Source organism: Dysidea avara, chromosome 6 (genome assembly GCF_963678975.1).
Source record: "Dysidea avara chromosome 6, odDysAvar1.4, whole genome shotgun sequence".
Lineage (NCBI taxonomy): Eukaryota > Metazoa > Porifera > Demospongiae > Dictyoceratida > Dysideidae > Dysidea > Dysidea avara.
In genome coordinates this window covers 39,200,519-39,272,607 of record NC_089277.1, presented here as the reverse complement: position 1 = coordinate 39,272,607, position 72,089 = coordinate 39,200,519, and the positions used below count along the sequence as shown (strand labels likewise).

The following is a 72,089-nucleotide window of genomic DNA, read 5'->3' as shown; positions in this document are numbered from 1 at the left end:
TTACTGGTACCCTTTGCAAGAAATGGTAAGCATTGGATGGTAGGGATAATGCCACAATGAATATAATATTATGTCATGGGCCTTTTGGATGTTGTCACTTGTTATACTAGACACTTGTTCCTGTTACTGTATACCTGGAAATTGTCGTGGTATGTGTATTTCACGGTTAAGCACTTTGTCAGAATTTTCGCATTTTAAGTTTCACAGATGTCTCTCTTAGCCCAAGATTTTTGTGTGTTAAATTTCATGTAAAAATCAGGGTTGCTTGATTTGTTCTCGACCACACAGTCACAAAGGGTCTGGGTTGATTATTAATCATACTGATTGTTAATAATAGTCCATGGTCTTACAGTTGGCCAGCTTCTTTTGTGAGCCACACCCACTTTAATCAAAAATGTGTTGTAAGCATAACGCTGAGTAGTTGCATGTGTTGACATACATAAAATTTGTTGACATGCATAAAATTTCATGTTCGTAGCTATACTAACCATGACAATTACTTATTTTCTGGTATACAGTATCACTAATAATTATAATGTACTCTGTCCCCTTTGATCTGTTAATGATGATAAACGTCTTATTGATTATTAAGACAATATATAGTATACAAACAGGGGCCTAGACTCAGGGTTACCATACACTGATAGTCAGAGTGATCAGTGCAGGAGCCCAGGGGTGAAAATAACGGTCGGTCATTGGCCTTGCTACTGTGGCTGGTCAGTTTGCTTGCTGGCCGGTCAGTTTGCTTGCTGGCCGGTCAGTTTGCTTGCTGGCCGGTCAGTTTGCTTGCTGGCCGGTCAATTATCTGACCGAACGAAAAAAAGGCGTGCCCATGTGCTTGCATCATTAATTAAAATATCACCACGTTAGCAGTACCGACACATACTATTAATGGCGAGCAGCAGAAAGACTCCGTGTGCTTTTAGTAGCAGCTCGAAGGCGAAGTGGATTAAGAGACGAGCGTCGAAAGAAACGTTTCTTAAGTGGCAACATACTTACGAGCGCAAACACCAGGCTCTGACATGGCTACGCGCTGATACAGATGAAGAGGACAGGGCAATGGTCTCAACACTTTGGTGTGAGGTTTGTCGAAGGTATGAGGGAAGGATATGTGGGAAAAAGAACTTTTCTAAGGCGTGGATTGATGGCTCCACCAATCACAGAACAAGCAACATTACTGACAATGCTTGTAGCGAGCGGCATAAATCAGCCATGGTGCTGTTATGCAGGGATCAGGCTAGAAGTAAGCACGAGCCGATTACAACTTATAGTCTTATTGCTCGGAGTCTTTTGTCTATGGTGCTAAGTCCAGCTGTCAGGGATCAAATGAAGAAGAAATTCGAAATTTCTTTTTTACTTGCTAAAGAGCACATTCCGTTTACAAAGTACCCATTATTCATGACCTAGAAGAGCAGCATGGAGTAGACTTGGGCTCTACTTACAAGAACAGGGATTCAGCTCCCAACTTCATTCATTTTATCGCTGAAAGCCAGAGGCAGTGTCTTTATGCTACACTGGGTTCGACTAACTTCTACAGTGTCCTGATGGATAGCTCCACTGATAAGGGACGAATTGAAGATGAACTGTTCGTGATCCTTTTTTGTGAAAGAAATGAAAAATTGATGGAGATGAGGACCACAGCAAGGTATTATTGTGTTATGGAGCCACAGAAAACAGATGCTGATGGATTGGTGGACTGTCTTTCTATAGCTTTAAAAGGTATGGGCATAGATGACTTGTTTGACAGTGAGACCATACTTGGTGTTGAAGGCTTTCCAGTTCTGGTTGGTTGTGGCACAGATGGTGCATCGGTCAATGTGGCTGAACAAAATGGCATGAAGGGGAAACTGCTGCTTTACCTTGGTTGCACTGGGCATGATGTTATACCCACCAGCTTGAACTTGCTAGCCGGGATGCTTTTTCTAGTCGGCTTTTCCGTGACATTGATGAAATGTTGCTGAGATTGTATTATTATATGAGAAATCCCTGAAAAAGTGTCGTGACCTGTCTGATCTTATTAGTGATCTTGAAGATGTATATGAATTTTCCGATGGAGGTAATTTACCTGTGCGAGTTAGTGGTAGCCGTTGGATTGCACACAAGCGGAAAGCTCTTCAGCGAGTAGTGGATAGATATGGGGCTTACCCGAATCACTTAACTACACTGACGGAGGACAAGACAATCAAGAGCACAGATAGACAACGTTTGAAGGGTTACTTACTTAGGTGGAGGCAAGCTCGAATGATCATTGGCTGTGCTCTATATACCGATGTGCTTAAACCTGCTTCCCTGCCTTTGCAAGACGACAACATCGATGTAGCACAAGGAATCAAGAACATTTTAAAATCTCATACCACTAACAATACAGGATGTGATGGAGTGGCCTGTAACAAAGTTAGTTTTAAGTAAGCTGAGTGATGAAGATGTAGGCAATGTCAAAGTTTATCAAGGATTTGAGCTGAATAATTTCAGTGATTCTATAATCAGGGTTTGCAGCGATTAAGCCCTGGCTGACTTGAAGTCACTGGATGATCACATGCGTTCTCCCTTAGAGTGGTAATTACTGATCTTTTTTAGACACTCAAAGCTGGCAGCTACAAGAAACTGAATCTGATGAAAACTCAGATGACCGCTTGAGTGAAATTAAGGGAGCTCTTGTAAACATTACTGACATTTTTCAGGCTCCTCTTGAAGCTAGGGGCATCAACATCACTGCCAGTCTTGATGAAGTTGAAGATATTGTTGAATATGCAAGAGCTTATTTCAGAATTGGATGTGATAGCTGTAAAACAATATGGTACCAGCTGAAGTCATCACCCGATTCTTCCAAGTGGCCTAATGTATTCTTGATCACAGATCTGCTGTTCAGCTTGCCATTGTCGACTGCTAAAGTTGAGTGTTATTTTTCCATTTTGAAAGTCATCAAAAATGAGAGACGAACAAGCCTGAGTTGCATTACACTTAATGATTTGTTGGAAATCAACACAGAAAGTCCCACTCCCAGCAATTTTTCTCCAGGCTCAGCAATTGACCTTTGGTGGAGTGATTGTCAGTCAAGAAGAAGGGTAAACCAAAAGCCGAGAAAGGAATATCGACAAAGACAGAAGACTACAGAAGGTAGTGACAGTGATGGTTCTGAAGTTGAGCTACTAGATATTGAGAATTGGGACAGCTGGTTTGACGATGATAATGAGCAAGAGGTTTAAGACTTTTTTTAATGTCATCATTGATTATTCTCAGTGACACTATATATGTGACCCAGTCTGACAAAACCGGGCTTATCGCCTATTTAAAAGTACCGAGAAATGCCGGTTTTAAGTATTTAGTGTGTTGTAGCTCGCCAATGGTTGAAGCTATGTGTACCAAATTTTCACACGTATTACACCAATTGCTTACCTTCCAGAGCATCCACTGTGCAAGTAGCCAACAACTAAGTTTCCTGCCATTTTAGATAGTTTTTAAACCAAGAGTATTAGGCGAGCTGCAAATTGGGTGGGAGGTGGGGGCCCTGGAAGGCGGCGGGTAAGATGGTGTTCAAAAATTGAAAAGGAAGGCCAAGGGATGAATTAGGCCAAGTTTAGAGCCATTGAGGTCTCAAAATTGGCTAAAATGAAAGGAAATTCACAGCAAAGATACTTGTTCAACACCACAGAGCTGTACAGCCACATACAGTCATTCCCAGGCTGACCAGAGCTCCATTAAGGCCCCACACCACACGTACGGATCGCCACTGGGCTCGGGAAAAGCAGCCAGCAAAACCAGACCACTCAGGTCTAGCTGATTTTAAATGTGGAATTAGATAGTTTATTCATGTAGCTGTGTGTCCTGGGTGAAAAATCAAATCTGCTGACATGGGCGATAAGACCGGTTTTCTCAGACTGGGTCACATATACGTTTCATGATTAATATGCTTTCAGGTGTAAATGAAGCTCATTGTTATAAATTTTAGTTTTGCTAAGTGCTGTTTTTGAACAATAATTTTTTTTGTACATCAACAAGTGTGAATATTATAAATATTACAACACAATAAAATACAATCAACTTTAATGAAGTATTTTCTGCAAGATGATTACATACATGTTGTTAAACAAAAAAAATACAAAGCATTCCAGACACAAGCACAGCTGCACACTAACTTTGAGATACACTGATAATACAAATGTTAAGAAGTAAAATATTGTGTTTAACTTACTGCTAAAATAAACCTCAGAGGGTCTAATATTCAAAAAATTCCTGGGGGGAGGGGGGCATGCCCCCAGACCCAGAATAGCACGGTGTGCCTTCCCTGTAGTGTTAGCCCCAGGCCTTACCACAAGGCTTGGCTACATCCAGCCTGGTGTCAGATTAAGTCACAGCATGTGTCAGATCAACTTCAGCAGTGACCAACCAAGTAGCTTTCTGGTCTGACAATTACCAGCCTGACATAAATTTGTTATTTTCACCCCTGGGAGCCCTGGCAATACTTATATTATTTAACTTGCAGTACAAAATTATAACTACACAGTAACAAGGTTCAGGTCAAGAGGTCCAATAGATCCCACTCCAGGGAAGGTCTAGAATTGAAATTTCTGTAAGAGCAGGAGATGGCAATACGAGCAGCCTGTTCAAACAGTGACCGGACAGTTTTTTTCGATGCACAACAAGCAATAGCCACTTGAGCAAGTGTTTCTGGCATTAAAGTTGTTTTGATGTGTATGTAGTGTTGTGCTTTCTTTCTTGAAAGTTATGATTTGTGATTGGCAGTAAATTTTCTTTCTGCTACATTGTAAGTAAGTGCCATAGCTCACATACCCTCTACTGTATGATCATGAAACACAGATGTTCTTCCCTCCTTGAGGAGTGATGGTATATAGCTTTTATTGATTAGAACTTTAGGCAATTAAAACTTTTGTAAAATTTTTAGGTGTCACACAAAGCTCCACTGCTCTAATAGAACAGTCACTGCTAAAGTATGACTTATGTGGTTTACCCCTGCTGTTAATGATGTTTATATCTTGCTAGATTGATGAAGACTTCCCATCCTACGTTGGTGACCTCAAGGTGATGTTACAATTTGCACCTTCACAAGACAAGAAGGCACAGAAGAAGGGTAAAGGATGTCTCAATGTATGGATACAACAAGCTAGGGAGTTACCCGAGGATCATAGTAGTGCTACATTTGTTCAGTGGTGAGTGTTAAAGGACCCTTTGGACACTATACATTTCACCCTCTGTAATAAGACCACTTCATTGTAATAACCGTGTTAGGTCCCAAACTGTTCACAATCTTGTGATTTATAGTACCATAATAGCTTTTGTGTTTTGTTGATTCCCCTATAGTATCTGTACTTATCTGGGCCCTTGTGCAATAGACCATGTTCTATTAATATATGTGACCGGATCTGCGAAAACAGGACATAATCGCCTATTTTTCGAATTCCTGTTTATTAAATATTTATACCACCATACCTGTTTCACTGCCCATACAAAAGTCTCAATAGTAGCAGTGAAATTTATCCTGTATTTCACTGGTAGCAGTGAAAAAGTTGTAATTGCAATTTCATTGGCTATAATTTATGTTAACAATGTAGCGCCAATTAGTGTTGACGCGTGTTTAGTAGCAACGCTAATGCACAGCATGCGCATATGCAGCGAGTATGGTATTAACTGGGAATAGCATGGGTATTGCAGTGAAATTTGGGATAAATACCACGAGTGTTGTATTGGAAATGGTAAATTTCCAATACAACAAGAGTGGTATTTATCCCAAATTTCACTGCTACCCATGCTATTACTAGTACTAATCTACTTAGCCAAGTGTACCCACTGGCATAGTTTAAATTTCATATGCCACTAACTTTGGGAGTTACAGCCCTACAAAGTAGCAACAACAGAAAAATCGATTTGTACAGCAAATAAATTACAGGCGCTTACAATAACAGTTGTAACTTACCAACGAATTGAGGTACGGAGCTAACATTTTCACCATTGTGTTCGCCATGAACAGGGGAATCAATTACTGGGTAAGTTTTTCCTTTACTCACTCTTCTTCACTGCATACAAAGGCGAAATTCGTGAAGAAAAATCGATCACGTACGATTGTTTTAATGTGACGTAAACAAATGTTCATAACTTACATATTCTTGGGTCTACTGCAACGAAACAAAGATTTTCCAACTCCTCTTGAGCAGGCGAATAAGATGATATCCAGGTTTTTATTGTTAGTCCCTCCCGTCACTAAGAAAGAGGCGTTCAAAAAATTTATGAAATTTTTTCAATAATACACAAGCATTTCACCAATTGTATTCAATGCTTTATACTGTAAATTTAGGCTTGTGCGATTATGTCCTGTTTTCTTAGATCCGGTCACATATCTTCTGATGTGATCCTCTACTGCCAATGTTATACATTATGAATGGCTCATGTATTCTATTTATAGCACTATATTGAATTTCATTCTATTTATAGCACATTAATTTTACTCTAGTGTTCTATTGCCCCGCAATAAGAGTGAACGTCACAAGTCAAATGTGATCCGTGATACAACCAATCCAAATTATAATGCCAAGTTCCAATTTGACAAAGTGACAGATGTGGAGTTATCATATGATAGAGTACTGGAGATCACAATATGGGAACCACATCGTAACACTAATGAATTTGTAGGTGGTATTAGACTTGGACCCAAGCCACAATCTGGTAGCAAAAATGAATGGATGGATAGTTACGGCACTGAGGTCAGCCAATGGGAGATGATGATGGCTCGTCCGGAGGAATGGGCTGATGAATGGCATCCTCTGAGATCATCAATGAAAGCTCGAGAAGTGTTATACTGAATGACCACACCAATTTTAGTACTATACAACTCACCCCTGTTCTGTCACCATAACTACATTACCCATCATCATACACTATGTTTTGTACATACTAATGACATCGTGTCTACATTGTGTGCTCATCAGTATATTATATTGTAACTAGTGGAGACCCGTGATCATTATCCCATATAATGTGGACCGATGATCTTGTAACAGTGGAGGTTCTGTCTGTTACGTAGATGAAGTTTTCTTCGTCTCAAAGTACAGATCACATTTCTCAGTCCATTTAAAAGTTGAGTGTGCCAATACTGAGGTATAATTCTATGGCTTGTGTCAGTACTGTGTAGCTACCTTGTACAAGTATCTAAGCATCACATTGAGTTGAGTCTGTTATTATACCAGCTTCACCTCATATCGTAAGTCAATTCATGAACACCACCCTGTGTCCAGGAAATAATCACCCAGGGTTGAATAGATGCCAGGCTTGTTTAAAAATGGATCCAAGCTCATTTAAAGCACAGGCTTTCGACTAGTATAGTACTGGTGGCACCATCATAGCCATCATCAATATATTACACACACATAGACACTTGATATATACACAATAGAGATATATTATGGTTATATAGCCAGTCCATATACACTAACTATACAATACATTGTCTTGTTCTCCCATCGGACTGTACAGCTACCTGTGTGTAACAAGGGGAGGTACAGACATGATGACATGTGTACACTAGCATGCCACATACAATACAATTATAGCAGAGGTACTTCTACAAGTGCTAGTTCCAATAGAAAAGTTGCATTTTACATCACGTATAATGTGATGCATTATGGGACACAACCATTTATGGTATCACAAAGTAAAACTTCTTACAAATAAGTTGAAAAAATTACTACGGATGTGTGTTTAAAACTGCATAATATTATTTCAAACAAGTTTTGCATGGATATAAGCATGTAGCCAAATCATCAGGCTTTGTTGTGAAAATGCCTGTGAATTGCTGTAATAAAATGGGACTTGAGACAGTTGATAGACAACAATTGGCACCACACCTGATGTCACTACAGTTGTTATCCATTGTATAGTGTCAAGAGATGACAAAACACAAGATGAGTTTCAGAATCCCGGGTAGCAGTGTGTTGAAGTGTCTGATCGATTTGCTCTTTATTAACTTGTGTGAAAAACTTCTTTGGTTAGAATTGGATGACACCTTATTATGAAGAACAAAACCCAACTTGATATGTAGCTTCACTAACAGGTATCTTTAATGGTCCCTATTAACAGTGCTTCCCTTACTATCAATGACCATAAGTTAGTTGTATGGTTTAGTTGTAGTCTAGTTGTAGGTTAGTGACTTGGCTATACAAAATTATATGTAATTATATTAATAAACAAGAATGCAGTTGTAATGCTTGTGAAGACGTGTCTGTAATAATTTGAACACATTTCTATTAGGGCTGGAACATACTGTGATTAAACCCAGCAAGTGTAGTGGCAGAGTACCAGCATGGCTCGAGTGCTGCTCTCTTGGCTAGTAATGTTCATCGACTGATGCTGCCTTGCAGGTGTTTCATAATTACTAGCCTGCCTTAGGCTTCCATGATCTAGATTATGTCTGCCACAAAAGCATTGATGTCTTGTCAGGTCTCCAGAATGCCTAAAAGTACGTCACATGTACAAGTAAAAGTATGAGTTAGAGAGGGTCTGTTAACAGCACAGGTTACCCCCAACATCATCAGAAAAAATGGATCTGGTCGCAAATTGTTGAACATTGCAGTCTATCTTGAGCAATCTTCCTCAATCCCAAGTGTCCTTACATCCATCACTGCCAGATCTCTCCGGGCCATGTCTTGGGTGTGCCAATAATATCAGCCATGTTCTCAGTCATTCTAAACCGACTAGCCAGTCCCTTTGATGTTATTCTTTCCTAGTTCTAGATACCCGGATACAAAGCCTTCTATACATCTAATACTAGGACTCTTCACCACCCATGTCACTGATCTAGACAATAAAGTAGACATCACTATAGCACGATACACACCTCTCTTAATCTGCACACCGAGAGCCCTGTTATCAAAGATGGAGGACCTCAAACATCCAATGCTCTTGCAGCCTTGCCCAATCATACACTAACTTCATTGACAATTTCACTTACATGGGGTGCACGTATAGCATATCAGAGATGCCATGAGCTGCAGTACGAGCAGTTTGGCTCAGTGCAAGGCTTGCTAGATGCCATGAGAGAATATCAAAGTATGGCCCCACAGAAGTAAACAATGGAATCTATTCTCTGGAACAAAGTGCTGGTAGAGTTTCAACAAGAGCTAAAGGAGATTCCAGATGATGGATCTGTCCTGGTTTGATTGCAGAAGCTGCTGTAGCTGAGAGGAAGCAGAGAAGCAGCATGGGACGGAAAACTCAGAGTGACATAACTCCACGGAGAGGGGTGAAAGATAGGACCACCTGAAATGGTCATGAAGAATCTGACATGTTACAAGCATCAGAACAAAGGACACATTGCAAGGTATTGCTGTCAGGTACCTCAGAGATGACACAGTTGTATTAAGTGAGAGCCACAAATCAGGGAATCTGAATGACAGCCAAGAGCTGAGACAGCAGAACTTTTATGGTATAGAGTTGTTATGGAAGATAACTTTACACCTTGTCTATCTGGTCCGGCTAATATTATAGGTGATAAGGTGAGAACCCGAGCCCTTGGCTCTCAAGTGACAATTGTTCAAAGACAGCTATTATCATTGGAGAAATGCAAGTGATCGATGGACACTTGTCTCAAGCCCTTGAAATATCTCCCAACAGGAGCATCTGGGCAAAACCTTAATTAAAGGTAAGGGAATTGTATTTGATGAATATCCTAGTTGAATATCCTAGTTGAATATCCTAGTTGAATCAACAGGAAAACATGTGACATTCCATGATATGTAAAAGGAACCTTTGTGGTCAGGAGAGCTTCAGGATTGCGTTGTTGATGGGAACCAATACCTTAGTGGCACATGGATTGACACTGGCTGTATTGAACCCCTTACTCATTGCCACTGATGTTGGTACGAAAGAAGTTAAGAGGGCTACAGACCGATACCCCATTCCACAGATCGATGAACTGATTGATACGGTGGGTAAGAGGAAAGCTAAGATTTCTCATCATTTGATTTGTTGAAGGAATATCATCAGGTATGTATGGAACAAGATTCAAAGATCAAGACTGTATTCATGTGTCACTTGGGACAAAAGCATTCCCTTTGAACTGACTAATATACCTGTGAATTATGGGAAAATATTTGGAGGTAAGGATTGGGATTTTGTATTTGTCTATTTGGATGACATTTTAATGGCATCCCAGTCTATAGCATCTGCTCCATGTGGAGAAGGTTGCCACTAGGATATGAGAAGCCACAATCTTAGGAGAGTTGCCATTGAGCAAGTTGACATACATTGACATCTTTTGGTGTTCAACCTAATGACCTGAATGTTAAGGCTTCCCAACTCCCAGTATTGTGAAGAAGATCAGAAGTTTTGTTGGTAAACTTGGTATGGCAAATTTCTACAGGCGCCACATCCCTAAGATGGCTACTCTCTTTCACCCATTGACAGAGTTGCTAAGACATGACAAAGAGACCGGTACACCAGTACTGTTTTTCTGGACCGAGGACTGCCAGAAAGGTATAAAGGAGTCACTTACCTCAGCACCAGTATTACATGCTCCAGAATGGGACAAGGAATTTTCCTATGGACTGACACCAGGTTAACTGGTTTTGGCGGAGTGTTAGAACAGAGAGAAGATGGGAAGAGAGTACCAATAGTTTATGCAAGTCGGATGACTACATTAGCAGAGAAAAAATATGAATTGGAAGTGACCACACTGGTACACGCACTAGAACATTTTGAAGCATATCTTCTAGGCAATCTCTCTATACCTATCATAAGGCTTTGGTTCAATCGTATTTACCATACCTGTAGAGTCAGCAGAAGGGAATGTTGACGAGATGGTACCTCAGACTAGTCCATTTCCTACCAACACTCAGACTGGAGGATCAGCCAATGTGGTAGCTGATGCAATATCAAGAGCACCAGTGAATAGTGATGCAATTGGGGAATCAGCATGAACAGTGTTAATGGTTCAAGATCAGAGTGATCCAACCTTTAAGGAGGAACAAGGTAAGGATTAAGAGCTAATGTATTTAATTGACTATCCAAGAGCTAAGAAGTTACCTGACGATGCAGTGGTGGCAAAGCAGGGAGTAGAACAAGCATGAAAAGGCTACCTCGTGATTGATGCCTCATGGTGTGTTGTACAAGGGATTAGAACAATTGCCACTTCAGGGGTCATTCCCACACTGATGGTCTAATTGAATGTTTTAATAGAATACTGAAACAAATGCTGTCTACTCTAGCTGGAAAGAGAGGGCACGATTGGGATGATCTGTTTGGATCTGTGCTATTGGTATACCACACCTCACTCTGTAACTGGAGAGGCACCTGGTTTATGGAAGAGATGCCAGACTGCCTTCAGCACTCAGTTTCTGTCAACTAGTAGCGAAGTATCCTGTAGTAGCATTCGAGTTTGCTAAGGAATTTGTGGAGGAGATGGAACAAGTCAGAAACACTGTTAAGAAGAACATACAATAAGGTCAAGCTGAGCAAAAGAGGTACTACAACAGTAGGGTCAGGGATAGTGAGTTAACTGAGTGAGATCATGCTGAAGGTTCGGCCTCAATTTAGATTGGATCGTTCTTAAGGATCAAGTCACTATCTGCAACCAATGCGGTGATTGTGCTAGAAGGGAGTAAATCCACTGAACCTTGGAATGTGTCATGACAGCATTTGTCAAAGTGTACACAATGAACACAAGTCAACCTTGGATAGGGCACACTAATAGGCTCTGTTGTTGAGTAAAGATTAAGAAGAGGACAATACCACAGGAGAATTACCAGCAGGAAGATTCTTCTCAACAGTGTAGTACAGCGATGTCAATCAGTGATGTTCCTTTCTGGGCGAGTGATCAAGAAGCTAGCTCATTACATGAAGATAGGCCTACTGTACCATCTATAAAGAGGAGGGGGGGGTTGTACAGAGTTTCAAATAACAGTACAATTTAGCCAAACTACCAGACAGAATTGACTTTGGGTGGCCACGTTTACTGTACATTACAATACTGGTGCTCAGTAAATCATTTGACAGTTTTAAACACAGCCACTCAAATATTTCCAACTCATATTTTGAACTCTGCCTGGGATCACGAGAGTGGGGCATGTGAGCAAGTGTGAGAGAACTGAAAAATCTACAGTAGTTGTAATAGGCCAGTTATTGTAACATAGTGTACTTGCATGTTGTGGCATGACACATATTATGGTCTCACACTTTGTTGCAGCTGTAGCACTGGCTCTAGTACAACTGCTTAGGCTACAAATATAGTTGAAACAAAGAAGCACATGGCTTTAGACTGATTACATGCCAGTATCCATAGTTATGATGCTTTAGAGGGGGTAAAACTACAGGTATATTCAAAGGTTGCAAAACCTCTGAAGGTACCAAAGCTTCCAAAGCTTTGCCCCAGTCTCAATTTCTATGGAGTTTTATTTTGTGATACCATATATTATGGGATTGTTCTGCAACGCATGACAATCACACAACTTCACTATAAACTATATATTAAGATGCATGAATTTGTTTGGATCAATGAAGCCATTACTCCAATAGAATATACATCTACTGTTGACAAAATACTCTGCTGCCGCCGCCGCATAATTCTGATGTACTAACTGTAATGCGTGTTGTAACCCCATTGGTTTTTGGGGAACTCAATTTACCAAACCCTACCACTGTTATATTGACATACACACAAACTACACTACATACTGACACACTCAGTACATACTACACACACTGACAGACAACTACTACATATCATATACCTACCATCACTAGTGTTGTCCCAGAAACAAGAGCTAGCAGTGTGCAGCCCCGCCCCATTCCTCTGCATGATCACACAAGTCACTACAAGTGATCACATCTTCATTATAAATATTATGACACACACATATTAATTGTAGAGCCGTAGGTCTCAAAACATATTCTTAATAGAACATAGAACAGTCTTTTGCATAATAGACTGAGCGGCTACTGTGTTGTATTATAGCCAATACACAATGTGTGTTCTACAATGTGATCATCCCAAGGTATACACTATATACATGTTGGGGTACTAATGAAGTAATGTGTTACACTAGAGTTCTTCATTATCAAAAGTGAAGATTCCAAACCGGAAGTCAACTATATAAACACTCTGGGTGAAATTGGTGATAAATGTTCGAGCTACCATAAATGCACATTATGTCAACTCGGACACATCAATACCTGACTATGATAGTGGACAAAAGAATGTTAAGAAGTATATCCCACCAGAGACCAACAAGAAGGTATCGAAACACAACCACATTGCCCAAACATCAGGTTACCACAGGATATAGTTGAGATGTACCCATAGTCCCATATGTGTAACAATTTTAGATACTCAGTAATCCTGCTACTTCACTTGTCCCAAACTGTGATGTTTTCTGTAGTAAAGTTCTGGAGGGTTTGTTTGGGATTTTATGCATTCATCAATATCAACATCACAGGTTTTCTTGGTGCCAGTTGCATAACAAGCGACCAATTTGCCAAGACAGAATAGTATTACAGCCCTACTGTCCTGACCTGTGTTGAGTTGTTAACGAGAAAACAGTCAATGGCATACAAGCTCACATTATAAGGTGCGTAAACTTTATGGCCTCGACAGGTGGAAGATTTCGCTGTACTTGTAACCAGCAAATTAGTGTTTGTTGTTTACAGCTGGGTCAGTTGCCACCTACACTAATTGGAGGCTGGACTGGGTAGGGATGCTGGAGAGCAGTAAACAATAGCGTAAGAAAATTCAGGTTCAAAGGTGAAATATGGTGTTTCAAAACGGTTGTGCAAATTTCCTGAAGAAACAGAAAGTGTAGCATTGTTTCTTTGCTGCTGTTTACACCACTTGTAGCAGGTAGAGTGTAGTAGGCTAGCTAGATATTCACTGCTTCGCTGTATATTTCCACTGCTTCGATAAAACTTCAGAAAACAGGCACTACTTTGTGCTATTGTTTAGCTCAAGCTGAGCAGTACTGTAGCTTAAAATTTATTTCAATGTATCACACATTTCTTTGGTTGTGTAAATGCGGTGACGAGAAGTTGGCTAATAGTACTGCTGTTGAATTATTAGCTGGTGCGTATCTGCCATTGTCACCTGTCGCAAACAATATTTCTCCCAGTACCCACAGACACGCTGTGTTCTTGTTCAGTACACAACGCAACACAATAAACAATGTAAAAGGAATGTCCATGCCTTTGAACCGGCCTTCAAACAAGCAAGAGAAAGCCAAACAGCCACTCAACAAATTTCCCAATGTAAAGTACCGTAAAGGAACGCATACATTATCTATGATTCCACCCATTAGCTATTGATCAACATGTCATTGTACAACACCACATACACACACACACACACACACACACGCACTACACTACACACACACACAGTTACTCACCAATATACTTGAAAGGCTTGGCTAGTTTAGTTAACTGGTTGAGACATTGTTCCACTACAGCTGAAGTCCACTGGTTGACTTTATTGTGTTGGTAGTTGTTAGTACCCAATACTCCCTCCACCGACTAGGGTGGAATATCTTGTGTAATATGTATTGTGTGTGTGTGTGTGTGTGTGTGTGTGTGTGCGCGTAGCACGTAGTGTGTATGTATACATGTACACAGGTCTTGTATAAACACTTGGTCCTATTTAGTCACTGAATTACCTAGCGCAGACAAATGTTTACGACAGTTGTATGTAGTGCCACACTAAACTTATAAACAAAAAATATGTTGAAAGCACAGACGTGTGAAGTTGATTCTAAGAGAACACACAAATGTTGGACTTATACAAATGAAAATGCCAGCATTTATATTTTCAAGGTAAGTAGCTGTGGGAAACAAATAATTGCCAGGGTAATATAATGCAGTATGGTACATCAATGAAATATTGACTGTCAAAAACCCAACCAATCTACATAGGGATTATGCCAACACAGATGTTAATGATGTTGTGGAGTGACTTATGGCTCAGCTATGCTGAGGACCTGTATCACACCAACATTCCCTGGGTGTAAAATAAAGTGACTTCACAATAGATTTACATGTGGGTTGAAAAATTACAATCACATCTCCAATCATCAGCAAACTGTTTGTTGGCTTTCTTCTACACTGCTGGTTCAGCACTGACAGTAATTATTTCAATGTCATCAAAATTGTCTTATTAGACTAAAGCCTCTACAATGTCAGCATTATAGTAACGGCCTATACATTAAATGTTTATGCATTTTACACTACATCATCATACCATGGCGTGCATTAATTAGAATATCATACAAAAATGCCTTTTCGTTTCCATTATTATGTTATCATTACAATTACGGGTGAGATTAGTGATCACCATTACACAAGAGAAGACCCTTAGTCGTTTAATATCCCGGCGTATTGAATGCTACACTGTTCTACATTACTAATCTTAACAACACGGGTTAGAATACTCACATCTTTAATAATCCCGCTAACTTCATCAACAGCAAACGAAGTCTCTTCACCAGTTTGGAAATCTTCCATCACTCGCCACGTAGTCAAGACAACTGGTAAACGCGCTAATTAGTCTCACGTGTGGTAGTGTTGTGCACGTGAGTAGCATCATGTTTATTAGTTTTACGGTGTAGAAAGTACACAAGAGTATATCTATAATTGCTAAAGTTATTACAAAACTGATCTAAGGAGGGAGAATTAACAACATAGAGGGGAATGGGTTCCAAAATTAATTACTGAGGGGAAAAGGAAAATCTACATCCCCCCTAACTCATCATCCTCTTATTATGACTCCCTATTTAGTACTCTTGCTGACATCTGTCACAACCCTGTAGCTAAAGTCTTTGAGCAGGCTGTAGGACCAGGTGTCCTACAGACCTTCAGCACTTGTGCTGTAAAGCATTAATAAATAATAATAAAAAAAAAATATCGACAATGTCCACTTCCTCTTTCTCGGAGACTTCAACTTCACCGATATAGAATGGAATACCTTAACAGGTCAATCTCACGTATCTCAACAATTTTGTGATTTAGTTTTTGACATCGGTCTTGATCAATTCATAAATCTTCCAACAAATATCAAAGGCAACACCCTGGATTTGCTTTTAACCAACATGGATGATAGTATCGATTCTATAAAGGTTCATTTCGTCCCTTTACTTTTCCCGTCTGATCATTATAGCATAACTTTCAACTTGTCGTTTAGTAAACCACCTGTCAAACAAGTTACCTATTATTCTTACAATTACTCCAAAGGAGACTACCAAGGACTCGATGAACATTTGTCATATCACAACTTGAGTAGCTGTTTTCTGTCACACAATGTTGAATTCATTTGGGAAACATTAGAGCTGATTATATCCAATGCTATGAGACTATTCATTCCTTTTACCAAAATTCACTGTAATAACCAACCCTCCTGGTTCACTGCCAATATTAGACATCACATCAAGTGCCTGCGCACTCTCCGCCGCAGGTATAAGCAACATCCTACTAGACATCTCGAAGAGAAGATCAAATTATCTCAAGAGTCACTCCAAGAGGAAATTGCTAACAGTAAAACTAACTATGAGACATACCTCATCAGAGAGTATGCATCTCACTGCAACAACAATATTTTCAAGTATATCAGGAACCTCACCCAATCCAAGAACTTTCCTTCTGTTTTGCAGTTTGACAACGAAATCGCCGAATCTGACACTGATTCTGCTAACATGTTCAATCGCTACTTTCATTCAGTTTTCTCAGACTCATCTGATCTATCCAATGTTGATAACCGTTTAGAGCCTACTGATCACATTGATTTTATTTCAATCACAATAGAAGAAGTATATGACGCCCTTGTATCTTTGGACCCTACCAAAGCACCAGGCATTGACCTTATTTCTCCAAAAATTCTTCAGACATGTGCTCCAATTTTGTGCCAGCCGTTGCACCATCTTTTTTCTATGTCTCTCCAATATGCATACATCCCCTCGAGTTGGAAGATCCATAAGATTGTACCTATCTTCAAGGCTGGTGATAAAACTTCGGTAAAGAACTACAGACCCATCTCATTGCTTTCCAGCACATCAAAGGTACTTGAGCGATTAGTGTATAATAAAATAGTAAATCATCTGGTAACTCAAATTAATCCCTGCCAGTTTGGCTTTATAAAAGGAGCTTCCACCTTACAACAGCTTTTAACATTCTTTGACTTCTTGACCAACAGCCCAACACAAATTGATACTATATACCTGGATATACGTAAAGCCTTCGACACTGTTACACATGGAATCCTACTAAATCACCTCTGGTCTTTTGGCATTACTGGTACCCTGTGGTCGTGGTTTAAATGCTACATCACTGACCGAGTACAGCAGGTATCTATCAACAATACCTTATCTGACAGTGTACTCTCAGTTATATCTGGCGTCCCCCAGGGAAGTATTTTAGGTCCCCTGTTATTTCTAGTTTATACGAACAATATCTCTTCCAGTATAGAAGTTAGTCAAGTATTGAAGTTTGCTGATGACATGAAATGTTTTATGACCATCTCGTGTGATGAGGACCGCATCAAGCTCCAGCAAGATGTTGACTCTATTATTCACCAAACATTCCTTTCCAATCTAACTATCAACTTTACCAAGTGTGTACATGTTCCCTTCAAATCAACGTCCAATACCAGATACCTTATTTCCAGCACAGAAATCAATTGTCAGGAGACTCAAAAAGACCTGGGAGTGATTGTCTCCAGTGACCTGAAGTGGTCAAATCACTACAATTCTATAATATCTAAAGCATATAAATCGTTGGCTCTGATATGACGTACTTTTTGTTCCAATCACTACCCATCAGTCAAGCTACATCTGTATATTACTTTAGTTCGTCCTCATCTTACCTATTGCTCTCAGTTATGGCGACCGTACCTAATCAAGGACATCTTATGTTTTGAGCGTATTCAACATCGAGCAACCAAACACATCTTGAATAATTATAATATCAGCTACAAATCCAGGTTATTAGAACTCCATCTTCTACCATTCATGTATATCCTCGAGATTCAGGATGTTTTATTTGCGATCAAGTCACTTAAGTCACCCATAAGAAACTTTGACATTAATAGGTACATTACATTTACTCAGGGTCACACCAGATCCTCTACACATAATAAACTCAAACATCGTCTCCATATTACTAACTTAAATAGAAACTCTTATTTCCATCGTCTTCCTCGTTTGTGGAATGCTCTTCCTGTAATCAATACCAATTTATCAATTGCAACCATCAAGGCTAAACTAAAGAAATTTATGTGGAATCATTTTGTAACTCATTTTGATGATGACAATCACTGTACCTACCATTATCTATGTCCGTGCAGCAAATGTCACGATCTCTCGTCACCATCAAACTTTCAAACACTATAGCTGAGTTATAATTAGTTAAAGTAATTATAATGTATGTATAACTTGTGTTTTTAGGCTGCAAGCACCAGTTGCTTGCAGACCCTTGGCATACTTGCCATAAAGTAATAATAAATAAATTTATATATGAATCACCGTTGATTATATAGGGCCAGGACCTCTGCTACTATCTATGTAGGGTATTTCCACTCAAAATAAGAAGATGCTTCATTTTGTTGTTTCTGGAGACTTTACACAGATTTACTTTTAAGATAAAGCAGACAAGTTCTAATTTGTTATTAGAATGTTTGCGACATTGGGTATCAGCATAATTTTAACATAATGTAAATATCCAAAAAGTGGTCACATGACCAAAAATCTCTTAATATAGCATTTTTTCTGCAAAATAGGATGATGCCTCAGCTCTTTTCATTGTTTCTGTACACTGAATGACAACTAGTCATTGCCAGGCTACTGTAGGTAGTTGGTCATTTAAGGCTGTGTCATGAGTGCATGGTGTTCGGTGGTGGGTTCTATATGGTTCAATTCTATGGTTGATCCTATGGTTCTATGGTTGGTAGAGCTTGGTTGGTGATTCTATGATTGGTGGAGCTTGAGATTGATGCATGATTATACTGTTGCAATGACGACAATGATGTAATATCTAGGACAGATTTTGACACAGCAGTGGCTAAATATAGTACAGCTACTTTTATCAGACTGGCAACTACCCCATATTGCTATACAGCATGGAGTTGGCCAGTATAAAAAAAATAATGTCATTGTCAGATCTGGTCATTGTATAGCAAGCTATCATGACTCTAGCAAATTAAGCCTTGAAATCACCGGCTAATAGCCAAAATAGAAGTTATAATAGAACAACCATACTTTGATTAAGACTACCCCTTATAGTGGAAAATGTTGCTACTTATCCGAATAAACACACAATTGAAACTATTGTAACTATGGAGATGCAACCCACAATCAACCCCCCCTCAATCTGCATTGAGGCAACCATCACCATCATAACAGCTGATCCACTGTCACTTATCATTGCAAACTTGGTGATCTTTTAACTTGGAAAAGTTGCCTCAGTGAGGAGACAGGTTTATATGAGAAGGAAGTAATTGGGCTAACTAAACACTTGTAAGACTAGCTGCTTATAGCTACAGGAAGAAAGCCCACAGTATAGCTATATATAGTCAACTATCAGCCTGGTTCTTTGTTACTCCTGCATGAACCACACTTTCAAACATCTACATAGATGCAGAAAGGTTAAAAGTTAACTATGATGACTCAATTAACAGCACATGCAGATTTCCTCCACACCACTTGACACATAATGATTTATTTACAATTATCTGTTGCGAAAGTTGAAACCATGACAGCAATGAGCTACTAAATGTCAACAGATTCTTTTCACATAGCCAGTTGAAATATTTGTGTTGATTTCACGACAATTTACTGATTCAGATTATTATATAGTCAAGGCCTAAGCAAGTCAGGAGGAAAACCATCAGAACTTCTGACTGCACAATTGTACAAATCAGTACACATAACTACAATTAGTCTCAGTATATATACTAAGCTAAACATTACACAGTCATTACACGGCGCATAATTTATAATACTATACGTAGCACGAGTCTTTAGAGGGTACTAACAGTTACTGAATGTACAACTCTAGTTGGTATATTATGACCACCCTGCGCCGAATTCCATCAATTGAACATAGCCTAGCTTCTATATCACTTGTAGTAGAACTGTTCAGCTCTCTATAGAATCATGGTAGGTTAGTGTTGTTGCAACAAGTGCCAGGAAGGCAGCCAGATTCATCCCACAATGTGTTATTCAGAAAATAAGCAGCTAGGAAGGCTTTCTGTTTTAATAACTCGTGACTCACAGCAGTAGTTAGGACCCACAAAAGAGGAAGGGGCCTGTCTTCCATCAACAGCACATGAGCAAGTATGACTTATGTTTGTGTAACCTTCATAGAATCTGCTATAGTATAGGTCCAGATGTGTTGACGTGGGCAACCATATTGGATTCCTAAGGAATCAGCATAAGCACCATCAATTGTTTCATCACATTCATTATATCCCCAGAAAGAAGCTGTATGTCCTTTCTGATATCCTCTTGCTCTACCACACAGCCTCTGGTAACTTGTTCCATTAGTTGAGAAGAAGGTAGAGGAACAAACAATACCAAAAAAATTATAGTCATCACCTGATAACACCAGAGTGAGTGCCTCTATACCATCCACTGGGACAGTTGTCCTGTACCAGCATCACCAGCAACACAAGTAGTAATTGTTTTCATGTTACAATATGTCCACTGGTTGTTATTAATACGATAGTATCCTGATTTGTCACCAGTTTCAGGATTATTGTTGTAAATATTCAAACAAGATGATTCAGTATAAGACATCCCACAATACACCCTGGTGGGACCTTCAGTGATAAAGTAATATCCTGACATGTCGTGACTCTCTGGGTTGTTATTATAGATCTCCTCACAAGACTCACTAGGGTAGAAAGGAGCCGTGATTTAAACTTATACACACTACACTGATCAGTAGCCATCACCAGTTCCCTAGTGAGGATTACTGTTATAATGTAATACACTGCAAACATCATGAATGATTCAATGAACAATACAACTTGCTGCTCACAACATATAGACGGGATGAATGGTGTTATGATTAAAGTTAGACTACTAAGAGTCCCTATATTAATAGTAACAACAATTATAATGATATTCATACTCACACCTGTTAGACATTGTTCTGGCTGGTGACAACCCCCCACACATCGATATCTCCATAAACTAAACAACCAATCAGAGTTGGACCAGATTATGGATACATTGCCAAGCTATCTGAGTATAGTAACTGCTACACAATTATGTAATAGAATTTATTTTAACAAAAAAGCAAACGATTGTCCATTCTTGGCTAGAAAGCATCTTCTTAGACGACATGCAAGATCAAATTCCACTATATAAGCTTAAGTTTCTAACTTCGAAATTGACTGATTGATGAATTTCACAGTGCTGTCAATGAAGATGGTAAGTAGTGACCCAGAATACTAAGTTTAATAGTGTCATAATGAGAAGGGACTTCAAAGTGATCTAATTCAGATTATCCCTGATCTCTGGCAGATTGGAACGATTGTCTAATTAAGGAATGCAACCAAATTACACATTTCCATTGGAGATAATGATGTTATGGGATGGTGAGGTGTTATCATTAAAAAGGAGGGAATAGCTAGTGCCTCATTAGCGGCTCTCATATTGATCTGCATATAGACATGGTAAAAGTTAGAGATTTCTGAAGCTAGACAGTGTAAAACTCAATCATGTTGATACATAAAATGATCTTGAGATAAGGCAACAAGGTCACAGTATTCACACATGCTTCATAACAGAAATCGTCCGTAGTTTCATAGTGGCTACTTTGATTGCAGAGGTGCTTTTCAAATAGTTCATGTTTTATAATGCTGTGTAACAGGAGCTGACAATGAAGTGTACTGGATACTTCACTTTTCAGACAATCCTTGATAGCTGGGTCGCACAGTGCCATTTCTTTATATTAATGAGGTACATGTAGGTTCACCAATCACAATTCATTTTACCTAAAATAAAATGTTAACAAACAAGTACACAAAAAATTTGGAGTTTTCAACTACCACCATAGCATATCGATAAAAAACACTGAAGCAAGCTGGAGAGGTACATGATATTAAATCACAGTAAAACAATAGGAAGCATTATATCCCTACTCTGCATTTCCATCATGATAACTTGAGCACAGCAGGGAAGTGTTAGAGATATAACACTTATTATTGTTTTACTGTGATTTGATATTGTGCACTACATACTCCAGCTTATTTCTGTGCCTTTTATCAGCATGCTATGGTCTCTACTCTACTTGAAAATTCCAATTTTTGTGTGCTGGTTATATTATTATACAATCAAGACTCATGGTAGTGAGTTGCGCGGCCAAGGAAAGTAGAGCGCACAACTACCATGAGTTATTTACATGAATGACTAACTCTAATAGAATGCACACCTAAAACCTACCTTTAAAACTATTCTTTTGTAAAAAAACCTCACGGTACAACAAAACCTTTGGTATATTGTTATATAAGCGTATTACTAAGTAAGTAATCCCTGTTACATTTTAGTACTACTGAACACCGCATGAAATTTTGCTGAAAACGCCATATTCTTCTCCTTTTCCTCCTTTGCATACTTGTTAGCACGAGCCGCTCATTTTATTTTTTTACTTTTATATCTTACACTGTGATAGTTCCACAGCCTTGGATTTGCTATCATAAGTTCTTTGGCTAGTTAAGTTTCTTCAGTACAAATTTTGGAACTCCACCCCTCTTGCGAGAGTCACCATAAGCGATTTTCTCAAAGTTTGATTCATTTACTCTTGTACTTCTTTGGACAATAGAGTTCCTATGGATATATATATATATATAATAGAGGAACTCACCTGATATCGGACGGGCTCCAATATCGGACGCTATTTCTCCTAAACTACAGTAAATATTCAAACATTCTGCACATCTCCAGGTAGGCCAATGCTTCATAAACTCGTGTACCAAGTTTCAGATCTCTCGGTTTCTTTGTCGCGGTACAGCAACCTTTTGAAGACCAGTCCGAATAATACGTAAAATCGGAAAAAACGCTCAATTCAAGGACAGCCATTGTTTGCAGATCACGCTTGCATTAAATCAAAAGTCGCATACATTCAGATTGTAGGGCTACTCATGTACTTTCTAAATATGTATGGCTTATTTCATTTAAAGTATTGTACTGATGAGTTATAGACCAAAGAAAAGAGGCTGTCACTGGAGCAATAATCGCCATAGCTATTTTTGCTCAAAATCAGAAAAAAATAGTTTGAAAATGCATACAAGGTGGATGATTGTTTTCGATTATGTACTGAAAGTTGTTAAACACTAGTTCCTGCAAATCCAACACTATAAAGACATAAAATACTGCAGACTTGACTGCAGAAATAGCAAAATATGTAATATAGCTGTCAAACACTCTAACATAAAAAGTCAATCATTTCAGCTGAAATCCTAAAATTCTAAAACAAAATATGCATAGAACTACATTTTAAGTATATCAGCATTATGTAGAATTGATTTACACCACCTGTTTGCAAAAAATTGGTGACTGTTATATTAGGGTATTTGACTGCTCTATTAGAGGGTTTTGGTATTCCTGTAATACTTTAAGTCTGGGGGACAGTGAATTTATTAGAAAAGTTGTTTGACAATATGTAAATGATTAATTGTATGCAATTATCCACTTTAAAATATTTTCAAAGCATTGATTACAATTTTGAGTTAGGGCGATCATTGCTCCAGTGACAGCCTCTTTTCTTTGGTCTATAACTCAACAGTACAATACTTTAAATGAAATAAACCATACATATTTAGAAAGCAAATGAGTAGCCCTACAATCTGAAGGTATGCAATTTTTGATTTAATGCAAGTGTGATCTGCAAACAATGGCTGTCCTTGAATTAAGCGTTTTTTCCGATTTTCCGTATAATTCGGACTTGTCTTCAAAAGACTGCTGTACCGAGACCAAGAACCCGAGAGATCTGAAACTTGGTACACAAGTTGATGAAGCATTGGCCTACTTGGAGATGTGCAGAATGTTTGAATGTTCATTGTAGTTTAGGAGAAATGGCGTCCGATATTGGAGCCCGTCCGATATTAGGTGAGCTACTCTATACTTGAAACTGACAAGGAGAAAACATCCTGACCACTTGGCAGACTCCTGTAAGCGTTCAAGCGTTAATCGGATCGCTGCAGGTTCGAGGCTGCCCAGGTCCAGTCATGGATTTTTTCTCCTTTCTCCACCTTTTCAAGCACACTTTATGTAACAACTTTAAACAGGCAGGTGTCCTACAGACCTTCAGCACTTGTGTGCTGTAAAGCCTTAATAAATAAATTTAAAAAGAACAATCTTTGATATCATATGGAATAGTCTCACTCGATTATGACCTGCCATTTTTCTGGGAAGTGGTGAGTTAATTTCCATAAGTGCACTGATACGATAATAACGTTGCCTACGCTAATTATTTATTTTGCGGTCTTTTAGAACCCTATCTTAAATTTAAGACACCTCTAACTACAGTAGCGCCATTTACAGTCTGGTGAACTTGGTACAAATTCGGCCGCGAGTTCGGCCGTCAACGTCAACGTTATTTGAACATGATCAGTGTAGTGAACTCAATGAACTTGCTATCGCTCATGCTATTCATGTAAGTGTTTGTTATTCAGTTGTTATTTAATAATGGGTCTGAAGTAGCTAACGCAGCCCACAATACTTTGTTTGTGCATTTCAAGGGACAATGGGCACATTCTCACCTGCCGGAAAATGGCCTTTACTCAATCTGTTCACTGATGGTTTAATGGTACCTAGAACAATGGCGGATCCAGGATGGGGCATTTGGGGCAAATGCCCCCCCCCCCCCCTCCTCGTGGAAGAGCCAGCCATACTTGTGATTAAAATACTAAACTTTGTCAGGCCAAGGTAAGTTTAGCTATATAACTCACTCATGAAAGTATGCACATTTTACTAGCACTTACTACGATTTCATCTCAAACTGAAGTAAAGCAATACCAAACTAGCTGTTAAATTGTTACCCTGCACCTTCTTGCGTACTATGCACCTCTAAAATTAATTATCGTGTTGATGTGTTTTAAGACGTTTGGAGCCTTTTAACAGCTTTTAGGACTCCACAACCATCTTCAAAGGCCAAAGTGACAAAAAATCATCAGTGAGACACTACTAAGAGGTGATTATTTGCTGCTTCAAAAATGCAGCAACTAGCAAGAGAATCTGGATCTCCCCAACCACCTACAACTTAGCCTGTTTGTGCCCCTCCCCTTGCCAGCTCCTGGATCCGCCCCTGTAGAAGCCATACCCTATTGAGGTTGCAACACCGACAAGTACCTGCCTACTTGTACCACTTCATGTCCCAAGCTATGATGCAATACACACAATAACTGTTGAAACTGTTGTGATATCCAAAGGTGGCTGGTATGAAACTATATAGCTATTAGCTTTATGCATTAATTGTTTTTGTCTTGCTCAGTGACAAATATGTGTGATATCCTAAAACAAAAACATCCTTGGGGCTGTGAAAAAGGGCGCTGCCAAGCAAAGTAGAAACAAGCTTATTCAACATGACTGGTAAGAACAAGGACTGATATCAAGTTGCGGCCAAGTAGATTAGAATATTACCATGATCAATCTGTTAAACAACTGGTAAGAACAAGGACTGATATCAAGTTGCGGCCAAGTGAATGCAGTATTACCCATTCTCAGGGCCGGCTCACTTTTTAACATTAGGTGGGCCAAACTGTTATATACTTGACAGGTATAAAAGTCACTGCACACTGCTTTGCAAAATGCAAAGCATTTTGCCCTCCTCCCCCCCCCCCCCCCCCCCCCCCCCCAGGAAATTTTTTGAAATTTAGATGTTTGAGAATGAAAATTATGATAATTTCGACAGAGAATTTGTTAAACGTAATCAGTATTCTTATAGCTAGCTACGTAGTATCCAGCTTAAAATTTTTGCCAGTCCATCTTTCCATTTTGTTGAAAGCTGCAGGCAATGCAATGTTGGTAAATCAACCAGTTAATATTAAACTTAGCTACAAAAACCTTGTTGTATAACTTATAAGCTATGCATTTTCCTCTCCCTGTGGCAAGTGTGGCAAACAGTTCTTTATCATCATAATGAAGAAAGTTAAACTCAGTAACTATGAATCTTGTCCAGTTCAATGACGACACGTTGAGGCCTTAATTAAATGCCTGACTGAATAAATGCCATAAACACCTGTCCTAAATAAAGGCCAGGGACGTTACTTTACCAGGTCCATGGTGTGAGATAACAATTGTGAATGGCCTCCTACAACAACTACAGCTATGACAAACAATGTCAACAGCAGCTGTTACAAGGAGAAACATGGCCAGCCACTTCAGTGACGATTGGAAACCAGGCGCCAGCATAATTAAACTGGTTTGCTCAGTTAAAATATTGAGGCAGGAATTATTGGGTGGGCCATGGCCCACTTGGCCAACCCTGCTGAGCCGGCTTTGCCCATTCTCTTTGTATCTAGCTATAGCTATATAATAAAACTAGAGCAATACACATGCAACTGTTATTAAGTTGTTAATTGGCCACTTTTTTGTAGTGTGTGATTTTAAAAAGCGGCCAAATGACAGTTGTATGTGTATTTGCTCTAGTTTTATTACATAGCTATAGCTAGATACAAAGAGAATGGGTAATACTGCATTCACTTGGCCACAACTTGATATCAGTCCTTGTTCTTACCAGCCATGTTGAATAAGCTCGTTTGATTGATCCTATTTTGCTTGGCAGCACCCTTTTTTTAGAGCCCCAAGGCTGTTTTTGTTTTAGGTTTCAAAATGTTGCATGATTTTGCAGTACTTACAGCCCCTTCTAACAAGGCAGTGGTGCTCCATGAGAGGGGAGGACTTGCACAACAAACAATTTGGTGTCCCAGCCTATCACCCACCAGGGTCAAGTGCTTCCAATGGAATCTAGGAAAACGGGAACGGAAACAGGAACTGGTGATAATGACCAATGGAAAATGTCTGGTAACAGTAATCATGCCAGTATACAGTGTAGAATATTACAGCTGATACAGCACAAAGCTTTTTTTGTAATATTGTTGGATTCTTCTGCTAAAATGATCGAGACTGTCTAATGGAACAGTCACCTGCATTGAAATATTTTAAGAGTAGTTAAGAATATTTTGTTAGCAGGGACCTGCATTGATGGCCTGTGACTATAGCTGGCATATATTAGGTATATATGAACTTTATAAGTCATCAATACTGAAAACTAGCTACTCCCTTAAAACCATAAACATATTGCAGTGCTCAATAGAAAGTGTTTTACTTGATCTGTCAAATGACAGACCAACATGCAACATGGTCGGCAACTGGTACATAATAATAGCAGTTTAAAGCTGTAACTAATAGTAATATATTGCTTATTACATTTATTTGTTGCTAGCTATAAAGTATGTCCAGCTTTCTAAAATGCAAGCTGCTAGCATACAACTACAAGTGACACGGGTTTCTCTTGTGTATCTACCACAAAAACATACTTTAATTTGCTGTAGTGTCTTGGCTTCAAAGGCACTCCCCATACACTATCACTCTTTGTCCATGCCTGCAACTCTATCTCCAGTGCTGTCTAGGTTCAAAACACAACCAACCACAAGGCTGGCTACAATACTCCTTAAAAAGAGGTAATGTATCACATTTATTGCAATTTTTCTGGATAATTATAATATTATTCGCTGCTTCTTCATGTAAGGTGTTATATTACTTGTTACTGCAAAAGTACAATATTATTACATAGTGTGTTACATTAATGCATTATCCCAACTCTACACATTGAGTAGAGATCTATTGACCCACGTACAACCAGTTGCTGCTCTCCGATTAGAATACAATCACTATTAGGCTTGTGCCAATTTTTCGAGCATAATAGGCTAGCAAAAGCATCAAGCATTGTGCCAGCATAATAGGACGATTATCAAGAATTTTAATTAAAACGTGCAATGCACGCGCCAAAAATACTGCACAACATGAACACACTGCACATTATTACTGCATTTTACATCAAAAAAAACCTTGTAGTTTTATTATTTTTACTATTTCTTGACTGATTATTCACACTTAAGATTGAGATACTCTAATAGAGCAGTCACTTACTCTAATACGCAGTCAGGGAAAGCAGATATATTCTAATAAAACAGTCATAGTCTTGATATTGAGGGCATAATTTTGAGCATAATAGGTTGGATTTTTGAGCACTGCTCAAAAGGTGATTTTCAAAGTATGATTGGCTCAAGCCTAATCACTATTCCCATCCTGTTTATTCATGAAATGTGTTGCTCTAGTCCTATATATCACTACAACAATTAGTTGTCTTTTGGAAACAATTGACTAACAGAGCAAAGTTTTAAACCATGAGCTTCCACTTGCATATAAGAATTGATTGTGGGTGGGAATGCATTACGTGATTCACTAAAGTCTTAAGTTGTGTATCTACATCAGCTGTCCAGTACACTAGTACTCTTCTTTTCTATGTGTATTGGTGCCACTTATTAGTCTAATAGACTATTAAAACTTATGTTGCTGCAAATGCTGCAACATTTAAAGCCATTATTGGAGGGTAAAGAGGCCTACCCTTTGATTAGGAGGCATATGCCCCTTGTTCTGCCACCTTGTAACAACATTATAAAATTTGCAAGAAAGTGATTTTCAATTTTAAAATGACAATGATGTACTGAAAATTCCTCTGATTTCCTTCTGCTATAGCCGATGATCATTTTTCCATTCACTGTTCTAGTTTGGAATCTGCATGGCCCCAAAACACTGAAATCAAAATGTATGGTGGAAATAGCTACACTGGTCTTTTTTGACTTACCAAAATTTCTGTGAATTGGGCTATAGCATGTTTAGTGCTTGCAGAATTTCAAAGTTCCTCTACACATATCACAACATAATGGATGTAAGGTAGACGGTACACAATATTATTAATTTCATTTTAAAATAAAGTTTAAGGGGCACGCTACTAATTCCTATGGCTTCACATGCAAAATCTTGGTTTTCATTGATTAGTGCTTGCGTTCCATCCTTTTTGTATCAGATGTGTTTGTGGTACTTAAAATCACCATCTCCAGTTAGTTAGAAGTACGTACTGTGCTTTAAGACTCAGTTTAGTATTTTAGACCTAAAGAATGGAAATTCTACAATTTTTGGGTCTAGTCTCACAGTTTTAATTTTACGTTTCTTAAACTTTGTCATCTGTTACCTAAGTATATTTGTAACAAAAGTGTGAAAGTAATTTTTGATCAAATGAGCTATTGAACTCTAAAAATTTTATGAAAAGCTTTCATCCGGAGTGGAGCATGACATCGATAGGTGTAACCTAGACATAATGCTGAATACAGAAAAATCCTATGTATACCGACTATACCCATGTGGTGACTTTATCAGACTCCCAGCAGCATCTATGCCATGTATCAAGCATGTATGTACAAAGGAGCCACAACAACTGAGATATAGGGACCCGCCTATTATGCTCATTATTTAACCTATTGTGCTATGCTGCACTGCCCAAAAATTTACCTATTATGCTTAAATTAATGCAGCTCAATATTTACCTATTATGCTCAAATTATGCTCAATATTTTTACCTCAGTTCCCATTTTTTTCTAATAACTTTGCACTTTATGGGAAAGCAGTAAGTGGTTGAAGCACAGACTGTAAATCCTTGCTTGTCAAAATGCATGCCACAGAAAAGATCGATATACTCTAATAGAACAGTCATCTACCTGATAATTTTATTGGAGTTACTGACTGTTCTATTAGAGTATATCGATCTTTTTGTGGGATATGTATTTTGATAAGCAAAAATTTATAGTATTGCACAACTTTTCTGCCTATTATACTAGCATTATGCTCAATGCTTTCAGGCACCTATTATGCTCATTATTATGCCAGCGTAATCGGCGGGTCCCTACTGAGATATAGAACTTACTCTACATTCAGCCAAACTTTAAACATATAACATAGTAAAATCCATGTACCTTTTATAGCTACCTACACTGGCATAGCTAAATGACAATTGCTTAAATCACAGATTACTTTATTTACATATATTAAACAAACCTTTTTATTCCCATTTTCTAATCTTCTCTTAGTAATGCACACCTTAGCGAAACAGCTTATCACTGGTTTTCCATCTATTACCAAGGTCACCTTTATAGTTATAAACCAATCCTGCACAGGAATTTAGCAGACAGAGAACCAAATGAATGGCTAGTGCACTCTTCGCACAATCACCGTCCATTGATTACCTTTGATTTATTTTAGTTTTATTAGTTTAACCAAAAGGTAAGGTGAACACAAAAGGCAAATATGCCTATATGAGTACCACCTACAAAAACAATACAATACAAAACCAAACAACTAAGGATACATTACAAAGACAATTACAGTACATTGAAATAAAAGCCTACATTAAAAACATACATGACTTAATCAGAAACAAAAAGAAAATTGTATAACATTCGCCTAAAAGTAGTGCGGTGTGTAGTTGACAGAATGTCAAATGGGATGGAGTTCCACCAAAAAACACTGTTCACAAAAAAGGAGTAACGGTAAGAGTTTATGGAGGACTGCTTGCATAGAATAGACAATGAGTGTGATCTGGTAGAGGCAGCAGAAGAAAAAGTGAAGTAATCGCTAAACTTTAGAGCTATATGATGGTGAAGAATATCATAGATAATTGTCAATGACAGATATTTACGTGGGTGGAAAGAGATGGATGATGGATTACATAACGCATGATGCAATTTTAGGTATGAATAAATTTTAAAGCCATATGAATCGAATTCCTGGTTAACCAATGTCAAATTCATTCTTTTACCGTATTAACAGTAAGTCCGATACGTAGTTGTATTGCTCAATGATGATGTTGGTAGTGTACTACATTATATCTACAGTAATCCTCAATATGGAAATGGTGGTGGCTACTGACCAGTGTAGTGTGTATGAGTTTAAATCTCCTTTCCACCCTGGTGAGTCTTGTGAGGATGTCTATAATATGAATCCAGAGAGTCGTGACTTGTCTGGATATTACTGGATACTAGATGGTCCCAGCAAGGTTTTTTGTGGTATGAATTACACCGGATCATCTTGTTTGAATATTTACAGCAACAATCCTGAAACTGGTGACAAGTCAGGATACTATCGTATTGATAGTACCCAATGGACATATTGTAACATGACAAGAATTGCTACTGACTTTATCTCCACATGTGCTGGTGTGGGAGGAGGATGGAGAAGAATTGCCAATATTAATGTCACTGCAGGAGATCATTGTCCAAGTGGATGGCACAGAGCTACTCACTCTGGTGTTAGTTTCTGTTATAAGGGTGATACCGGTGTTTGCTCTTCTACCTTCTTCTCCACTAATGGAACAAGTTACCAGAGGGTGTGTGGTAGAGCAAGAGGATATCAGAAGGGAAATACAATTGGTTTCCGGGGATCCCAGAATTTTTTTCAAACAATTAATGACGCTTATGCTGATTCCCTAGGAATTCATTATGGTAGTCCACGTCAACACATCTGGTCATATGTTAGTGGATTATATGATAATACTATAGAGAACCTATACAATTGTCCATGCGCTGTTGGTAGTGGACCAGTCCCTCCCTCTTTTGTGGGAACTAACTTTTACTGTGAGTCAGCTGGTGCTAACCCTAGAAACAGCGATAATTATTACTTCAACGACATATTATGGGACGGATCTGGTTGTCCTACTGGCACTTGTTGTAATGACACTACCCAACCATGGTTCTATAGAGAGTTGAATGGGACAACTACAAGTGATATAGAAGCTAGACTGTGTTCACATGAAGTATTTAGTAACAGAGCAGTCATAATAGACCAACTAGAGTTGTACATTCAGTAAATACTGTTAGTACATCACAACACATCTAGTTAAGAAGTTGTTTTGTCACTGTATTGTAATGGACTAATGGTAGTGTCTTATTGTAGTATGTATGTATGAGTATTGTAGTATGTGCAGTAGTCTGGTTTTCCTCCTGACTTACTTAGACCATGATTGTAGTGAAGTGCAATTAAAAGCTGCAATACAAGACCTTCAGTGCTGGCCACTGTAAAGCCTCTAATAATAAACAAAGTACAACATGTACACCTGCAGCTTTGAAGTACGCAACCAAGTACATGACATTGTGTACAATATGGACAATAAAAGTACACTTTTCACTTTGATCTTTCCACCCATGCAAAGTACAATAAAGGTGGAATAATGTAAACCCATCTGTGAGTTTATGTGTGACAGGAAGATGATCACTATACTTGATGAATGGATTGACTATACTGTGGTACTGCTAATAATTTCCACCTATCATATTCATACATATTCTGCACACTTGTGCTCAGTTATTTTTATTGATGGTTATTACACATCCTGTACAGTACAAACATTAGCAATTTTAAGGAAGAGGCCTTGAATTTGTATTATCATAGTAACACCACTTCATGTCAGCGCTAGGTGCCTGGACTTCTATTGTATGACTGTATGGTCTTTGAAATGTATAGCTATAGATTGTCAATACAGTATTTCAGCAGTATACATACATGCAGATCTGTTACCATGATGTCTGTTTTATTGTTGAACAGTAATACTATATTACACATGAACAGTAATGCTATATTACACATGTTAGGAAGTGAATAGTGCAGGTTTCTATAATACAGTCAGTTATCAAGATGAAGAACTACACAAATAGTAAAGTAATACTGTCCTCCTGCAAACTGAGAAATGACAGGATATATCAAATGTCACTGGTAGATCCATACCAGTTGTGTTAACAGAAAATGTTAGTTCTGTATGTAGTAGTTACACAATACTTGTTACAGTCTGCTGTCATCACCCTTGTTCTGATTTTACAAGCACCTATATAGTGACATGTGTGATGATCTTGAGGCATAAGGTGGGCACAAGTCTACATGTATCTATATATTATATAAGAAATGTTTAAAGAAAAGTTACCAGTTGCAATTGTTGTGAGAGGGATAGTTACAAGTTTCATGTTCACAGTTTTTGTGGGTCCCTAATGGTGACCGGATTTGCAAAAAGGTACCTTTTTCACACACAAAATTTGACTCATTTTTTGCACTGTAAAGCTTCATAGCTTTTTGATCACGGCATATAATTGCTTGAAATTATCAGTGAATATAGCTACAGTATCTGGCTACATTTTGATACTAAGAGAAAGTTAATCAGTATAAGGAGTCAAGTGTTACACCACTTTGTTTGCTGGTATGTCAAATGTGTGAAAAGGTACCTTTTTGCAAATCCGGTAACATTATTTGTAACTATTATATAAATGTATGCATGTATAGTTTTTGTAGTTAAGTAGTTAGTGCTCTAGGCTACCAGTGCAGGACACTGGTAGTCCTTCAGAATTGTATGTCTCTGTAATCACTATAGCCTTTACTGTATGTAATTCCAATTCTGTAAAGCAATTATTAAATTTTTTTTCCCGGGCTGGATGGACTACCCTTGCCTACCACCCCCAGCACAAAGAAAGCACGTGCTGGACAAACTGAATAAAAAGGACCAGATTGCTAAAAGTTTAAAAGTCCCTGTGCTCATCAATGCGGCCCATCTCAGGAGAGGCATCAGAGGAGCGATGCGAGATGGACCTACTTCCACGTATGCACATTGTAGCTGACCGAAGTAGAGAAAAAGACAATGTGCATCAGATAAAAGCCAGAGTCTGACTGTAACTAGTAGAGCCGTGGCGAGATAGATGGTCAGCCAAACGACGGTAGAAAACTATTGCCTCCCTTCCCATACCTCCAGTGGTCGCAAACACAAGGGGAGTGAAGGAGGCCTGCTCAACCTCTCTGACACGGTCACCATACTTACGTTTCTTCTGTGCCTCGTGACGTCGATACAAAGAGGGGACACTGGTGTTGCAGTAGCTCGGTGCATTAGGATGAAACACCCTTAAGTCAAAAAAGGCACTTTGCCGCTGCCCCCAGAATCCCCTAGCATGTATGTCTGCCCTAGCCTCATCCTGACGGTTGGCAGTCTTAGGTGCAATGATCTCCCCAGTAAGTGGCTGTAAAGGTGGCTCAAGGGCCACACCATGACATGTCTTGGAAAGCCACTCTGCAGTGATGTTTCGCAAAGCATTGTGGCGAACAAATGTGAGGCCTCCATGTTTGCAAATCATAGCATGATCCGCAAAAAATGGGACCCCACAAACACAGTGACTGGGTATGTTCAGGAGCTTCCAGCCGTATCTAAGATGCAAGGCATCCCAAAATTCTTGCTTCATCAGATGGAATCCCTGCTCTGCTAAAGGCAATGCTGTCAGCCAGGCAGAAGCACCCGGTTCACTGTTCAGGTCTAAAACTCTTTGGGATTGTGATGAAAGATTAGATTTGATCGTAGAAGCCCTCCCCCTCAAAGTAGAGCGACGATCCTGATGAATCTGAGCCTTGATAGAACTAACGTCGGGTAGAGGGGCTAGTAGATTCTGAGCAACAATCAAAGATCTCAGAGAGTGTGTGATTTTGATAGATGCAGTAAACTGAGAATCAGCAATGTCTACAGGATTGACAATACCCAAGCCACCTAGGCGGCAGGGTAGAGAGAGCACATCACGCTCTAAGGCAGAACAAGCACCATGGCCAGTGAGGGCAGGGATCAGCTTCAAACGGATGGCATCCTCTAGAGACTGAAACAGGGGCCCGACATTGGGGATGGTCCTCATGATGTATACCCAGCGGCCTATCATCCCATGAGTGAAAGCACAAAAAGCCGCATGAGGACGATTTGTAGCAATCTCAGCCAAAGCAAGCACTTCACTAGACCAAGAACAAACCTTCTTGGCCACAAACCTCTCTGCAAATTCTCAAGAGCCCAATGCAGCCCCAAGATGGCGCTGGCCCTGATCAGTAACCTGCATACCAGTGTCAGCAAAGTTAGATTTTGCAATAGTTAACAAATGAGGCTTTAAAATCAACACTGTCTTAGATGCATTAGAAAAATACCCAAAATTAGGTCCCAAAGAGGATAGTATCTGCCACCATTTATGCAAAAGTTTCAGTTTCCCCACCGCAGTGGCATCATCTGCAAACCATACCTGCCCAACACTGGGGACTGCCACACGGAGTCTTTTAATTAAGGGAACCACAGCCAGGGCATACATTGCCATTCCAAGAGGATCTCCTTGAGTTGTTCCTTCACAAGATGGGATTTCACCCTCTCCAACTACAAACAATCGGACTGGCTGAGCATAAGTGTTGTTCAGGATAGTAGAAAATGCAGGACAAAGGATGGATATATTATGTAGGGCAGCTTGGCGATTCACACAATTGAATGCATTAGTAGCATCCACTAAGAGTGCAGCTTCACAATCACTGTCATCAAACATATTCTTCATAGCATGTACAGCAGCCTCAGAGCCAGCTGATTGTCCCGCACAGGTCTGTAATGGGCCAGCAGCCAGTGCAATATCATCACCTATAACATAAAGGATCGCCTTAACAACAATTCTACTGGGCACGTCACCAATACCTATTGGTCTCACACCTGGGCCATATTGTTTAATTAAATTAAATTAAACATTATGGAACAATGGCCAATTTAATAAACAATATATACCTGTGGTATAAGCTTTAGCTATTCAAAAATCTATCTATATATTTATAAGAAATGTTTAAAGAAAAGTTACCAGTTGTTGTGAGAGGGATAGTTACAAGTTTAATTTCATGATCACAGTTTTTGTGGGTCCTTAATGGAACAATAGCGAATTTATTAAACAATACACAGAGTTGGGGTCGTTACATTAAAAATGTAACTAGTTACATTAAAAATGTAACTAGTTACATATCAGTTACTTGTTACTTTTACGTGATGTAGCGCGCTACAGTTACATATTACTTACTGAAAAAAGTAACAAGTGACATATTACTTGCTACTCTTTTATGGCTGTAACTAGTAATAATATTACATATTACATTTGTTCATTACAAACTATAAAGTAAGTCCAACCTTCTAAATAGAAGCTACCAGCCTATAGAGTGACACGAGCGAGACACGTGTTTCTGGTGTAGTTCAGCCACAGATACATACTTTGTTGTTGTATCTTGGCCTCAAGGGCACTCCCCATACACTATCATTCTTTGTCCATGCCTATAACGCTATCTCCAGTCTTGTCTTGACCCAAAATGCAATCAATCATGTGCCTGGATACAATGCGCCTTAAAAGGAAGTAATGCATTATGATCGTTACAATTTCCGGATGTAATATCCGTTACATATTACTCGCTACTTTGTCATGTAACACGTTATATTACTCGTTACTGTAAAAATAATATTATTACGTAACGCATTACATTTGTAACACGTTACCCCCAACTCTGACAATACATACCTCATCTATTGCAGATGAGCTTTCTGAATGTGAAAACAAGAAAAACAACATTATAGTTTATAATCTCCCAGAAGCACCCGAACAATCTTCAGAAGAACAGAATTTTGCTGACCTGTGCAAATATATTGTTATTTATTGCCCCCAACATGACAAAGTTTGAAAGAGCCAAGCACAAGAAACTAGTAGATAAATTAAAACAGCATAGACAACAAGGTGAAACAAACCTGATCATAAAGAATGGCTCAATTGTACGAAGACAACTAATTATAAGAAGATCCAACGCAACTAATGTGAACACAAGTGCACCAAATCTTTCCCAAACTTCCCCACTTGCTCAAACTTCCTCATCAGCTATGTCAATCGATGTGGGTAATCAGAATTCCTGATACCCTTGAGTTTAACCAAAGTACCAATGAACCTAACTCACGTTTAGTAAAACCAGACCCAATTCCAGTGTACTTGTGGAATTCTAGAAGTCTTGTCAACAAGTTGAAGAACTTAAATAGTTTCATACTTACTTCAAATTACAAAATCTAAGGAACAACGGAAACCTGGCTTTCTGACCATATCTATAATAATGAAATTTTTCCCCCAATCACACTATCTATCGTAAAGATTGCTCGTCTCGTGGTGGTGGTGTTATGTTAGCAATTGACATGAGTATTCCTAGCAAACTGTTAACTAGTCCTGATGATATTGAAGTGGTTACCGTTGAAATCCTGACCAGCAAGCCCTGTAAAATCTGTCTATTGTATAATCCTCCAAATAGTGGAACTGACTACCAAGACCATTTTACTTTCATATGTATCTCTCGTAATGAAGGAGGATGATCCTATTGTGTTTATGGGTGATTTCAACACCCCAGATGTTGTTTGGTCAACACTAAGTGCAAACTCCCAGTTTTCTCCTAAAATCTGTGATCTAATATTTCAGTATAACTATACCCAGGTTGTTGAATATTCTACTCATGTCCAAGGAAATATATTGGATCTCATAATTACTAACTGTGACGAAAATATTTCCAGTCCCCAAATTCACACAGAAGATAACCCATTGCTTAAATCAGACCACTAGCCTGTTACCTTTAATCTTAACCTGCTTCATAATTGCAATGCCACAACAGTAAGTGATTCTATTAATTTATATGATTACTCTAAGGCAGACTTTGATTCAATAAATGAATACCTTTCACATGTTGACTTTTCTCCCTGCTTTAATTCGTCTGACGTAGAATTTGTATGGACTTTAATTAAAGAAATTCTACTTGATGCAATTCACCAGTTTGTTCCACAAATCGAGATAAAACTCAATGATTTTCCTAAATGGTTTACCCCAAGCTTAAAGTATCAAATCAAATGTCTTCATTCACTTAGAAAGCGGTATTCAAAATCTCCCACACCTCATATCAAAGATCGATTGCAGGCTGCTGAGTTTAAAGCTGCAGAGGAAGCTTCAGCTGCTCGATCTGCATAATATGAATTTAAGCTTATTAATGACTTCGCTACTACCAATCAACCCAAGATATTTAGCTACATCAGAAGTTTGACTAAATCTGATCCTATTCCACACACTGTGTATTATAATGATAACAGCACAACCAATGATAAACAAAAGGCATCATTGTTTAATAATTACTTTTACTCTGTGTTCACTACTACTAATATTAACCAACCCCTCCTAGTGAGCCTCTAGACTCTAGCACCCAACAACATTTAGTTTCAATTGATATTTCTGAAGAAGATACTTTTAACGCTCTTAACTCATTGGACCCACATAAGGTAGTTGGTATTGATGGAATTGGGACAAAATTTCTGAAAAATTGTGTTTCATTTCTCTATAGACCACTACGCTATTTGTTCAACCTTTCACTGTAATTCCCATATTTAAGTCTGGTGACAGAGGATCAGTTACAAATTACCGTCCTATATCATTGTTATGTAACACCTCAAAAGTACTTAAAAAATTGATATATGATAAAATTTTTGACCATCTGAACAAATTTATTTCACCTGCACAATTTGGATTCCTCAAAAACAGATCTGTAATTCAACAATTGCTTATCCTTTTCAACCAAGTAATAAATACTAACCATCAAACTGACGTTATCTATTTGGACTTTCGTAAAGCATTTGACAGTGTGCCTCATAATCAACTATTGCTAAAACTAAATAGATTTGGTATATCTGGCAACCTATGGCTATGGTTTAAATTCTATCTCCTACACCGTCAAAAGTGCGTAAAGATAAATAATCAATTTTCTGATTTCCTACCAGTCTTATCAGGATTCCCCAGGCAGCATCTTGGGCCCTCTACTGTTTCTTGTCTACATTAACAAGCTACCAGACCATGTATTGACTTCAATATTATTACTATTTGCAGATGACACAAAGTGCTTTAAGACTATAACTGATACAAATGACAATCTAGATCTGCAAAAGGATGTAGATAATCTAGATGGATGGAGTATCAACTCTGATCTACTGTTCAGTCTATCCAAAATTTTATTCATGTCCTTTAAACCTCACCTGCAAACATCCTACTCTATAGGCAACAATGTTATATCCAAAGGGACTACTCATAGAGATCTAAGTATCATTATCTAATCAGATTTAGACTGGGAACCCCATCACCAACACATAATATCAAAGGCTTATCGGATGTTAGGCTTATTATGACGTTCCTTTTCAACAAACATACAGTAACTGCTATATCCAAGAAACATCTATAAATATCGCTAGTCAGATCTCAATTAATGTTTTGTTCAACACTATGGAAACCATATTTATTAAATGATATCAGACAACCAGAACAGCTTCAGTGTCGCGCAACAAAGTACATATTGAATGACTACACCAGCAACTATAAATCTCGATTACTTGAGCTCAAAATTTTACCCTTAATGTATGTTTTGGACATCTGTGACATAATGTTTTTTATCAAGCCCCTAAAAATGCATTTAATGTCACTGACTATATTAAATTCACTTCAGGAAACACACGATCAGGATCTAGCTAGCTATAAACTGCAACACATAAGAAATACCAATGTTTCCAGCAGCAACTTCTATTTCAACAGACTCCCTCGTATATGGAATGTTTTACCAATAATAGATTACAATCTTAGCCTACCTACTATCAAGTACAAACTTACAAACTTTCTATGGAGTCATTTTGAACTAAATTTTGATCCGGACAATGCATGCACTTTTTCTTTTGGTTGTCCCTGTTGTAATTGTAATAAGTCCCCCAAACCTCCTAACTTTGATCACCTGTAACCCTTGCTTTAAATGAGTTTTATGTAATATAAGTAACTATAACTAATCTTAATAACTACTTACTCCTGGCCACTTACACTATAGATTTTAAGGACTACTAATGTTTATACTGTACGTATCTTGTTGTATGTATGCTGTAAAGCAAATAATAAATAAATAAATACCTGTGGTATAAGCTTTAGCTATTCAAAAATTTAACTATAGTTTCTACAATGTAAACTTTCTATAGCTAGCTACTGCACAGTAGGAACAGTACATAAAAGATTGCAGTGTATGTAATGTATACCAGAGTAAATACATATAAGCTGGACTACACAATGGGTAGCTATACTGTAGCATTTAAAACCTGGAATATATTACTGTCAGTTAGCTATCACATGTTAGTATTGTCATGATCATTGTTTGCTCTTCCCACTATATCAAGACACACGGTAGTGTGTCGTGCGGTCCAAGAAGCCGGCGCGCAACACCCGTGAGTATATTGACAGGAAGAACAAAAACGCAATTTTCGCACCTCCGTAGCTCTGTGCTTCCTTGATGAAACAAGACGATGTTTGCTGTGGACACTCCCTCCAACTTCAGTACTCCACATTCAAAATTTGAGCGAAATTGCTTCAAGCGTTCCCGAGATATTCGACTTCAAAATTGGCTTAGTTTCTTCGTTTTTTTCTTCTTATTTTTCTTCCTCTTTTCGCACACTTACAAAAACCGCTATAAAACGCGAACACAATATCCGATTGCCTTGAAATTTGGCACACATAAGGGGGTATAAAGGCGCATCTCGGTACCAACTGTGGCTGGAATCAAGACACACGGTAGTGTGTCGTGCGGCCCAAGAAGCCGGCGTGTAACCCCCGTGAGTATATTGACAGGAACAAAGAAAACGCAATTTTCGCACCTCCGTAGCTCTGTGCTGCCTTGATGAAACAAGACGATTTTTGCTGTGGACACTCCCTCCAACTTCAGTACTCCACATTCCAAATTTGAGCGAAATCGCTTCAGGCGTTCCCGAGATATGCGACTTCAAAAATTGGCTTAGTTTCTTCGTTTTTTTTTCTTCTTATTTTTCTTCCTCTTTTCGCACACTTACAAAAACTGCTATGAAACGCGAACGCCATATCCGATTGCCTTGAAATTTGGCACACAGAAGGGGGGGTATAAAGGCGCATCTAGGCACCAACTTTGGCTGGAATACGATAAACAGGCAAAGAGTTATGAGCGATTATTCACTAAAAATAACACCAATATATTGTCACGCCTACAGAGTAAACCGCGTATGGGAAGAAGCTGAAAATCTGTGGGTGAATAAGTTAACTATTAAACCTCAAACCTTTTGTGGTTTGAAAGGAATCGAGCTAAAAACCAGGAAGATACAACGAAAAAACCAACAGTGTGTAACAATTACGCAATCGAGATTAGCTAATAAAAAAACGACTGTTTGCCACGCCTACCAGATAAACCGCTTGGGCTAATGCTTTGAAAATTGCTGTACAGATGGAGTAATCATCTTAGAAAGGCTCTTCAATGGTGTAGAAGAATCAGACTTAAAGCCACGGAGTTATAACACGAAATCCAACTTGGTGTAGCAAGTGCGAGATCGAGATACTCTAATAGAGCAGTCATCCTAATAGAGCAGTCACCCTGAAGAGAATTCAAGAGATCAGCTAGAAACAAGTAACCTGTATAGAGATCAGCTACAAACAAGTCACCCTGTAGAGAGATCAGCTACAAACAATTCACCCTGTAGAGAGATCAGCTAGAAGTAGGGAGTTCATGCAACTATGGAAAGAGATAGTTATTATTATTATAATAATTGCAGGACTCTGAAAGAGTATACGTGCAATATAGTATGTAGTTAAGTTCAGCTAGAAGAAATCACCTTGTAGAGTTCAGCTACAAAGAAACCACCAGGTAGAGAGTTCAGCTACAAACAAATCGCCCTGTAGAGAGATCAATAGAAGAAGTTACCTTGCAGAGAGTTCAGCTACAAAGAAACCATCATGTAGAGAGATCAGCTACAAACAAATCTCCCTGTAGAGAGATCAGCTAGAAGAAGTTACTTTGTAGAGAGTTCAGCTAAAAAGAAACCATCATGTAGAGAGTTCAGTTGCAAACAAATCACCAATAGAGAGATCAGCTAGAAGAAGTCACCTTGTAGAGAGTTCAGCTACAAACAAATCACCCTGTAGAAAGATCAGCTAGAAGAAGTTCCCTTGTAGAGAGTTCAGTTACAAAGAGACCACCATGTAGAGAATTCAGCTACAAACAAATCGCCCTGTAGAGATATCAATAGAAGAAGTTAACTTGCAGAGAGTTCAGCTACAAAGAAACCATCATGTAGAGAGATCAGCTACAAACAAATTTCCCTGTAGAGAGATCAGCTAGAAGAAGTTACCTCGTAGAGAGTTCAGTTAAAAAGAAACCATCATGTAGAGAGTTCAGCTGCAAACAAATCACCTGTAGAGAGTTCAGCTACAAACAAATCTCCCTGTAGAGAGATCAGCTAGAAGAAGTTACCTTGTAGAGAGTTCAGCTACAAAGAAAGCATCATGTAGAGAGTTCAGCTGCAAACAAATCACCTGTAGAGAGTTCAGCTACAAACAAATCACCCTGTAGAGAGATCAGCTAGAAGAAGTTGCCTTGTAGAGAGTTCAGCTACAAAGAAACCATTCTGTAAAGAGCTCAGCTACAAACAAATCACCTGTACAGAATTCAGCTACGTATAAACAAATTACCCTGTAGAGAGATCAGCTAGAAGAAGTTACCTTGTAGAGAGTTCAGTTACAAAGAAACCACCATGTAGAGAATTCAGCTACAAACTAGTGACCCTGTAGAGACATCAGCTAGAAGAAGTTACCTTGTAGAGAGTTCAGCTGCAAACAAATCACCTATACAGAATTCAGCTACAAACAAATCACCCTGTAGAGAGATCAGCTAGAAGAAGTTATCTTGTAGATAGTTCAGCTACAAACAAATCACCCTGTCGAGAGATCAGCTAGAAGATGTTACCTTGTAGGTAGTTCAGCTGCAAACAAATCACCCTGTAGAAAGATCAGCTAGAAGAAGTCACCTTGTAGACAGTTCAGCTACAAAGAAACCATTCTGTAAAGAGCTCAGCTGCAAATAAATCACCTATATACAGAATTCAGCTACCAACAAATAACCCTGTAGAGAGATCAGCTAGAATAAGTTACCTTGTAGAGAGTTCAGCTACAAACCATTATGTAGAGAGTTCAGCTGCAAACAAATCACCTATAGCTACAAACAAATCACCCTGTAGAGAGATCAGCTAGAAGAAGTTACCTTGTAGAGAGTTCAGCTACAAAGAAACCATCATGTAGAGAGTTCAGCTGCAAACAAATCACCTTTAGAGAGTTCAGCTACAAACAAATCTCCCTGTAGAGAGATCAGCTAGAAGAAGTTTCCTTGTAGAGAGTTCAGCTACAAACAAACCACCCTGTAGAAAGATCAGCTAGCCTTGTAGAGAGTTCAGTTACAAAGAAACCACCATGTAGAGAGTTCAGCTATAAACTAGTGACTCTGTAGAGACATCAGCTAGAAGAAGTTACTTTGTAGAGAGTTCAGATACAAAGAAACCATTCTGCAAAGAACTCAGCTGCAAACAAATCACCTGTACAGAATTCAACTACAAACAAATCACCCTGTAGAAAGATAAGCTAGAAGAAGTTACCTTGTAGAGAGTTCAGCTACAAACAAATCACCCTGTAGAGAGATCAGCTAGAAGAAATTACCTTGTAGAGAGCTCAGCTACAAAGAAACCACCATGTAGAGAGTTCAGCTGCAAAGAAATCACCCTGTAGAAAATTCAGCCACAAGTAAATTGCCCTTTAGAAAGATCAGTTATAAGAAGCTACCTCGTAGAGAGTTCAGCTACAAAGAAACTATTCTGTAAAGAGCTCAGCTGCAAACAAATCACCTGTACAGAATTTAGCTACAAACAAATCACCCTGTAGAGAGATCAGCTAGAAGATGTTATCTTGTAGATAGTTCAGCTGCAAACAAATCACCCTGTAGAGAGATCAGCTAGAAGATGTTACCTTGTAGATAGTTCAGCTACAAAGAAACTATTCTGTAAAGAGCTCAGCTGCAAACAAATCACCTGTACAGAATTCAGCTACAAACAAATCACCCTGTAGAAAGATCAGCTAGAAGAAATTACCTTGTAGAGAGTTCAGCTACAAAGAAACCACCATATAGAGAGTTCAGCTGCAAAGAAATCACCCTGTAAAAAATTCAGCCACAAACAAATAGCCCTGTAGAAAGATCAGTTAGAAGAAGTTACCTTGTAGAGAGTTCAGCTACAAAGAAACCATTCTGTAAAGAGCTCAGCTGCAAACAAATCACCTGTACAGAATTCAGCTACAAACAAATCACCCTGTAGAAAGATCAGCTAGAAGAAGTTACCTTGTAGATAGTTCAGCTACAAACAAATCATCCTGTAGAGAGATCAGCTAGAAGAAGTTACCTTGTAGATCGTTCAGCTACAGACAATTCACCCTGTAGAGAGAGCAGCTAGAAGAAGTCACCTTGTAGAGTGTTCAGTTACAAAGAAACCACCATGGAGAGTTATGTGATAAATATATGTATTATATATATAATTTGTACATTTACTGATAAAATCAGAAATATCTAAAGTACATCTGCTTCATCTTTTCTTCTTCCCGCTGTGGAAAAAAAAAAGGTTAAAAAAGTCCCAAAGCCGCACAGCCATAGGCCGGCTTTGGGGTATGCAAATACAAAAAGAAGTGAAATCTAATCCAAAACAGCCAAGCTGTAAAAAAAGTGTGCGGCCCTCAAAAAGGCTATGGTGAAAAAAGATGTGAAATCCAAGGTGGCGGCCAAGGAATGGCTGTGATGGTAGGTTAATGGTAAAAATTTTAATAACGACAATTCAGGTGAATTTTGTGCCAATTGACCAAGCGGCACTAAAATTCACCTGAATTGTCATTATTAAAATTTTTACCATTAATCTACCATCACAGCCATTTCTTGGCCGCCACCTTGGATTTCACATCTTTTTTCACCATAGCCTTTTTGAGAGCCGCACACTTTTTTTACAGCTTGGCTGTTTTGGATTAGATACTATAAACAGGCAAAGAGATTAATAGCGATTATTTACGAAAAATAACACCAATATGTTTTCACGCCTACAGGGTAAACCGCTTACGGGAAGAAGCTGAAAATCGGTGGGTGAATAGATTAACTATTGAACCTCAAACCTTTTGTGGTTTGAAAGAAATCGAGCTAAAAACCAGGAAGATACAACGAAAAAACCAACAGTGTGTAACAATTACGCAATTGAGATTAACTAATAAAAAACGACTACTTTCCACGCCCACCAGAAAAACCGCTTAGGGTAAAGCTTTGAAATTCGCTGTACAGATGGAGTAATCATCTTAGAAAGGATCTTCAATGGTGTAGAAGAATCAGACTTAAAGCCACGGAGTTATAACACGAAATCAAACTTGGTGTAGAAAGTGCGAAATCGAGATACTCTAATAGAGCAGTCACCCTAATAGAGCAGTCATCCTGAAAAGAATTCAAAAGATCAGCTAGAAACTAGTAACCTGTATAGAGATCAGCTACAAACAAGTCACCCTGTAGAGAGATCAGCTAGAAGAAGTCACCTTGTAGAGAGTTCAGCTACAAAGAAACCACCATGTAGAGAGTTCAGCTACAAACAAATCGCCCTGTAGAGGGATCAGCTAGAAGAAATTACCCTGTACAGAGTTCAGCTACAAAGAAACCATCATGTAGAGAGTTCAGCTGCAAACAAATCACCCTGTAGAAAGGTCAGCTAGAAGAAGTCACCTTGTAGAGAGTTTAGCTAGATAGTTCAGTTACAAACAATTCACCCTGTAGAGAGATCAGCTAGAAGGACTCACCTTGTAGAGTGTTCAGTTACAAAGAAACCACCATGTAGAGTTCTGTAATAAATATATGTATTATATATATATGTAATTTGTACATTTATTGATAATATCAGAAACATTTAAAGTATTCATCTGCTTCATCTTTTCTTCCTTCTGTGGAAAAGAAAAAAAAGATAGGTTAAAAAAGCCCCAAAGCTGGCCATAGGCTGGCTTTGGGGTATACAAATACAAAAAGAAGTGAAATCTAATCCAAAACACCTAAGCTGTAAAAAAAGAGTGCGGCCCTCAAAAAGGCTATGGTGAAAAAAGATGTGAAATCCAAGGTGGCAGCATAGATACAGTATACCAACAGGGATTGGAAACGGAAGTAACTCACGTGATATCTCTGTACAAACTCTCAATATGACGTAACAGACGTGAAATACCATCCGTGTCTCGAGCGCGAGTGACCGTCACCATAGATACCAGAGCAGCGCGAATTCGTTAGAAGCCACTTTTGTGCACGTTGTAGAAGAATTACAGCCTAAGCGTTGCGACAATTGGACTAATTACTGTTCTACTCGAGGGCGAAATTACCTGCGCGTGTTCTAGTATACGAGTGATTTGAAACAATCATTGACGCTCACTTCTGTGGTAAGCTTAATGTAACCCAGCAGTGCTTCTAGCAGTTGTGTTATTTTGCAAGCCTACCAGTAAGAGCAGTTAGAAAAGTGTTATGTTTTCTGGTGTTTACATCGTCAGTACCGTGTAAATAGCTTATTGAAATTACTATTCGTGTAAATAGCTTATTGAAATTACTATTCGTGTTACCATACTGGACATTTTAATAATTTTACAATTTACACTTGTGTTATTTTGGAGGACACATCAGTAACTTTGTGTACCAATATACCATGTCATTAGTTACTAGTACATTAGTAGAGTGTAATGTGAATATTAGATTGTTCTGAAACCAATCCTACAGGAAATGGGAGGTACAAAGATGGAATCCATACCTATACACAATATTGCTAAATAACCACTGTTAGCACTGAAGAATCTGAGAGTTGTTTACCATAAGGACAAAGAAGAACAGTGCACCGATGTGAGAAGCACAGCTCAAGACCATCAGAAACAAGTTGACATCATATTGCTTGATTTTGCTAAAGCTTTTGACACAGTTCCACACCAGCGATTACTTACGAAATTACAATACTATATGGCACTAGGAACAATACATATAACTGGATCAAAACATGGTTAACTGATCGGACACAATGTGTACTTCTTAATGGCAAATCCTCAACCCCAGTAACAGTTACATCAGGGGTACCACAAGGAACAGTACTTGGTCCTCTGATGTTCTTGTTGTATATTAATGACATTACCAGAAGTATTTTATCCCCACTACGGCAGTTTGATGATGACTGCTTGTTTTATAGAGTAATTGATTCCCCGAATGATGCTTCCATCCTTCAGCAAGATCTTGACAGACTATCAGAATGGGTACACATATGGCAACTTAGGTTTAATGTATCCAAATGTTTTGTAATAAGATGCACCAGATCTCAGTCACCTATCATTCACAACTATGATCTGAACAACCATACCTTAACAATTACTGATAGACATACATACCTCAGAGTACTCTTGGACAAACATTTATCTTGGTCACCTCATGTATCCAAAATATCAGGAAAAGCATCCAGAACATTAAACTTTCTTAAGAGAAACGTAAGCAATTGTTCTACACAAGTGAAAGCAGCAGCATATTTAGCAATGGTAAGACCACAACTGGAATATGCTTCAGTAGTATGGGACCCTATATTTATAACAGTGATGTACATAAACTTGAAAATATTCAAAGAAGAGCAGCAAGGTGGGTATTTAAAGATTACAGTAGATCCAGTTCAGTTACTTCCATGCTCCAACATCTCTCCTGGCCTGAACTTAAAACTCGACGCAAGATATCCAGACTGCAGACATTTTACAAAGTACTTCATAACCAAATTCCCTTATCTATTCTGTCCAATTATCTCCCAATGACCAGAGAAACCAGGCAATATCACCAGTACCATTTCATACTCCCTACAACATCTACTACAGCTTACCAAAAAGTTTTTCTCCAGAACAGCTCAAGACTGGAACTCGTTGCCACAACTCCTAATTGATTTAAATGACTCTGACTCTTTCTCAGTTAACGTTTCTAATTATTGTAGTAATGTACATGTGTGATTTTTTTTCCTGAGCGCATCAGCAGTGCTGGCTGCTCAGTAATAATAAATAAATAAATAAAATAAATAGATTCACTACCAATATCTTCTGGTAAATGATACTTCCGTGTTAATGTATTGACGACATGGCTTCAAGTTCACTATCTGAACACTTGGATTGTTCTGCACATACATATACTGGAATATAATTGTTGCTGAATGTGACTTGGTAACTGGTTATATTTGTTTGTTTGCTTTTCTTCCTTTACGTTTTGTTATCTTGTGTAGTGTTGCAAAATTAATGTTAGCTATTCAGTATTTGTTGTACTATTATAGCAATGAACATGCACATTATCAGTTGGTCACTATATGGCTTTAAATTGTTATATATAGCTGGTACCAGCTCTGTTGAATGTGTTGTGTAGACAAGCTGGCATGAAGGCTGCATGTGGGTTGTATGAAACCGGAGTCGTTATTATTTTATTATTATTAAAGCTTTACAGTGGCCAATTGAAGGTCTGACAGCAACATGTGCTGCAGCCTTTGGATTAACCGTGCTACCAGCTGGCTGTATGGGATTTCTAAACCCTTGCAAAAACGCTTCCAAATATCAGGCAACGTGTGGAGTCTTTTACGGTGGAATTCACACCAGAGTTTCTCTTTCTTTGTGGAGGTGGACTTGTAGTACTCCCTCAAATTTTCGAATATTTCCTTAAGTGACATCACTAGCTCTTCGCTGAATTCATCAAAAGCGTCTCCGTTCGTATATGGTGCAAAATTGCTTCAACAAACTTTCTTCCACTCTCCATCCGGGAAGATCACAAAACTCACCTATAAAGCTACGGACAATTCCACTCGCCATTTATTACTACTGAGTTACGGATGAAAGTTTACGTCATGCGAGACACGGATATGTTTGTGCGCGAGTCTCCGTTTCCAATCCCTGTTGGTATATATACTGTATCTATGGTGGCAGCCAAGAAATGGCTGTGATGGTAGGTTAATGGTAAAAATTTTAATAACGACAATTCAGGTGAATTTTGTGCCAAGACCAAGTGGCACCAAAATTCACCTGAATTGTTGTTATTAAAATTTTTACCATTAACCTACCATCACAGCCATTTCTTGGCTGCCACCTTGGATTTCACATCTTTTTTCACCATAGCCTTTTTGAGGGCCGCACTCTTTTTTTACAGCTTAGGTGTTTTGGATTAGATTCTATTATTGTAACTGTGATTGTATTCATGGAAAGATTATAATCTTGCCTTGTCCATAGATCCCTTTACACTATGCCTTGCCTATACGTATACCTTAGGCTACTTAGCTGCTATGCATCACAACTTGCTTTACTGGTTACTGATTTACTGGTAACGGTCCCTTCTATGCCATGTCCCCTGGTACTTACTACAGGTGTAATACAAACGAATAGCTATTTGATAGGATATGACTAACTTTAAAACTCTTCTTGCAGTTGCTGACAGGTTGAGTTTCTTCCCTGCCAAACTACGTACAGCAATACTTGATCATTCAATGATTTACTTCACATCTCTCCTGTAGTCGATTTCATCTCCTGACAGGCCATCTTAGTGCTAGAGCCGGTGGTGGAAACGGGTCACGGCTGGTAATCTCATGAATAAAAGAAACAAGAAAAAAAAACATGATTCCCGGCCCTACCAAGCTATGGGTGACACTGAGGTGTACTACGTACATACGACTAGCATAGTGCCTTTTAATCGTTACCCACTGTGACTTACGACTAAACCCGTAACATGTGACGCAGGTATTTACCCGTTAACCTTATATAAGCCTACGTATTGGGTTATTGCAAAAAGCGGCCTTGTGGCCTTTGGCCTACACTGTTAAAAATGAAGTGCTATGATAGCACCTAAAAATGGTTTAAGTGGAATTCTAGGAAAACGGGAACGGAAAACGGAAACGGGAACGGAAAGCGGAAACAACCAGTGGAAAATGCCTGATAAAAAGGTCATCATGCCATTATAAAGGTTGGCTTTTATCGCACAATGCTTGTTTGCAGCATTGTTGGATTTTTCCGCTAAAGTGATCGAAACACTCTAATAGAACAGTCACCTGTACTAAAATACTCTAACAGAGCAGTCAAAAAATATTTTGTTACCTATCCCACGAGAGACCTACATTGATGGCCTGTGAATTGATGGGCTATAGCTGTCATAGATTAGATATAAGTCATCAACATTAAAAGTTAGCTACTCCCTTGAAACTGTAAATTTATACCAATATAGCACACCAGTAATTAAAAGTTTACAAAAGGATTCTGTTAACTGACAGTTATTGCATATAGATGAGGGAAGTTGTACCTGCAACCTCATGAAAATGTCACAGCATGGGCATGTGGCAGCTGAAGTATGTGTAGGTGCATGGCTCCAATGAGGAGACTAAGGACTATATAAGCAGTCATGGAGATCTTGGAGCCAATTTCAGCTTGACAAGTATACCAATGTTACATGCATACTCCCATCATATGACTTCTTATCTGGAAGCAGTATAGGTACAGTTTTTGAAGCCTATAATAGGCACTGCCAGTTAACTAGAGTACTTTGTGAATCTCAGTTTTCATATTAGTATTATTTTAATGTTTAATAGTTGAATATTCTAAAAATTTATGGTTTCAAAGGAGTAGCTAACTCTTAATGTTGATGACTTAGCTAGTCTCTACACCTAGTATATGACAGCTATAGCCCATCAATTCACAGGCCATCAATGTGGGGATAGCTAACAAAACATTTTTTGACTGCTCTATTAGAGTATTTTACTACAGGTGACTGCTCTATTAGAGTGTTTCGATCATTTTAGCGGAAGAATCCAACAATGCTGCAAATGAACATTGTGCGATAAAAGTCAACCTTTATAATGGCATAATGACCTTTTTATCAGGCATTTCCGCTGGCTGTTTCCGTTTCCGCTTTCCTTTCCCGTTTTCCTAGAATTCCACTTACCCCTAAAAATGCTATGGTAGCACCTAAAAGTGCTAAATTTTGACTGCTCTGGTCAAAAAATAGCACTTACAGGTGCTACCATAGCACTTCATTTTTAACAGTGTAGTGGCTTTATGGCCTTGTGGCCTTAGATCTTGGTGATAACGAGAACATTAGTAGAGTGTGATACAGCTACTATGCATTATTGTTGCCTCGCATAGGCTTGTGTTAGACTCCATGCCAGCATAGAACCATAAGAGAGATCGATACTCTCTAATGCACCTATCAATGTTAGGTCCCTACCCCCCAGTACGGGCCGGGGTCATGTGGGGACAAGGTGGGGATTTGACACCCTGCAAGAGCAATAACCCCACTACTGGGGCCTAAGTGTTTGTCTAATCCCCTACCTACCCCCTATATTCCCCGAGGTATTCCCCCACTCCATGATCAGTTGACCTTGAAATTCAGTAATATATAGTTTTAATATAGATATAGCACATGCATGTCACATTACAGAGATACACTCTCTTCTGTTCTGCCATGCCTGCAGACAATACACGTTAAGGTTTGGCTACGGGTCAATGTCACGTGATTTAACTAAATATAGCTACACAATTCGATTGTTATAAAAATGCTTGTCAAAAGCCCCACCACTGGGGGTAGCTTTGTATAGGTGAATCCCGTATAAACCCCGTATAATCCCCCTATGGATCCTGTACTGGGGGTACTGGGGGTTACAATTGATAGGCGCATGATGCAACAGTCACCTACATGGTTTCAATAAAATACTCTAATAGAGCGTTCACAAGTTAAGCTGTATGGCTGCATTTATATATGGCAAGAAATAACAGCCTGGCTTGTTTACTCAGTTGAATACTGCTACTGTGACTACCCATACGTTATACAATCTATGGACTACCTTACTGAACCTCTACAATCTACATACCATGCTCTATAGCTAGCTACCAGATGATCCATGAAACAGGCAGGCTGCAATATGAACAGGCCAACCATATTGATTCTACGGCATGTGTATATAGCTAGGATTCTACATTAGAAATATCACATAGTCTGTATGTCATGCTTAATTTGCGAATGCTCTATTAGAGTTTTTATTATTAAAACATGTAGATGACTGTTGTATTAGAGAGTATCGATCTCCCTTATGGTTCTATGCTGGCATGGAGTCTAACACAAGCCTATGCGAGGCAACAATAATGCATATAGTAGCTCTACTAATGTTCTCGTGATCACCAAGATCTAAGGCCACAAGGCCATAAAGCCATAGAGCCATAGGCCACAAGGCCGCTTTATGCAATAACCCCTAGGTATTTACCTGATAATCATATCAGACAATTCAATGTATTTTAATGTCATTCAGCTACAGTATGAAAATGTACTGTTTGTTCAATTAGAATTTTAAAAATAAAACTGATTCTACAAAAACCTGTTAATTTTAGCAACTTTTATATGCTCTTCTGTATAGCACGTATATCATATAGGGGGTGGGAGGGTGCGGAGGGAAGGGGAGGGGTGGTGCACGCACAAGAAGTGGTTGACAGTGAAAAAAACAGTCTATAAGTATCACACAACTGTTTAAATATATACGTTCTTTGATATTGTATATGCATTAGTTTGCCAGTGATAGTTATAAATGGCGAAAAGAATGTAATGAATTGCCCGCCCACGCCCAATTTGTGCCATCGTTAAAATGGCCTTGCTCAAAGACGATTAAATGTCTATGACATAGTTTTCTGTATAAATACTTTGGTTTGTTTATCATGCTGTAATATTGTGCTGCTGTGTTATGCTATAATAATATTAATGCTTATATTATTTAATGATGTTTGTTTCTATTACTTTAGTGCACGGTGGGAGGTGGAAGCGTCCATGATGACGATTGGGCAATGTGCAAATAAGGTGAGTGTATGCTTTGTAAAAAGAAGCCCACGTAGCTGTGCAGGGCTCATCTTCTGTACAGATCAGCTTCTGTATAGTCTTTCATCATTTTATTTTTCCCGAGGGGTAGCCAACACCCACGCAAAACACAGAAATGGTGTACCAGAGGGGTTGCCAACGCCCACGCAAAGCACCCAAATGGCGTGTACGAGACTCCCAATCTGTATGTATTTTTAAAAGCATTTAGTGATATTGCTAACTAGTAACTACCTGTACAGTTGTTGATCTACATCTTGTTCTAGTTATTCGTGATCGATCATTGTCTACTTTGTTAAACTCCCTTTCTCCATTATTTTTACATGATTTTGGATTTAGGATTTGGTTTCTAATATATTTGTGTATTTCTGATTGGATTTCTCACATAGCATACAAGAGTCCCAAGGCATTGGCTACCCCTCGCTTTTTACCAAAAACCAGTTCATCTCTAGTTGACACAGTGGCGTAGCCAAGGGTGGGCATGGGCGGGCATTTGCCCAACCATCACAGTTTCTTGCCCAACCATCACAAACTTTTGCCCAACCATCACAAGTAGCTTAAGATTCACGCGAGGATTCACAGCAGCACACAAAACCACCCTACTTTGATACTGTAAAGCGTAAACATGTACCTCATTTCTTGAACCATGACTTCAGAAGGGATCGAGATAGATGGTATATCATGTGATCCATTACGAGGAAATCCCTTGGGAAGTCCCTATAAAAGACGCACGTGCCACGCTCCTTGGCGTGGTTTAAATTCAAAATTTAAAATGGAGTCAAAGCGTGGTACACTACAGTCGTGGTACTGTATCTCTGAGTCACAGTGAGTGATAATCGTCAGTAGGATTCAGTATGGATGGTGCTGGCAGCAAAAGATTTCGTTTCAGTGGATTTGTCAAACGTATTTTTTTGATAAGGAAAGTACCGTATAGCCTACCTTACTGCTGATGAAAGAAAACAGGAAAACGTGACTCTTCTAGATAACAATAATAGCATATGCAAATGGAGCTGGAAATGGAGAAAAGGTCAAGTCATTATAAAGCGTCACGTGCACAAATTGTACTGATTAACCGAGTTGTGGTTTACACCAGATTCATGCAAAATGTACATTGGCTGCTATAAGTCTGTGACAAAGCTTTCTTGGCATGCTGATATTTGTGTTTAATAGTTCATAAATTAGCGCCCCGGCCTTCATTTGGGACCATGTGGCGTTTAATTGAAAAAGCATTTCATATTGCTGTGGTGGTTGGTCTGTAAACTATACTGCCAGTTGATTGTGGTAAATATGTGATGAACTGTTTACATTGTTGGTTCTTGTAGGTTCAGCAGTTTGATATCACGTGATACTCAGCTACGGCGATCGTCGATGGATGCCTGCCCTACAAGTTTAATAGATAGCATATAGCTAGTAAATGTATGCATGCATGCAAGCAGCATTTATTTACACTATAGTATAGGTAGCTGTAGGCCTTGTGTGCATACACTTTTTTATATTCTATGATAATGTCTCACATGAAAGTGAGCGTGTTTCTTGTGTGTGTAATTAAGTTGATATGCCCAACCATCAAATATTGGCTGGCTACGCCCCTGAGTTGACAAAGATAGTGTGACCATCTAATTATGATATTACAATCTAAATTAAATTCTTGATCACAGATACACATTTCCCTTGTTGCTATATGTAGCACACCACAAAATTAACCAATGTAAACAACCATTACCATACGTGACCTTGTAGTGTTTTGTTTTTTATGTGAATGTGTAGTGTGTGTGTAGTGTCAGTGTGTGTGTAGTGTAGTGTGTGTGTGTCAGCAGCGGCGGAGGAAGTAGTTGATATGAGGGGGGGCTCCGCTGAGCTGACCCAGACTTATTTCTATAGTTTGGTAAGGTGAGACCAAAAAAAAAAAAAAAAGGTCACAACCAACTGACAAGAGCTTTCCACCTCATCAGCTACCATTTCTAGCTGATAAACTACATAAAAATCCTTACATAGCTCGCTACACACTGACTACTTTATTAGAGTGACTGCTCTATTAGAGTATCTCGATCTTTATCACGGTTTTCAGCCCCACTCCAAGAAAGATAATTTCGGTGTGATATCATTCTGAGGGGGGCTAAGCCCCCCCTCAGCAGACCGAGGGGGGGGCTTTAGCCCCCCCTCCCTTTCCGCCGCCTATGTGTGTCAGTGTGTGTATGTAGTGTGTGTGTGTCAGTGTGTCTGTGTAGCGCGTGTGTGTGTGTAGTGTGTGCGTGATAAAGATTTTTTTAAATTGACCAATTTAAATGTGACTGTTTTTTCCACAGGTTTATATATATGTTGGAGAACTGCAAACAACTAACTTGAAATTTTTATAATGACCATCTTTAAAAATATTTATTTGATTACATGTACAAAATACAAAGATGTATCACGTGATCAAAAAAGTTATTAGCATGATGTACAAGGACTATTGACCATTGAAAAGTTGATGAATTAAACATTCAAGAACGGAATACTTCTCCATTGCAACTCGCCTACGCAATATAGCGCGCGCGTCACTAATAATCAGTGCTCAGCCGGGGTATGCGACTATTGGATTGAGATGGTGATTTTTATAAAATTATTTGTACCGTGTAAAACGTTCGTCACGAACGGTATAGCTAGCTGAAGTATTCAAGAAAGGATAGATCTAGCCTGGATTCGTTAAAAAGTTCGCGCCTGGATTGTTGGGGTGAGCCAATACGTATTTTCATTGCCAATGGTTCTATGTGTAATGTTAAACCCCCTACTTTGTACCATGAAGAAGGCCGTATTAAGCTGTTACATTTTACGTGAAAGTAGATGTCATGCTGGCCATTCCTGCTAGAACCTGGGAAAGGTTTAAAAGTTATCTGACGCTCCATAACAGAGCCTTGAAAACCTGCTTCCAGTGTAGACGCGTGTATCTTGCCAATAAAAAAAAAATTATTAAAAGTCGCTTAATTTTTGGATATGTTCACGTGCGAAGCGGGTTGTAGCCGAGGTTGAATGTTTCATCATAGATCTACAAGATAGAGACATCGTAGTTAACTGCTACCCAGTTTGTGGTACTTTTTCTCTTGTGTAGCTGCTATCAGTTGTAGCTAACAGTTAATTGAGGTCAGCTATGATTGTGTTAATGTTAAAGCTGTACAGTGTATAAGAGTAAAAGTCAGAGAGAAGAAGTGTTTTCATAAAAGAAGTCTGAAACCACTGGAACTCTTTACTGTAAGTTATTCAAAAGTCGTTAACCACTGGAACTCTTTACCCAACTCCGTTGTGACTGCACCCACTGTAGCAGTACTTTTAAGTAGAGGATATATAGATTATATTTGGCATCAACCAGGATATAGGATTCTCAAAGGCCTGCGGCCTAGCCCTGGCAAAATTGATTTTGCTAGGGCATTCCAGCCCATCCAATAATAATAATAATAATCCAGGTACTGTTAATCCAGGTCCAGGTACTGTTAATTTTCTTTCAAAAGGGACTATATTTGCTTGAATTAAACTTTTGAACAATAGAAATCATTGTGCTAAGCTGAATATCTAGGTTACTTTTTGAAAGCCAAACATAGTGTCTATGAATGTTGAGAATCTTGTAGCTATAGGTTAACAGTTGGAAAACACAAAATTATTTAACTGTTGTTGAGTTAAAAGGCAGAAAATTAAATTATATGATAGCCAAGGTCTTGATGTGCAACTTGCAAACACATCATGAGAATACATCATGATATCACACCAGTGAAATGTCTTTCTTTATTGTCCAGGAAATACCAACTAAAAATTTATTTCTCTGTTTGACTGTATATAGCTATACTTCAGATGGAGGAAATACTTTAAGGAAACAATTAGTCCATATGAATAGGATAATGCTTATTATGTTATGGAATCGTTGCCAATTTTATACTGCAACATTTTAAATTCCTGAATGTTATAGTGAAAATGTTACCTCTATGATGAAGAGTGGATGTGGTAGGTACAGGGATAGAATAGTCAAAAGTTTGTCCTATAGTGATGAAGAGTAAGAGTAAGATACGAGGTAAGATACCTAACTATATGATCCTTTGAGTTTGTTGGAAAGTTAGAGTGACAATGTGTATAAGGGTATAAGCTTCTAGTAAGTAAAATACATTAAGATGTTATATGCTAATTTTACATTTGACTAACTAGTTATAGCATACAAAGCTTATGCACTTCTTTTGCATAATTATGATGGTGTCACTATTTTCTTTCTTTTAAGTGTTCACAATTATATAGTATCACATTGTCAGATAACAACAAATTAGCACATGGACTACACAGAGGACACTATGGATCATCACTGCGATAGGGATAACTCTTCTAGTAAGTGACTGGTCTATTTAACAAGCAAACTATGATATGTAATATACTTTTGTACACTCAATGCGACATTATGGTAACTGTCAAGGATGGCTTGTTGTGATGCATTCACAATACTAAGTATGATACTGCAGGTACACTGTATATAGTAAATAAACCATTGCTGCAAGTGCTATATGTGCTATATGAAACATAAAGCCCAGTGTGCTCAGATGAGTGCTTTATTTTTCATATTGCATGAGCAAGGCAATGCTTTAAAGAAGTTTCTAGTCGTAGCTGGCAGCCAAGTATAAAGACTACATGCTACACAAACTATTAGCAGCCTGTATGGACACAAACTAGTATTACGATGTAACTCACATATAGTTCACCATGGTTTGGTATGTTAAATGCTCAAAGGGTAATTTGACAGGTTTTGTTCACAACCCACAACCAATTTCAAAGTGAAGAGATTCCGTGATATTTCCTGGACTTTCCATTTACATTAACAAATGTAACAGCAACATATACAACATCAAAGTATTTAGGTTAGTTTATAAAAGGAATCTAGTGGTAAGCATTGCATCAACTGGAGTGATTCATCACTCAGTACTGTTAGCCTGCACTAGCTTGGATGATTGATCATACTTATAATGGGTGATTGCTTGCCCGCTGTGGGCTATTAGCCTGCAGTCACGTAGGTAACAGTGCTATAATGCCCACAAACTGTGTTATTTTGTCCAATTAGGGCAGATATAACACAGTTGGTTTGAAATAAAGCACTTGTTGCAATATTATAGAAAATTTAGCACACCTTTTCCGTTGATCTCGCCCACACAAAGTTCTTTAATATTTACATAAAATATTTAAGTTTTGCTGTGGTTGTAGCTACCTCATTTGTACTGTTCATTAGTTACATGTAATCCATAACAAAATAAAAGAAGATTCGGGTTGAAGTAAATGTTCTATGTGCAAAGCAGATTAAATTATAAAAGCAATTATTTCAATATAAAACACTTATAATTAAAATCTTGCTTGAATGCATTATGCGTGTGTTACGACACTGTGGCAAGCATAACTTAATAGGTGTTAAAAACAATGGATCACCAGTTGGTGATCATGCAGTATTGAATAAACCAGATTGCTGGTATGGACCACAAGTGATTGAAATGATTTTAAGAAAACCTCGTAAGATAACAATTTTACTTTATCTGTGCTTTTATAATTATTGTGTTTAACAGAACTCTCATTTCTGATCAGATACTACAACTTGTTGTATCAGAGTTTAATACCTAACTGCAAACTGACCATCAAAATTCTAAAACAACATTTAGAAATTTCTAGTGATGTGGAGAGTTTTATTGCCAATGGAGAAAGCTCAAGAATCAGATGTCAAAGGATTATCAATCTTCTACTAGTTCAGTTAGACACTACAAAGGATTACGAACAGTTCTGTTACTATTTCAACATGATTTCAGTAATGACTGATCTTACTGATAAACTGAAGACAGGTGTGGTCAAATATGTTCCAACTTTGGTTTTATCTTTCATTACAATATAATTGACCTAGAGCTACTAATTTTTATTGTTGCAACCTTTACTCCTACTGGAGACTTTTAAAGGCTGCACACTTTTTTCACAGCTTGCAATTGTGTGGATTTTTTCAACTTCATAAGGCTTAGATGGGCTATGGCTTTCACACACATTGCTTCTACACAGTCATTATGATGATCATTAATTTTATTGCATTGGATTGAACGTTTCATTCATATATCTTTTGAAGCCAAGTGGTCTGGCTTATCTTGTCCATCTTGTGAAAAGGCTGGTGTGAATTTGAAACTCAATCACATAATTTATGTTGTGTGGCTTACACTATATGTGACCAGGCCTGCATTAATAGGGCATGTGGGCACATGATTTTTGCCTACTTTTTCATAGTTTCATCACTCATAACTTTTTGTACGATTATGCTATGTCATTGCAATTTTCAGCTCTTAGTAAACATTTAATTGGCATCATGATGCAAGTTACAGAATGGAAATATACTTTTCCACTACTGAGATATGACCTGTAGAGTGATCCACATGCCCTGTTTTCGCAGGCCCGGTCACATATGTGAGCCCTACAGGAGGAAAAAAATAGCATGCTTCAGAGAAAATTATGCATGTGTGAAAATCACATTTCTTTCTGTCATTGTGTAGCGGTGTGATGAGCCAGTGTTGTTGGCACATGACACATATTATGTGTCTTCATACTGTACATTAACATGTTGTTTTTTTAATTGCAGAAGGTATTGTTGTGAAAAAACAAGCTGTTACATTCCCTCAACCACTTGACAATTATGCAGTAGACAACATCATTATTCGATGTGTTGATAGTGGACCATCAGATGACAGAGCTAACAACTACTCCATTAGTAGTCACCGCCAGGTTGTTGGTAGAAGAAGATGTAGAGCCGTTGATGCAAGTAATAAAAAGAGTAAGTTAAGTGAGCAATACTGGACAAATCATAAGCAGAAGGGCAAGAGGGCTAAAACCATTTTCAATTCACTTAGGGGATGACTGATTCTTCCATAGTGTCACATATCTGCAGAAATCACGTAGTTATAATACTGATGGGCAAATGTGTACATGCAGTATAATTGACTAATATTGATACAATTATGAAACATAAGACTTATCTCTTAGGGTTAGGGTTAGGGTTAGTCAACTGTTGCAAATCATGCCAGTTGCATTGCCTCTGCAGTCTGCTACACAGCATATGCTATCAGTGAATATTTTCATTCAGAGGTGATATTTTTTATCTTGTCCTTGTTGCTGTTTATATATATAGGAGCAATTTGTAACATGGTAGATCTGAAGCCCTTGCAATTATTATTTATTGATTACATACCTGCTCACAGCTTTATAATGTACATACAGCTCAGTGAAATATAGCTACTGCAGTATTTGTAACTTTGCTTTTGTTTAAAACAGTGCCATCACCTCAGCCAGCTGTGGATGAAGCACAAAAGCTGCCACAGAACATTGTTGCCAACAAAGGTGTGAAAATAATTGTTTAAAAGGTTTAATCATTGAAGATATACACAATTTCAGATTTTGCTCAACTCAAGACACATTATGACACTATTCTACAATCGATGCCTGATAACTATGAACAGAGTGTTGGGATGTTACAGAATTATATCAGCGATGATCAGATTTGTATGATATTGAGCAGTAGTAACTCCACTACTGCTAATAAGATAATATTGGATTGTTTGATTGAGAGGATGAGCTGTAGAGAAGAATTACTTGATCTGTGTGATCAGCTGGAGACTATTAATACATCACAACAAATGATGATGATTATTAATGGAATAAGATCTGGATATGCAGGTTAGTTGGTGGAAGTGTACGTAGAACATTGATTTTATCAAACAGCAAATAAGCAAAAATCATTCCTGCAGAGCTGTGAGATTTTAAACTACTATTTTATTGTGTGATTCTGTAGTGTAAGAGAATTTGTTTTGTATCACGTTTTTGCCTATAATTATATATATTGTCATTCTTTTAATTTAATATTGCTTGGGTACCTTAATTGAGACTGAATTACAAAACACAACGACAAGAGCCAAACTATAATCTAATGCTTGAACTGCACATACAGTGAGTATGTACATCAAAATAATATGGCCTTTGACTCTTTGTGTCTTTATATTACAATACATTATGGTGTACATGTAGATAGCTCCAGTAGCATTCAGTTACCAATCAGTACAACATCTACTGCTAATATTCAATCATTATCAAGTGATCAACAACATCACTCAACATCACTGAGTAAGTGAATCACATGTCACTTATCTCATTAAGTATGTATATATAATGAATCTTCTAGGTGTTGGCAGTTCATTCTATCAAAACATATTTTCCACTATCAAATTGGATCAGTCATCAAAGGGTAAAGGAAGCTATGTTACATGCTGTTCACTTTGCATCTCATACAGGGGCTTAAGAGGCATAGGTGCCATACATGTAGTGATGATGTAACTCCATGGCCTGTAGTCTTATTTATAGTCGAGTTATGCTTGCCTGAAGGTAGTAGTCAGTTAGTGACTTAGTTAGGAACAGAAGTACATATAGAAAATTTGATATAAATTTCATAGCAACCCATTGAAATAATTTTAGGGACATTTTTTGGCTAAGCTACGTTGGTTGTTGGGTGATATTATTGTTCAAGTCTCCATGATCTCTAGCATACAGCAATACCGTGATGTATGGTGGACATAATTATGCATAATAATTTTATATAATTATGAGTGATGTCTGGTTGCCATGTTATTTTATGTTGTAGTGGCATGGCTACTGTAAGTAGTGGCATGGCTACTGTAAGTAGTGGCATGGCTACTGTAAGTAGTGGCATGGCTACTGTAAGTAGTGGCATGGCTACTGTAAGTAGTGGCATGGCTACTGTAAGTAGTGGCATGGCTACTGTAAGTAGTGGCATGGCTACTGCAACACTCTTATGCAAATTCCATGAAGTAGTGTACATACTGCATAACAGTCCATGCATGCTGCTTAATTTTTTTATTTAGTTTATAGCTAAACTTTTACGAAGTGTAACATCTTGATAACTTATTTCGTACTTATTGCAGCATTTTTAGTGCTCAAGAAAAACTATGAAAGGTTGTGCCATTGTCTGCCACACGACTATGTTACAACTGTCGATAAAATGAAACAGTTATTTCCTCAACAGCCTGCCAATTATCTGCTTGAACTTAGAAAGCTTCCATCTGTTGAGCTCATAAATGAAGCAATTATATGTCAGCTACTATATGGAATTAAAGCAGAGGATCATGTTTTGATGTTGTGTGATGACTTGGACAAGTTGTGTGATGATGAAAACACCAAGCAGCGTATTGAAGTTTTAAGAAATGGTTTGTGACTCCTGTAAAAATTTGTTGTAATGTTATTTTATCAAAGTTTGTTATTAGCTATTAAATGTGTATAAAATATCAAGCCAAAATAATTACATGTATATTAAGCACTTTCACATATGTGTTGGTTGTCTGCTCCTTTGATTTTGAAACATAATCAAATAACTTTGAAGTCACAAATTTAATGAAATTGAGACCCAAGTAATACAACTAATGTATTAGAGCCCTGTTTGAAAATCTCTATATGTGACCAAATTTTCAAAATCACCCCAGTGGGTGCACAAGTCTGAAATGAGATAACTCCAGCACAAAGTTGCTACACTATCAGGCTATTGATTTCCACACCTAGCATCCTTTAAACTCATCTGGTCTGCTTTTGCTAGGTGACATACTAGTGGCCTATATTACCAGACCAGACGTGTTCACAACTATAGAGGGCTGAAGCACTCTGGATAGACCAGCAGAGAGCTGAGTGTGTGTCACTTGTTTATTTTGTGATACATATTTCAGTCTATAAACTGCCTCTGATGGGCTATTTTGTGGCCTGGTAACTTCATTTACTACCTCCGTCCATTCTAGTACTCTATCATTTGCCCTCCATTCCACCCCCACTATCTAAAATGGCAAGAAACTCTTCAAAGATTGCCTTGGCTACCAGGTACTTTTAAAGGTCTTAAATAGCTCATATTTGGTGGAAATTCTGTATGAGTAGCTTCAAAGACTGGTGGGTTACACTGTTTTGAAATGTTGAAATATGTTTTCTCTATGCACCCATAAGGGTGATTTTCTAATAATCAGTCACATATTGGAATGTAATAGTATACATGTGACTGGCTCTAAGAAAACCAGTCTTATCACCTATATACAAGCGTTGAGATTTAATTATTCAGAGTTTGGAGCTCCCCAATGGTTGAAGTTACGTGAATAAAATTTTCACACATTTTACACCAATTCCTTAAATTTAAACCATCCACTGAACAAGAAGCCAAGAACTAAGTTTTCCACCATTTTAGATAGTTTTTACCGAAGTTGTCCATGCCATGGTAGTATCAGGCAAAGCTCCACAATGAGTGGTGGGTTGGGCCAGAGCTCCATTAGGGATCCAGACCATCCATACGGATTGCCACTGGCCTTGGAAAAAGTAGCCAGCAGTATCAGACCACTCAACCCTGGCTGATTGTGGCAGTGAAAGGTAGTGTATTTATGTAGCTTTGTGTTCATAGCAAAAATCAAATTTTTTGTCACGGGCAATACGTCCGGTGGTTTTGCAGAGTCAGACACATATGTTCCGTTTGATTCCCAAGTAAGGATTTTCCAAAAAAGGTTCTGTTTTGATACCATGTAATCTAAACTAAAACAGCCAAGCTGTAAAAAAGAGTGCAGCCCTCAAAAAAGCTAGGGTGAAAGAAGATGTGAAATCTAAGGTGGCGGCCGTGATGGTAGGTTAATGGCAAAAATTTTAATTATGACAATTCAGGTGAATTTGCATTGCCTCCTCCACTAGGATTCGGCACCAAATTCACCTGAATTGTTGTACGTAATTAAAATTTTTGCCATTAACCTACCATCATAGCCATTTCTTGGCTCTCACCTTAGATTTCACATATTTTTTCATCCTGGCCTTTTTGAGGGCTGCACTCTTTTTTTACAGCTTGGCTGTTTTGGTTTAGATATCACTTCTTTTTGTATTGTAAGCCACAAAGCTGGCCATTAACTGGCTTTGGTGCTTCCTTCTATCTTGTTTTTTTTTTCTTTCTGCAGGAATTGTGGAACAAAGGAAGAAATGTTGTGTACAGCTTTTTGCCTGATTAAAAATATTTGTATATTTAACAATGAAAGATAATCATACTGTAGGTAATAAGGTGACTTCTTATACATAACTGAACTGTAGCTGAAACTCCCATTGTTTGTAGCTGAACTCTTTTCAGAGTGACTTGTTTCCAACACATATTCCTACAGGGTGATTTGTTTGTAGCTGATCCCTATAAGGTAACTTGTATCTAGCTGATATCTCTACAGGGTGACTTGTTTGTAGCTGATCTCTCTACAGAGTGAATTATTTGTAGCTGAACTCTCTACAGGGTGCATGGCTTGTTTATAGCTGAACTCTCTTCAGTGTGACTTGTAATGTTCTGAATCACTACAGCAATATATTTGTAGCTGAACTCTCTATAGGGTGACTTGCTTCTTGCTGAACTGTCTATAAGATTAACTGTTTGCAGCTGAACTCCCTTTGGATGGCCTTTGAAGGACATGCACTTCTTGTGAGGCGCTCCCTACTACCATACTGTTTGATAAAGAATAAAGTCAAGTTGTTTTTGAAATCAAAAACATGTTTGCAGTGGTGGATCTAGGATTTTTTAAAAGGGGTTTCTGAAATAATGATGATTAGCTAGCTATACCTAGATATTGAAAACTCTGAGGAATCGCAAGAAAATTTTAAGACTTTAGAAGCTGTGAGATTAGATTTTAGACTACATTCAATGCTTTAAGATTAGATACTGGGTAGTCAGCTCAGCTGGTTTTCCTTTTAAACTGTGAAACAAACTGTTTCCAGGGTGCGAGTTGTACTAAGCTGTAGCCTGACTGCTCTATTAGAGTATCTCAATTGTTTTCAATAAACTGGTAGGTGAAAAGTAAAGTATTTTTGTCAGCACAGAAGGTAATACACTGCTGGGATTTTTACTTGATGCTACAGTTAAATCAAGAGCGGTGGAGCAGGTTGATGAGTGAGGAGGCCAACTTGGGTGGTGAAAGTTTGAAAGCACAGAAATCATTCATACATGTTATTTTGGGGGTCTGGGGGCATGGCCCCCAGGAAAACTTTGAATTTTAGAAGATCTGAGATAGTATTTTAGGGTATTTCACTGGATAAAATCGAGTAGCTAGGTGCAGTTTGACTGTTCTATTAGAGTAAGTGACTGTTCTATTAGAGTATCTCGATCTTTTGTGGGGGCTATGCATGGAGCAGGCCAATAAGTGAGGGGGCCAACTTGGGTGGCAACAGATTTGAAAGCACAGAAAACAATCGTGCATGCTATTTTGGGGGTCTGGGTGGCATGCCCCCAGAAAATTTTGCATTTTAGAAGCTCTGAGATTGCATTTTAGGCTATTTCACTAAGCTTCTTCCAGATAAATCTGAATAGCTACTTGCAGTTTCGAAGAGACATAAAATATGACTGTTCTATTAGAGTATCTTGATCTTTTGTTACAAGCGTGCATTGGCCTAAAAGTAAGGGAGCCATGCCCCCCCCCCCCCCCCCCCCTGCCCCCATCTCCACCGCTTATGCTACCGCCTGTGAGTTAAATGCAACTGAATGCATGTGTGCTTGTATAGTTAGTGATACTATATAGTTTTGCCATGATAAATTGCCAACAAAGATCTCAAGCTCCTGCTCAGATAAATTTCAAAGGGGGTTTCTGTCGAAACCACAGAAACCCATCTGGATCCGCCACTGGTTTGAATTTATATATAGGATATATAAGTTACATCTGGTGGAGTAAAGTATATGTTTAATATCACAATTCCTAAGCTTGGATATCCTTTTCACAATTCCTAAGCTTGGATATCCTTTTTGCTTGTAAGAATTCACTAATTTTTCTACAAAGTATATTTTTCGATAAATATGTACATGAATTAAATGCTTACTCCAATTTTTAGATAAAGATCAGTCAGTTAAAAGTAACTTTACTTCTTGATTTTCTCAAAACAGAATTTTTGGAAGCTCTTTGTTCCTCACCACCACCAGCCACTACAAACAATACCAATACATCACTACCTAATAATGCTATCTATGGATCAACACCTTGCCGGACAACAATTGATTTGTCAATGAGGGTTGGGTCAACTGCAGTAATCAATGCATCTCAACCACCACAGCCCCAGCAAGGTTTGTGTCATAATGTTATTTAGTGACAAACCATACAAACATTATAGTCTTTTTAAGTGGAATATTTATCCATTATGAATTTTGAAAGAAACACTATTAATTTTTTGGTAAATTGTTATCACTAAGCAGTGATCATTTATATTCTTACTTGTGGACAGTCAAATTGTTTTGGATGATAGATGTACATTGGCATAGATATCACATGATAACATTAGACGTTCTGTATTAAAACATTTATCATCACAGCATGAACTATCTTGTTGTTCAATTTTAACCAACTTTTCAGCACTTAGATACACAAAACAAATCTTAAACTATGGATAAATACAAAATGTCTGCACTGCAAAGCAAGCAAACACAGTCTGTACCTGCATGTACTGTATATTCATTTTTTTGTACACAAATTAATTTATCCATAATCCCATGGTTACTAAAATTATGTGTATTCTTATATAATTAGGATATTTATCATTGAAAATGAAACTAGAGAAGCAGATGAGTTATCAGCAAAAGCGTTTGGAAAAAGGTTGGTAGAAGTAGGTGTATATCGAACAACCTACTGTACTTCAATAATGCTGACTTCATGAATGTAAGCCAGCCAGCTCACCTCACAACACTTAGTTGTATATCAGTTACAATATTATCATATTTTCTCATTTATTTTGGGCTGGCTTCATTTGTACAATACTGTGATTACCTGTGGTGACATCCTGGAGGTTTATCAAAATATTTATGGTTGGGGTACGCATCACATTCTGGAAGTGTTATGAGGTAGTATAGTTACAGAGTGGAAATTAAGATCTAATATCTTACTATATATGGTTTTCTCTCACACTCTAAATTCCTATCCTCCTTATCTCCAATCTCCACTTGTAAAATTTTGACTGACACATCATCGTATTATTTGTGACCAGGCTTGCAAAAACAGGGCATGTGGGTACACAAATTTTCCCTACATTTTAAAGTACTGTATCATGTTTTATGTCATCGTGGTATGTGTAGTTATGAAGCTTTCAGCCCTTATCAAACATTTGATAACTGTCTTCATAGTATAAGTTACAGAATGCAAATACACTAATAACACTATAGTGGTACTGAGATATCACCTGTTACAGTGTATGTGAAATTTGTGCTCACATGCTCTGTATTTGCAGGCCCAGTCACATTTCATGAAGGCTTTCAGTTTAATGCTAGATTAACATTAAAACTCTTCCGAAATGCTACAGGTATATGTTTCATGACTAAAATCTTAACACCTGGTTTTTACGTAGATTCCACATTAATTTTTGGTCCACTGCTATTTAATGGTACAGGTAGTATGATTGCTATCTGATATACCATATCGTCTCAAAATATGGCCGTTCTGGCTTAAATTCCTGGTCTCGTTTAGTTGCCTGGTCTCATTTAGTTGCCAGGTGTGCACTACAACAGACCAAGTGTCTTGAATAGACGCTGGGTGCCTGAATGGTAGTTGTCACCTGGCCAGCTGTATTGCCAGTATTGGCAAAGCAGAAAATGACATCATTGTGTGGATCACTGGACTTCTTTTCATTTTAGAGCTGCTCTCCTAAAACTGGTATCCATACTGTTTTATGCACACGGTGGCCTGAAACTATGATGTTAATTTTATACATACCATACCTTGTACCTTACTGTGGTGGCTTTCCTCATATCGCTAGCAACTCACTGTTAATGTTGAAAATCTGGAACTTAACTCATCCTGGAGCCCAAGCTTAACGTGTAGTAGCCGGTCTTGTTTAGTTGCCGGGGTAAAAAAGCTTGAAGGAAATAAATGCCTGGGCTGTAATTGAAGACAAATTGACAATACGATACATACCTGTACAATTTTTTGGTCCACTACAGGGATAAAGTGCCCACCTCCTCCACCATTACCACTCAACTTTGTACCACGTCAAAAGTTATTAGATGAAATAGTCACAAAATTATGTGAAGGCACTGCTGACACTAATGACTATGGAGTAAGTTTAGCTATTACTGGAGCTGGTGGATTTGGAAAGACTGCTATTGTTACTGTCTTATGTCACCAGTCTAATATACAAGATGAGTTTCCTGATGGTGTTCTTTTTGTAGAGCTTGGACCACAAGCTATTGATCCCATCATGAAGCTAAAAGGATTGTATAATCTATTAACAGATAAGCATTGCGATGTTAATGTTGTTGAACAACAGATTCTTCAGTTAACAAGTCTTCATTGTCGTAATCTTCTTGTTATTATCGATGACGTGTGGCATGTTGAAGATGCTGAGCCGATAGTGAAGGCATTTAGTAACTGTAAAATACTCCTCACTACCAGGATGAATGATATTAAACAATACATACCTACCAAACAGGTATTAAGCATAGGTCCAATGGAGCAAGATGAAGCTATCTCTCTACTGACCAGTGGAGTGGTTGATATCAATCAACTGTCACAAGAAGATGTGAGCTTACTTGATGAACTAGCTCAAGATGTCCACCTGTGGCCACTACTGCTGTCTCTTATTAGAGGACAGCTTTCTGTTAGCACTAAACAACACTCTTTATCCAGCCATAAAGCAATAGAAAATGTACAAGCTAAATTACATGATAAAGGACTTACAGCGTTTGATAAAAATAACATTGAAAGAAGTCGTAAATTTGCAGCAAGGAGTTGCATTGAGGTTAGTTTAGACATGCTAAAAGAACCGTTGTCAGATAAACTGAAAACGTTTATACTTTGGACTGGAATAGGCACCTCACTACAAACGGCGGTGCTACAATATCTATGGAGGATTACTGACTATGAAGCAAGAGATAGTGTTGATGTACTATCATCTTATGGTCTAATTCAATTTACTGATGTTACATTACCTCCACACAATAAGGTGCAAAACTGTGTGGAGGTTCATGCTGTCATCAGTCAATACATCATTGAGCGAATGGAGAGTGATGATGTCCAGCGTTTGTCGCCATTTGGTGAACTAGACACTTGTAGAGCAGTCAAGGATGGGCTAGTACAACAATTCCAAAGTTCTTATAAAATACATGACACAAGATTGTTATCTGATGTGGAATACTTATATTTCAGAGTGAATGAAATAGAATTCCAAAGCTTACCTTATCACATACAGCAGATTAACATGTGCAGAATTCTTGATCCACATACCACCATAGTACTATTAAAACGAATACAAGAAGCTGTAAAAAGCTCACCAAACATTTCAAAATTGTTTGTATCATTGATTGATCACATTAACATACTGATAAATGACTGTCATAAAATATTGAAAAGCGCTCACAAATCAAGTAGAATTCTGAATCAGAAGTGTCAACAATGTCTCACCCAAAGAAATTATGATGCTTTAAACCAAACAATAGACACGTACATGCAAGATTATCCGATAACAGTTGTAGCAAAACAGGCAGTTGCTGTTGTTAAAAAAATAATTCCCTATTGTAAAGGAGAAGTACTTTACAACATGACAAGGCGATGTGAGAAATTACAGATGGCAACATTTGATTATCATGTCATCTCTCTACTGAAAGCACCAATTATTAAAATATTAACAAAAGAACTCCAACAGCTTGTTACTTCCTTGGAGGCAGGATCACCGTACATAGAGCAAACTATTGAGAGCTACAAGTCTGGTAAATTTGATGAAGAGTTTGACTTAGTGAGGATAAAGCAGCACATTAAGCTACAAGAAATAGCTCCAAACCATGTAGCTTTACAGCAGGGAATCTAACTTGTATGACTGAAAATTATATGCTGTGTGTTTAATTTCTTTCAAAAAGTAACTTTTGTAAACAATTGGAAAGTGAATATATAACATTGTACATGTCTGTTGGTAAGCCTATTTTTCATTAGCACAAATCTATTAGCAAATGATAGAAAATTCATGCATGTATTTAAAAATATAGATAATTGGATTGAAATTGCACCAGCTGGTGGTGAGATTTACAGTACACGGAGTCAAAAGTTTGACTTTTAAAGATTATTGAGATTAGGACTCCTTTTATAAACTTCTCTGCAAAAATTGACACGTGTTATTTGATAGCCTTGGATTTTGGTACAGATAGAGAGTGCATAAAACAACAGCTAAAGGTGAATTCACATACCAAATTCAATAAATTTGACCAGCTCTGTGAAAACAGGTCTTATAGCCTTTCCAATGCTTTAAGTTTGACCTTTCATAACTCTAAAAGTAATTCACCTACACTGTATCTACTTGAAACAACATCAGGAAATAATTGTATACAAGGACTACAACATGACCAAATTTTAAATTGATACCTTATTTGGATAGCATTGTAGCAAGTTGCAGATTGCCACGTTGACAGAATCGGAAAGGATATAAGACCTGTTTTTGCAAATCCAGTAAAAAATATTCACAATGATAGCTATGAGCATTAATTATTATCTAATCCAAAACAGCCAAGCTGTAAAAAAGATTACGGCCCTCAAAAAGGCTATGGTGAAAAAAGATGTGAAATCTAAGGAGGCGGCCAAGAAATGGCTGTGATGGTAGGTTAATGGTAAAAATTTTAATAACAACAATTCAGGTGAATTTTGGTGCTGCTTGGTCTTGGCACAATATTCACTTGAATTGTCATTATTAAAATCTTTGCCATTAACCTACCATCACAACCATTTCTTGGCTGCCACCTTGGATTTCACATCTTTTTTCACCTTGGCCTTTTTGAGGGCCGCACTCTTTTTTTACAGCTTGGCTGTTTTAAATTAGACAAGTTAAAGGAAAAATTTGAAATTTTAAGTTCGATTAGGGATCATAGAAAAAAAAGTAAGGAACAAAGGAGATCGCCTACACCTGCAGATACACTAGTGAACATTTAATCCCTAATTCAGTCTTGGTCTTGGGGTATAGACTGGATTAAATGTTCACTAGTGTATCTGCAGGTGTAGGCAATCTCCCTTGTTTCCTTACTTTTTTTTTTCTATGATCCCTAGTCGAACTTAAAATTTCAAATTTTTCCTTTAACTTGTTTGCTTACTTTTTTTGTAACATTATTATGACTGGTGAACCCACGCATACCGCATCAAAAGAAAGGATGGCACCTTAATTAATGTTTTCATCTGAGCGCGCGCCACAGATATCAAAACTGCTTGCCTGAAGGCATCAGGCAGGCAGGCAGGCAGTCAGTAGAAAATTCCATTGAATAATTTTTTTTAAAATTTCGTAACTATTTATTGCAAGCCTTTAGGATCATACTGAAGGCACTTTTGGGCTTGGTTAAACCTAACCAATACTGCCAAGGTGCCAGGATGGATTTGTGAAGCTGGTTTTTAGGTGAATTTTTTGGCTAGGAAAACCCAATTCTTTATGATCCCTAATATCAAGAGTTAATAATAAGAGAGGAGAGTGTCTAACGCCGTATAGTCCTGTAATAGATGATTGTGCAGAAGTTAAACGGCTTCCTTTCCGCGTATTGTACAGACCGGCTAGTATATTTTCGCATTTAACTACAAAGACTATCCCAGACACAAGGGCGTGCGTTCAATGTTCAAGTTCACCACGAAGAGCATTGCTCTGTTGTGTAAAGAAGCGTGGCTGTTAACCTCGAACATAACTCTGGGGGAGCGCGTCTGAGAAACCAATAACACTGAACTGAAGCTAGGCGCAGTATCGCTTCGAATTTTCACTGTGTCGCCATGTTACCCTACCTTTAAGCATCATGAGTTCTTCAATTGAAGGAGCACTGTTCCCTGTACATACAGCTCAGTCTTTAGTTCAGCGAATATTCTCGAGGATTCATCACAGTGCGGCTAAACTAATTGCAGTAATGAAACGAACAAATACTAGAAGCCTATACGTTACACGGAAAAGAAGCCGTTTAACTTCTGTGCAATCATCTATTACAGGACTATACAGCGTTAGACACTCTCCTCTCTTATTATTAACTCTTGCTAATATACAGTACTACCGTACTGTATGATAGTTATATCTGGAGTAAGCTGAAAAAGGTGTGGCTAGTAACGGTGCACAAGTAACTCTTCATGGAGTGCCACCAGAACTGGGAAAGAAGTTAAGGAATTTACAGTACCGTAGCTAGATCAGGAAAAATTCACCATCAAAAAAATTGTCACTGGCTGTAGCGACGAAAATTAATACAACAAATTATTGTAAATATATACAAATAATTTATCTATATATACAAATAATTTACACATCAACTTGGTCGTCCTGCCTATTTTGATGTCTCTGTCCGCAACACTACTCAGCCTGCTCATATTTCTTACTCTGCTTCCTAGCTGTGCTGGGGTGGCTGCTGGTGGCTAAAGATGTGAAGCACCTTGCTATTGT

General features: G+C 38.2%; 4 protein-coding genes across 4 annotated transcripts in view; 3 read left to right on the top strand and 1 right to left on the bottom strand.

Annotated features, from left to right (window-relative positions):
* The window catches only part of LOC136258983 (synaptotagmin-like protein 2), a 38,982-nt gene extending 32,026 nt beyond the window's left edge, over positions 1–6,956 (top strand). The window contains exons 20-22 of the mRNA XM_066052377.1: positions 1–25; positions 5,002–5,168; positions 6,467–6,956. The exon at positions 1–25 is cut by the window's left edge and continues 137 nt beyond it. Of these exons, the coding sequence (XP_065908449.1) occupies positions 1–25; positions 5,002–5,168; positions 6,467–6,815 (541 nt within the window). The 3' untranslated portion in view covers positions 6,816–6,956. The remainder of the gene's footprint in view (positions 26–5,001; positions 5,169–6,466) is intronic.
* Positions 6,957–7,330: 374 nt separating this feature from the next.
* Positions 7,331–15,567, bottom strand: LOC136258984 (dynein light chain Tctex-type 1-like). Its single transcript, XM_066052378.1, has 4 exons — positions 15,421–15,567; positions 14,382–14,505; positions 12,739–12,816; positions 7,331–7,489 (listed from the first exon to the last, which is right to left on the bottom strand). The coding sequence occupies exons 1-4, from the start codon at positions 15,487–15,489 to the stop codon at positions 7,419–7,421; spliced, it is 342 nt and encodes a 113-aa protein (XP_065908450.1). The 5' UTR covers positions 15,490–15,567; the 3' UTR covers positions 7,331–7,418.
* Positions 15,568–29,919: 14,352 nt separating this feature from the next.
* On the top strand, positions 29,920–32,049 carry LOC136257877 (uncharacterized). Its single transcript, XM_066051194.1, has one exon. The coding sequence runs from the start codon at positions 30,895–30,897 to the stop codon at positions 31,900–31,902; it is 1,008 nt and encodes a 335-aa protein (XP_065907266.1). The 5' UTR covers positions 29,920–30,894; the 3' UTR covers positions 31,903–32,049.
* A 23,178-nt stretch (positions 32,050–55,227) lies between these two features.
* Positions 55,228–69,637, top strand: LOC136258798 (uncharacterized). The gene is made up of 13 exons (XM_066052148.1): positions 55,228–55,778; positions 56,930–57,002; positions 58,065–58,166; positions 58,220–58,489; positions 59,266–59,457; positions 59,955–60,020; positions 60,075–60,356; positions 60,705–60,800; positions 60,859–60,921; positions 61,616–61,897; positions 65,611–65,787; positions 66,248–66,313; positions 67,651–69,637. Exons 2-13 carry the CDS (start codon positions 56,948–56,950, stop codon positions 69,510–69,512), a joined length of 3,513 nt encoding a protein of 1,170 aa, XP_065908220.1. The 5' UTR covers positions 55,228–55,778; positions 56,930–56,947; the 3' UTR covers positions 69,513–69,637.
* The last annotated feature ends 2,452 nt before the right edge of the window (positions 69,638–72,089 follow it).

Excerpts from the sequence above, each read along its gene's own strand:
- LOC136258984 (XM_066052378.1), bottom strand. The coding sequence starts at position 15,489 with ATGGAAGATTTCCAAACTGGTGAAGAGACTTCGTTTGCTGTTGATGAA. Across the intron at positions 14,506-15,420 it reads TTAGCGGGATTATTAAAGAT|TCGGTGGAGGGAGTATTGGG; the intron begins GTGAGTATTCTA and ends ATTCCACCCTAG. Across the intron at positions 12,817-14,381 it reads CAAGCCTTTCAAGTATATTG|TGACTTGTGTGATCATGCAG; the intron begins GTGAGTAACTGT and ends GATCACTTGTAG.
- LOC136258798 (XM_066052148.1), top strand. The coding sequence starts at position 56,948 with ATGGACTACACAGAGGACACTATGGATCATCACTGCGATAGGGATAAC. Across the intron at positions 58,490-59,265 it reads TACTGATAAACTGAAGACAG|AAGGTATTGTTGTGAAAAAA; the intron begins GTGTGGTCAAAT and ends TTTTAATTGCAG. Across the intron at positions 60,021-60,074 it reads GAACATTGTTGCCAACAAAG|ATTTTGCTCAACTCAAGACA; the intron begins GTGTGAAAATAA and ends ACACAATTTCAG.
- LOC136257877 (XM_066051194.1), top strand. The coding sequence starts at position 30,895 with ATGATGATGTTGGTAGTGTACTACATTATATCTACAGTAATCCTCAAT.